This window comes from Mercenaria mercenaria, chromosome 4, assembly GCF_021730395.1.
Source record: "Mercenaria mercenaria strain notata chromosome 4, MADL_Memer_1, whole genome shotgun sequence".
Taxonomy (NCBI): Eukaryota; Metazoa; Mollusca; class Bivalvia; order Venerida; family Veneridae; genus Mercenaria; species Mercenaria mercenaria.
Window position 1 is genome coordinate 87709855 of NC_069364.1, and position 72089 is coordinate 87781943.

The 72089-nt window shown below is 33.8% G+C and overlaps 1 protein-coding gene across 3 annotated transcripts; it reads right to left on the minus strand.

The window, feature by feature from the left end:
* Nucleotides 1–1983: 1983 nt before the first annotated feature.
* Nucleotides 1984–58524, minus strand: LOC123552372 (adhesion G protein-coupled receptor L3-like). Of its 3 annotated transcripts, XM_045341987.2 has the most exons (27): nt 58042–58523; nt 35678–35901; nt 31953–32181; nt 30128–30224; nt 28120–28192; nt 26596–26812; nt 25428–25565; nt 22298–22396; nt 21888–21979; nt 20259–20441; nt 16859–16930; nt 16367–16469; nt 15256–15378; nt 14614–14689; nt 13771–13876; nt 13193–13239; nt 12514–12643; nt 11485–11591; nt 10714–10816; nt 9745–9910; nt 9165–9234; nt 8808–8874; nt 7810–7895; nt 6972–7098; nt 6278–6319; nt 5562–5645; nt 1984–5311 (listed from the first exon to the last, which is right to left on the minus strand). In XM_045341987.2, exons 1-27 carry the CDS (start codon nt 58187–58189, stop codon nt 5285–5287), a joined length of 3036 nt encoding a protein of 1011 aa, XP_045197922.2. In that variant the 5' UTR covers nt 58190–58523; the 3' UTR covers nt 1984–5284. The 3 variants fall into 3 exon arrangements, with proteins under 3 accessions (XP_045197922.2, XP_045197925.2, XP_053397853.1); XM_045341990.2 differs by lacking the exon at nt 20259–20441 and having other exon boundaries at nt 58042–58524; XM_053541878.1 differs by lacking the exon at nt 58042–58523 and having other exon boundaries at nt 35763–35901.
* Nucleotides 58525–72089: the final 13565 nt, after the last annotated feature.

Consider the following 72089-nt stretch of genomic DNA (forward strand, 5'->3'; position numbering starts at 1 on the left):
AAGAAACCATTGTATTGTTTGATTTTGACACGCGCAAATTGTATGGTCGTAAACATCAATCCCTATTTACTAACAACAACCGGCCATATACAATTCGTTTGAGGGAATTCAAAGATTAAATGTAATACTTTTGGTGAGACAAAAGATCCTGTCTTCTTACGTTTTCAAGAAGGCCGTTCAAAAAGAATTCTTCAAAGGACTTTTTTAACTTTAATTAAACCTACTGAAAAATCAGAATATTGATAGATATGATATAACACTAATGCAGATGATGAAGGTAATTTATTCAGGTAATGCTTTATTGATTTACATACATAAGTATAGACACTGAAAAAAATAACTTTAAAACGTGTTTGCTTTGTAGCGAAACACCATTGAAATTATTCTAAATATTATGTTTAACAAGAGGGTCATGATGACCCTTAGTCCGGCTCACCTGATGGCTGAATTAATGTGTCTACATGTATCTCGGTTCAGTAGGTCTAATATTCATGGTCATATGGGAAAAGTCATTTTATAAGATGCGTAGTGTCATAAACATAGTACATGTCATCATCCAAATTTCAAGGCTGTTATTTAAGAAATAAGAAAGTAGGTCAGTAGGTCACATTCATGGACACTGAAAGTCAGTATTAATATCGGTGTGCAAAACTGAACATGTCATCGAATTTCAAGGCTTTATCTCAAAAAACAAGAAAGTAGGTCAGTAGGTCAAATTCATGGTCCCTGAAAGTCAGTTTTAAGATCAGTGTGCAGAACTGTACATGACATCCAAATTTCAAGGCTGTATCTTAAAAATCAAAAACAAAGTAGGTCAGTAGGTCACATTCATGGTCACTGAAAGTAAGTATAAAGATCGGTGTGCAAAACTTAACGTCATCCAAATTTCAAGGCTGTATCTCAAAAAACAAGAAAGTAGGTCAGTAGGTCACATTCATGGTCACTGAAAGTCAGTTTTAAGATCAGTGTGCAAAACTGTGCATGTCATCCAAATTTCAAGGCTGTATCTTAAAACACAAGAAAGTAGGTCAATAGGAAACTGTACATGTCATCCAAATTTCAAGGCTGTATCTTAAAAAAGAAGAAAGTAGGTCAGTAGGTCATATTCATGGTCACTGAAAGTCAGTATTAAGATCAGTGTGCAAAACTTAACATGTCATCCAAATTTCAAGGCTGTATCTTAAAAACCAAAAACAAAGTAGGTCAGTAGGTCATATTCATGGTCACTGAAAATAAGTATTAAGATCGGTGTGCAAAACTTAACATGTCATCCAAATTTCAAGGCTGTATCTCAAAAAACAAAAAAGTAGGTCAGTAGGTCACATTCATGGTCACTGAAAGTCAGTTTTAAGATCAGTGTGCAAAACTGTACATGTCATCCAAATTTCAAGGCTGTATCTTAAAAAATAAGAAAGTAAGTCGGTAGGTCAAGGTCAAGTGACCCCTAATCACTTGGGATCGTCAGGTTATTATAATTAAACAGTCTAGGAAATATGATCTGATAATTTTTAAGTATGTTTTTCCAATATAACTTATGAGTTATACATATAACAAGTGACCCCCGGGGTGGGGCCTCATTTCACTCCAGGGGCATAATTCGAACAATCTTGTTAGAGATCAACTAGCAATGATACATACCAAATATGAAGGGCCTAGACCTTGAAACTTTCAGACAAGAAGATTTCTTTTTTCCTATATAAGTCTATGTAAAACTTGGGAACCCCTGGGTTGGGCCTCTTTTTAACTAAGGGGCATAATTTGAACATTCTTGGTAGAGAACCACTAGGCAATGCAGCATACCAAATATCAAAAGCCTAGGCCTTCTAGTTTCAGACAAGAAGACTTTTAAAGTTTTTCCTATACAAGTCTTTATAAACCATGTGACCCGGGCATGGGCGGGACCATATTTGACCCTAGGGGGACATTTTGAACAATATTGGTAGAGGACCACTAGATAAAGCCCTAGGCCCTGTGTTTTAAGACAAGATTTTCAAAGTTTTTCCCTATATAAGTCTATATTAACCATGTGACTCCCGGGGCGGGGCCATATTTGACCCTAGGGAGATAATTTGAACAAACTTGGTAGAGGACTATCAAATAATGCTACATACCAAATATCAAAGCACCAGGCCCTGAGGTTTTGGACAAGAAGATTTTTAAAGATTTTCCCTACATAAACCATGTCATCCCCGGGGCAGGGCCATATTTAACCCTAGGGGGGATAATTTGAATATTTATAGTAGAGAACCACTAGATGATGTTACATACAAAATATCAAAGCCCTAGCTATTATGGTTTTGTACAAGAAGATTTTCAAAGTTTTTCCCTATATAAGTCTATAAAAACCATGTGACCCCCGGAGTGGGGCCATATTTGACCTTAGGGGGTAATTTAAACAATCTTGGTAGAGAACCACTAGATGATGCTACATTACAAATATGAAAGTCCTAGGCGCTGATGTTTTGGACAAGAAGATTTTCAAAGTTTTTCCCTTTATAAGTCTATGTAAACCATGTGAACCCCAGGGCGGGGCCATATTTGACCCTAGGTAGATAATTTGAACAATCTTAGTACAGGACCACTAGATGGTGTCACATACAAAATATCAAAGCCCTAGGCCCTGTGGTTTTGGACAAGAAGATTTCAAAATTGTTCCCTATATATGTCTATAAAAACCACGTGACCCCCGGGGCGGGGCTATATTTGACCCTAGGGAAATAATTTGAACAATCTTGGTAGAGGACCACTAGATTATGCTACATACCAAATATCAAAGCCCTAGGCCTTATGGTTTTGGACAAGAAGATTATAAACGATTTTCCCTATATAAATCTATGTAAAAAAACAAAGAAAAATATCAAACAGGGAATGCCACGCACCAAAAGCGCAGCCTCCTCAAAACGAACCCCCCAGCGGGGCCATATTTGACCCTAGGGGGATAATTTGAACAAACTTGGTAGAGGACCATTAGATGATGCCACATACCAAATAGCAAAGCCCTAGATACTGTGGTTTTGGACAAGAAGCTTTTTAAATTTTCCTTTCGGTTGCCGTAGCAACCAGACTTCTGTATGAAATTCAATTCTATGAACAATTTTAATGAGAATTATGCAAGGAACATCCCTGTCAAGTTTCAATAAAATTGGACTGGTGGTTTAGGCGGGGAGTGTTGACGGACGACGACGGACGCCGGAAAATCACTGACCACAATATCTCACCCTTGAGCACTTCGTGCTCAGGTGGCTAAAAATATTTAACTTAAAGGCGTATGCTAGAATTCACTGTATAGGTGATGGGCGAAAATTTTCCCAATAATAGAATTTCTTCAAACTTTGGATATTGAAGGAAAATCATCTACGAAACAAAAATATGCAATAAAAATCATATGTCACCGGTATTGAAAAAAGTTATATGCCCTTGAAATCGGTATTTTTTGTGAAAATGACGTTTTCAAGGACAGATAACTCTTTTTCAGTACTGGTGACCAATGATTTTTATTGCATATATTTGTTTCTTAGATGATTGTCCTCCAATATCTAAAGTTTGAAGAAATTCTATTACTGGAAAAAAATTCGCCCCGAATTCTAGCGTACGCCTTTAAGTTACTATGAGTATATAACATGCAAAGAACACACTGAGGGGTCAGAGAGAAACTGTTCGAAGTACATTTTAGATATACTTTCCAGAAGGAAGAAACCTCTTATTTTGCTTAATAAAGCTTTGACCTTTTCCAAATTCCAAACACAACGGATATTGACTTATTTTATGAAAGATATTTGAAAAACCAAATTATTTAGAACAGTTTCTCTCTAACAAAGCTGGTCAAAATTACAATCTTACCAGTTTCTACCACTCTAATTTAGTTTAGATATCAAACCATTACAATATTTTACCAACAAATTGACAAACAAACTGTAGTGTCTAAAAATTGAAAAGTTTATTACACGGAAATATTTCAAACTACGAAATGACAACAAAGTTGTTTTTCAGTAAATGTAAAACTGTTATGTCATAAACCCTTTACACATGTTTCACGCGTATACCGCTAAATTAGAATGTTAAATTAAAAATCAATTTTGAATGAAGCATTTCAATAATGCATGGAAAGTTGTAGTCAAATAGACCATAATACAGATTTTTATAATATCTTCAGATGAATTTCTTTTTTGTTGTTGTTATTTTAAATCAAATAGAAAACAAAAATTTACAAACAAATGGAAATCGTTAAGACGATTCTTTGGAAGAAATGACAAAACAAACAAAGTAGACTGATAGCAGGCTGATAGCAGACTAGGTTTAAGGTGTCTCTATTCATGAGAGAAAATGCCAATGCGCAATTCCCTCAGGCTCATTCCACCTAGCTCCTCTTCAAAGTGGAACTCTATTATCATACAGAAATACTGAATACACTGCATAATTCCAACGGTTTAGAAAATAACACAAAATTGAATCAAGTACAGTTAACTTTAAAGAATGTCTAACATGGAACAAATAGAAATTTTATGATTTATCAAATTGATCTTAGATATACAGAAATTTAAAGATGAGTTCTACTTTCACCAAAACATGTATATGTTAATCTTCATCGAAAGACAGTCAATGCTTTGAAACACCTATTCTAGCCCCTAAATGCGATCAAGAGAATCTATTTGAACACATTTGAAAGAGGTCCATACAAGTATTTCAAAGACCAAATAACTACGTCAAGTGGCTCGTTTAATGGTATTTGTTTGTTTTTAGCCCTGTTGTTCCTTGTGGGCGGTTTATCAAAGATAAAAGGTAAGGGTAGATTTTCCGGAAGCACATAGCATCCCAAACACAGCCATAGAGCCATGCATCGTAAAGTAGGCCCAAACAAAAAGAAGCTGTAACGGGAAAATATTGTAGACGGGTTGCTTCAAAAGTCCAACAAGTACATTTTAGGTATATGCAAAATAGAGAAAAAAGGGGAGAGGAGGGGTAAGGGGTAGATAAAAGGGTCGGTGTTGGGGGAAATTGGGGCAAGGGTGAAAATTCAAAAAGATAGAAAAAAACAAGTGACATTTCCTATTAAACTTCCTGAGTAATACAAAATAATAATAATGCGTTTCTGAAATGTCATGTAAGTAAGATAATTCAAATGAAACTTGATTGATGTATATTAATAAATGTAGCAAGTCTTATAATAAGCATTTATATAGACAAAACATTTTTTACATTTCCAGCCATATTTCAACTTGATGTTCGTTGTCCTTAAAAGTGTACTTCATTGAGTTATTCCCCAAACTGTTCCACAGGACTGTGATCATAAGTCTGTTGTATCTTGTGTTTTCTGAAGTGAAGTAAAATTTCGTACTTTAGATACTAAATTCAAGGTATTAAAATTATTGGATGACATGCGAATACCAATCGCAAAAATTAAAGAACATGCATTTTTATCCCACCTCCTACAAGTATCCTACATTCCAGTTGGTGATGAAAAGTCATGAGCAGTCCCGATATTCCATACCAGGCTAATGAACCGTATAAGTGGCGTAGTCAGGAAAACTGATGCTGAAAACGATTCAAGATTGAAGAATTACCATTTTTTGTCTTTCAGAAGAAGAGGCGCCTGTACTGTCGGATGATAGCCATTTTGGCCTCTTTCTTCTTAATGTCTCTCTTATCTGAAAAACAAATGAATAAATTCTCAGTTCAAGGCACACCATAGAACTTTAATGGTCTGTTGACATACCTAAACGTATCATAATACAACCTAAGCACTCGGCGTTTTAATTACTACTCTGCTAATCCGTTATTATGAGGCTTCCGAATACTGACATCGGTTGCAGGGTTCTGTCCTGTACAACTTTGCTATGTTTAAAAATATGATAACTCATAAGAATATCTTGCTTTAAATAGTGTCACAATTGTACAACAAAGAATCCATTCAATAATGCCAGTAACGAGGCGTTCGCAATAACCTGTTATTTGAACGTCACGCACAGCCGATTAACCGGATGTTTAGTTTAGACACATAATTAACAAATAATTTTTAGAGCTCCTTAATCGAAGGTGTTCAGCCAGTATAGGTTTATATGTACCAATAACTATCAAAAAGACACGTTGATGGGTATATAATAACAGTAAATTTAAAACAAGATTGCTGGAAAAGTCTACAGACATAAGAATGGGAATGTTAGTGGAACATTTGAATGGGTAAAAAATAAAATGGAATTATGTTGTTCTCTTTCTATGCCTTTTATTCTGTATTATTTCAAATTGTAAAGTGTAAATACGACAAAAACAAAAATGTTACCTTTTTATTCATCAAACAGTGGAATATAAAAATAAGCAAACCCTGTAAATAAAACAAATGCATCATAAAGAATAGAACACAACAATTGTCTAAGACTGAGCCAGGCACACTAGCATTTATTCTAAAGTAGACAGAAAAAACAAGTGTTATTTTTTAATTTTACTCGAGTCTTCGATGTTAAGTAACCCTTCTTAGGTCTTTTGTAATATAGTGAGTTTTCATTTTAGTAAATAGTGGGGGAAGACCCGTGGTGGCCTTTTGGACATTATTTTACATACGGATGGCCCTTATGTAGAACCACTGACCTTCCACAAGACAGTTGGATAGTTCCCTCGCGGAGTTTCAAAGGGAAAGCATGACGCTACAGGAAAGGAACTATACTGGTGTATTTAATTACCTAACGTGTTGTCATAAATTTGACTAAAACTAAGATTAACAAAACATATAAATAACATTGAAACAAAGCCTTATATCGATAAATGAATAGTGGCTAGAACAAATGAACTATTGACACTACATGACCGGCAAAACAAATATATAAACGAAGTACATTATTTTGAACTAACATGAAGTTTTCCAGTAAAAGACTCTCGAAAGTGTCGTGATAATAAACAACTTGAAATACAATGTTTAAGTATTTGACGCATTTGTTCCGTGAATGCATATTAAGACTTTTTAGCAAAAAGGTCGTAACCTGCAGGCTATTAAAGATAGCGAAAAGGTACTGGAAAGCAATAGTGTCCTCATTGATGGAAAAGGCGCCGAACACCCATGTCAAGCCCATTATTGGCGTCAGTACCAAAATACACCGCAACGCAGTCCTGAAAATTGTGAAACACTTTCTGGATATACTTATATATTAGGTCGTAAACGCATTTTCTGTCAAAGAATTTAAACTTAAACAGCATGGCAAATGTTAACAAAAGCAAGGATAGAAATAAATTCTATATAAAATATATTTATAGTTCAAACATCCAGCTGACTCACACTAATAAGCATTCATGTAAAAAGTGGCCTTTTCACGTTTTTCTATAAGGTACAAAATGTGACATGACACAATCTTTGTAAATGATTGTACATATCTAAATTATTGTATTTAACAAAAATATCGTCATCTCAGCAAAACAAGTAGGTAAATATCTCTTTATGTCAATGCACTGATCTAACATTTTCCGTTGAGGTGACGATATAGTGAAGTATGTATGTACTAAGAAATCTGATTTTTTAAGATGAATGATGAATAGGATTTATTATTATCGCCATGTGAGCATGCTGTACCTATTTTAAACAATACTTCATTTGGATTCCATGAGCATAATTTATGAGCATATCTATTGAATAAAAATGACCGTTGTATCAGATTTTGCATTTTATTCTTGAAAATGTATTCCAAACTTGGCCCAAAAGGTAGCAATACATATTCACAAATCTACACAATACTTGAAACGCACCTGTATGTTTAGAATTTCCCCTTATGTGTCAATCATTGACGAAGAGTAAAAAACTGAATAAAAAATAAAACGATAACGTACTTCAATCGCCCCATACTTGATTTCTTTGATATTGCAGCTGTTCCACACATTATCCAAATTACTATAGCAACAGTGACGATGTTTAACTGAAAATAAATTATAAAAGATATTGCTTAACACTTACTGCAGCTTCTATTGCCAGCTTTGAAGACTCAAACTGAAGCTGAAAACCACGTGGTATTAACTGTTTAAGGCGTGCAACAGAAGTTGCGTTTTATATATTGGTCAGAACACTATGTAATGTTTAAAAATATTTGGATGAATGGTGGAGGCAACAGCATACTATAGAAGAGCGGGACTATTTGATTTCAAAATAAAATTTGGCAGAAATTTATATCCAGTTCATGAACTAGCATAAAATATTATTAACATATTTCATATTGTATAGCCATTGCTGTATGGAACAGTTTTAAATGGTGGTACATTGAAAAATAAATATTATACTCATTTGTATTGACTGTTTCATTTTGCGTCATAGAGCTTGTATAATAGCACATTTCGTACACGTGGCTATCGGGGACAGCTTTATATTGTGGTGTACATATACCTCTCATTTGTATTGTTTATTTTATTTAACGTCAAAGGGCTAGTATCATTATTAACTTTCAAAACAACCCTTGTAGATGTTGCTGTTTGGAACAGTTTTAAATTGTGGTACATTGTATAATACAAATATAAATATTCCACTCATTTTGTATTGATTGCATAGAGCTTGTATCATAGCAGATTTCGTTCATGTGGCTTTGGTGGACAATCTCATCTGTATTGTTTGTTTGATTTAACCTCAAAGGGCTAGTATAACGTTCTAAACAACGCTTGTAGTTGTTCCTGTTTGGAACAGTTTTGTATTGTAAATATACAATTCATCTTATTTATATATTGGTTTTATGTCATAGGGTGAGTTTCCACTCAATTGTAATTGCCTGTGTAGGGCGAGATCGGAGTTCATTGATTGGAATGATTGAAGGCGTTTTGGTTTATATATTTGTAAAACGTACCGCTATAACAACTAGCACGGGTACAATGAATGCCCAAATCAGTCCAGTCTCCGTAGAAAGCCAACATCTGAAATTACATCAATCTTCGGAAGATGAATCCTCAAACTAGTAAAGTTGCTTTTGTATATTTTGAAACATTTTGAATATACCTATATATTGTTCACTCAAGTCATCCTGATTAACATTGTCCACTCTGTTAGATTTAATTAAGACTGTAAGTATTACTTACATTGCACAATCACGTATAATGTGTTGTAAATTAATAAAACATAAAACGAAATCATAATTTGTTAATTAAAGAAAAACAACTATGAATACTTTAATGTGAAACACATAAAAAAGAAATTTCCGCTATACGTATTTTCAGTCCCGTATCCTTCCAACTTGGTTACTCCCATTGACACTGCTACAATAATAACTGCGAGAACTGGAATAAGAACGATACAAATTAAGGAAATTAACGGTAATGACGATCGGCAGTTTCCGCGCGATAACGAATCTTCCGAATGCGATTTCGGCATTCTTTGGCCATAACAGAAAATTATTTTTCATAACAAACGGATGTGTAAACGAATGTAAATTGCCGATAGTCATCACGGGTCCATTACCTTAATATAGATCAATTTAATTGAAATTTACACCGGGAGATGCTTATCTGATACAGACAGTTGAACTTATCTCGACAGCTCAAGAGTTCTACACGAATGATGCTTTTGACATTGATGATGTTCGATCAGTGCAGAAACCCATATATATGAAGTCAACTGGACAAAGGCTTGGAATGTTTTATATAGAAATATATTTGAAATTGCTGGGAAAAATAGTTTATAAGATTGTAATCCTTTTATTCCCCGCCTTTTTATACAATATTTGAAATATTTTTGTGAACAATTCTAATACTAATTAATTAAAAAGTAGAACCAGCTATTATACGTACCATATGATGCTATCAACAAATGTATACCAGGTTGTTGAGTGTAAGGTTTGCGAGTATTGAGTGGTTTTATAGCAATGTAAGCTAGATTGATTCCTTCAGTCAGCATGACGAAGAACACAATCAAAAACACCAAATGAAGAAGTACTGCCATTGCTGTACAAACATCCTACATTATATCAAAGATATGCTATGCTCATATTTCAATAAAATATTGTATCATCAGACATAATTTCAGAGCTAGAAGTGCATGAAACGAGCTTAATATAAAAGACACTATATGTAAAACTAAAACTGCTAGTTATTCATTTGCCAAGTTAGTTTGAACTATTTACACCAATACCGTTTACGCAAACCTAATTATTTCGTATTTACATTGATACTGTGTAGAAACTAATCTTTTTTTTTGTTTAAAATATGCAAAGTTATAGCAACGTTACTTTGACAGCTTTGTAATTATAATACAATAGCTGAAACAAAAGTCTTTTCAGTAAAGGTTTAGATACATGTGTGTCCCTTTAAAAAGACAGACATTTCCATAATAGAAATAAGCTACGAAAATTGATATTTCCAAGATAATATAATAATCACGTTGCATTTGTCTCTTCCAATACAAATTATTAGAGGTGGTGAAAGTACAGACAGCAGTCAAGCAAAATGAAAGCAGTATTTGTTCAATTGTGTCTATGAATCTCGAGTCGCTAAAAACTGTTTACTAATTCATCATTTTGTACGGGTCTCACGGAACAAATAACAGAGAATTTTCACGACCACTACACGGCACTTCAACAATTCAATCGCTTGTCCATCACTGCTTTGTGTTAGATGGGGTGCAAAATGAATATATTAGGAGGTCATCCAGCTGGCTTACAGAAAATAAAGGCCTAGGGCCTTCCTACACCGTAAATAGCCGTACAGTGTCGCCATATGGCATGTCGTTAAATCCAACACAAACATTATTGTAGTTGTTACCTTGTTTTCCGTTCTGTCAATACCAGAAAGAAACAGGATGTATGCAACGAACAAGGAGCACGACAAATTGATGTGGATTATGGACCTGACAGACTTAATGACTCTGAAAATGAAAATATATACTTAAATACAGAAGTGTAAGTAAAACAAACAAACGATTGTTGACTGACTTTATGTGATGTTCTGACAACGATATTATTTGCAATGTAAGTTTATTCGGCTTTTCTCAGAAAACAATTTGTAGGGTTGAACGCAAGAGGCCTTCCTTATTTAAACCTACAACATTTCGCAACTGTAGTACTTATAAAAATGGCGTATAGAAACTGTTCCGATATGATTTGTTTTATCTACTGGTTCATCTGCATAAAAGACATGTAATACATCTTTTCAAAAGACGTAAGTACATGTAGCAATATTAATATTTGCAGTACAACTTCTTGTTCCATTTAGTTCTTTCAAGAGCATTCTGGATTTAAGCGTTTATCATCCGAAGAATTTTAGAGACCAAATCAAAGCGTCTATCTTCAGCACCTGTTGCATTACAACGACAGACCCCATGTTTTAACATTGGCATTAACAGTTTAAAACGACCAGTCCTGTTATTTTGTCTGATCGCCGGAAAGTGTTAAAACGCTAAACAAAGCAAAATGAAATTATGTAACCGTATACGTGTGTACTGATTTGTAGAAGGTACAGTGTAATAACATCATTGTCAGCAAACTTATCCTATTTTTTAAAGATGACTGCATAGTATTCCGTATTCATACAAACCTCCAGAAGTATATATGGAGAGCTGCATTCAGGAAAAGACATATCATCGAGATTATACAGCCAGTCATCGATATTATAGACAGTGCAGTGGCATGGTCTTCAGGCACCTGCAAATGTTTGGTATTGGTCATCAACCCTACCAAGTCCTAAATTTATACAATGACCTGACTGCTTTCTGTTATGTAGTAACTATACTAATTTAGACTATGACCTATATGCTTGAGTTCTGCCATTCAGTAACTGTCCTTTATTCAGACTATAACCTAAATGCTTATGTTCTGTTATTCAGCAACTGTACAAAATTTACACTATGTCCTAAATGATAAAGTTTTTACATAATTAAATAACTGTACTTTTCAAGAAATTTTGCTTAAAACTGTTCCTCGTATAATTAAAAATTCAACAGTATATTTCACAGCCATCCAAATGTTTTAAAATATAAGAGTCTGAATAAGTGTTTGACTCTATTTTACTCCTATTAAATATTACTTATTCACCACATAAATACATTATTTTATGTTACATTGTCCTTTGAAAACGTCAACTCAGATTCTAGATAAAAGCAACACATTAAAAAGTTATGGTAACACTCTCGTATTAAATATTGTTTCTAGTAGTATCAGACCTACATGAAATACTTGTAACTATTTTAAAGGATTACTAATCATACTATGGAAACTAGAACCATTATCGAGGGTAAAAGCAAAAGTGTTCTAAGTGCACAAAGGGAAAGCAGAACTAAGAACTATTTCGCTCTTATCCCTCAGAATATGTTGTTTCTATCCGAGGTCATAAAGGTATTTCTATAATATGTATACATTATAATATTTAACCGTTCGATTAATACGTGTATTTAGTGCGACAGAAGACGTTAACATAGTATACGTAATAATGTAATCCATCTGTAGTTTTCATGTTACTCATAGTCTCCCTTCTTCACTTGGAAACCACGTATATCGGGGAAATATCCCACAAAATGCTCGGGTCCATTACTTAAATCTTTAAACACAGATAAAATTATACGCATACCTTTGACGGTGATGATGGACTCATAAGCACAGCAAAGTTTGTAAGGTGCTCACAGACACAAACCACCGTGCCTTTATTCTGATTGTCTACTTTTTGCTGACAACCTTCTTCAGACCAAAAGCCTTGCGAACTGTTCATAAAAGAGAGGAACAAATGCATTTCAGTAATATGGTTACCAAATTGTATGCTACTTTGTGTTTGTTACCAGAAATCAAAAGGTTTATAGCACAAAATAACAGCAAACTTAGCTAATTTATGGGTATCGTAATTGGTTCTTAAGCCTACTTTGCTAACATAAGATAGAAAATGAACCTTGAGTAAAGATCTGCCAGACATTTAACAGGCATCTAGCTAGTTCATGACTGTCGTCAATAGTTTTAAAGAAGTAATTCTAAACACTTTTGTAAATCTCTCTCCTTGAGTCACGTTTGCTAGCTGGAGACGAAAAAATAAAGCTAGAAAAAAGATGTCCTTAACAATTTTCGTTCAGTGGTCTATTTATAACAGTATTATGGAATTGATATTGACTACATTTAAATTTTAACACATATTTTAAAAATAATTAATTTATTCAAACTACATTATATATACTTATACCTTCAGTTCGTGGACCAACGCTTGAATTTCCTCTACATATAATATACATCTACACTTAACATTGAATAAGAGACAAAATTACCCTTTAGTTTCCGCCCAGAAGGAACATGTTGCATTTTCCCAATGATTCTTAAACAAATACATATGACATATATTACAGTATTATATCACTTTAATAAAGTATATGTACTTAACCGAAATTATTACATGATTACTTGTGTAATTTGGCCTATATTCAACACATATTTACTAGACCATTAAGTCAAACAATAACAAGATAAAGTTGTGATGTCATGTAATAAAGCACTTACTGAACGGCTTGCCGGTCAATAGTCAAATTATCGGCCCTGGTCCGTCAGACCTCGGGCAATAGTTTTGACTGTTGATCGGCAAGCTTGCTTCATGTAAAATGGCTAATTATTTATCAGTATGGTGTTTTGCATACATACATATAGAAATTTCTACTTTATACAAAGAGGAAATATATCTGATATGAAAAAGATAAACTATTGAGATAGTACGACGCTCTTTTCTAAAGAGCTTTGTATATTTTTTAAAGCAGAAGAACATAGAATACTGATTCATAGTTTTAAAACTATACGTTACTTATATTGTACAACTAAAAAGTTACCTCCACTAGACTGTCAAGCTTTTACTTACGTTATATAACTGAAATGTAATTTCCACTGGACTGTCAAGTTGTTTTTTAATACTTTGAAAGTATGTAAATGACATAACTGGTGCATTCAGTTGCACGCCTGCAGATCTGTATAACCATAAATACAAACGGAATAATCTTGGAAAATGATATCGTTTTATACTTACAAAACTGTTCCATATTCTGTAAAACACTATTTCGTTCATGAATACAATGTATATATAATCATGAAATAAATGAATTATTTACCGTTATTTTTAAAGAAGTTACTACCTCCATACTAGTGTTCCCTCGCGGTAGATACAAAATTTATTGAAGGAAAACACCGTAACGCAGTAGTTTTACTGCTGCGTAAGTTATATCCCTATATTTACGTTTAAATGTGTTTTTGACCACGAAACTTTATATACATTTATTGCATGGCAACTTTTGTGAATACTGTTGGCAACAACATAATAAAACAACAGACACTTATTAGTTTACAAATAAGATATGATCGTTATGCATGATTTCGTTCATTTCCACGGTGGTTTCCAACGGACAGCATGCGTTAAACTGACGTATGCTATTCTGATGTGACGAAACACATGAATGAATGATGCAATGCAAGGAACAGCAAAGCTTCAAACATTAGGCATGATCACAGTCTCTATCCATTTATGGATTTATTGTGGCTTGAATAATTCAAACTCGACTGAAGTGACACAACTGTTATTCGTTCTACCACAATATCAGAATACCAGACCATTTTCTGTGCATGTAATATTAAAGTTACAAACAATACTGACAATAAAATTGATATTATTTTAAGAATTTGGTTTAAGTTTATATCAACATATTCATACCTGTTGTCATTGGTTGTTGAGGGGATAATCTGTGATAAATTTCTATACATAACACCACTGTAAGATTGGACTGTCTCTATTAACAGAACAGAAACATAAAGATAACCAAACTGAACAACTAATATCCCGCGATTACGATTGATATTGTTTTCATAAAGAAAAAAAATCGAATTTGCCATTAAACTTTAATAAAACAAAATTAAATAAAATGAGTTATCACTATTTTCCAACAGCGGTTTTGGCAGGTTCGTGGTCATCGAAAATTCAAGCTCAATCAAATACACAGTCACTACTATCATTAAACTCGTAAATGCCAACGAACATTGATAAATTCATGCTAAATAAAACATACTGTCGCAACTTCACTACTGATATTACTCAGGTTTCAAGTTAAACAAAAATATAGCCGATACCTTCATAAAAGGATGTTTGGTAATTTGGACTGGTCATCAAACATCGATAAATCAAGTTAGATTATAACATACTGTCGACTTTGTCTATAAGATGGTTTTAGATAATGTAGACACACCATTGACAATTGACAAATACTAGATAAATATAAGACAGTGTCGACTGTATCCTAAAGCATGTTTTTGGATAATTGGTAGAGACCAAAATTGATACATTGTGTTTGGAACATACCATCACCACAACCAATTACTATCTGATCCTGTGTTGTGACTGCCCATTCTGAAACATTATCAGAGCCTCGGTCAGGGAATGTGATATCTTTGTCACAAGCTTTAACGGAACCAATCTTCAAATCTGCAGTATAATGGGTTACATGAACACATTACTATTTCATTCGAATGTATAATAATGCAACCAACAAGTATTACTAGAATCAGTTCTACAGATTTTCAATTCTGATCATTTCATTCCTTGAAAATAGTCTCGCGATACACAGCTGGGTCCATTGCAAAAAATAAAATGTTAAAATGTTTTAGTTGCAAAATACTTTATTTAAAACATATATTCAAATTTGACAAATGCAGCTCAAATCTTAAGATTGTCATCTTGCACTTTTACCTTTACGCTTTATGATATCTTAACTAGTCTTTTATTGTGATTTTTTCTTTTGTTGTGATTTTAACATCATTCTGATATAATTATAGATCATATGGCGACTTTTCAGCTTCTGATAGTGGAGGAAGACCTTAGAATCAAGTCGGACACGAGCGACCACCTAGGTAGAACAACCGATCCTCCCTCAGCAAGGTGAATGGCTTCCCCAGATATAAGAATTCTACACCTTACGCGAGGTATGGAACCGACAGCGGGTGGTGAGAGGTAAGTGATTCGAAGTTAGCGAAATACTTGGCCATTGAGGCTTCCTTTAAAATCGAAAATATATTTGAAGACATTTTCAATAACGTATGTCAGAACAGATATTTGTCATATAAAATACTCTTGTTTAAGTTTGGCACATAAAAATATAATCACAAATTATCTTTTTATTATTATCCGTATAATAACATGTTGATTTAATACCAAATTAAAAGTATCAAACTTGAAAATGGCAATAATTTAAAATTGTAAACCTTATTAAAGGAATGGTTTAGTATTCGAAAACCAAAGCAATAAACTTGTTTTGATATAATTATATCTGATAACCACTGTTTTATTTCTTTAGTGGTATTGTATATCATTTCATCAAATATTTAGAAAAGAAATTCATAAAACATTGATTCAGAAAAGATTAATAAAACAGTATTAAGATAATACGAAATGTAAGTAGCAGTGTTTGACGTACATAAGTTGGATTTTGGGACGGCAATAGTTGTATTCGTTGTGCTCACAATTTTCTCCACAAAACGATCAATATTATGTAGAACAGTTTCTGCTCCAGAACCTGTCTATAAGTACAAAAATAGCTTACATTTTAAACTTAAACTGTAAGAATATAAACAAATTTGAGTACATGCTATCGGTGAAATTGTAGATTTTGCTTCTTTTCTGGCTGTATTCAAATAAGCTTTCCAAATATTCTGTTGGCATTAAAACCAACATATTCACGAAAGAAAGTGGTTATTTTAAATAGTGAAGTATTTTGTATTATTTGTTATCATTATTCTATTACTATTTTCATAGGTCTGAAATCTACACAGGACTTATTTCCTGTCAATTTTTATGCTTGTAAGATGAAATTATTCAAGATCCCTACCAAAATATGTTCATGAAAAAGCTCGTTACAGGTTTGACTGACCAAACAATAATAGTGTGTTTACATGTGTATTATATGTACCTGATTTATCATTATTTTCCATGTAGGCGCTGTCTTAAGTTCAAGGATATTGCTGGCTGTTTGCATGAAGGACTGAAACATATGATGCTACGTATCTGAATATTATCTTAAATGTTTTCTATATAGTAGACAACAGAAAAGTAAATCACATAAAATGTTAAATAATTGATCTTCAATTTAACAACAGTCCATTGATTACAAACTTGAACCAGATACTTATTTCGCTACAAAATAAGTTAATGTATTTTAGATTTATACTTATTTATCTTGAATAAAATCTGGAAAGTAGATCCCTCGGAAGCACCGAGAACAAGGCAAACAGTGAAAATTGCAGACTCGGTTTGATTGAGTCTGGTAAAGTTGTTCTTTCAATCCTTTACCTTTTTCGCAAATTTTACTTGTACATCCTTAACAACTCTGTTATATTTCATTCTAAACTGGTGGACGGGTAGACAAAATCATATATATATATAAATATAAATTATACATAAATTATATATATAAATATAAATCTACATATAAATTATCTGCAAAAATAAATTCTCCGTAGGGATAAGTCATGGTATTACATCTCAGTGAGCCTCATATAGGTCTAAATTGTATACACTGATGTAACTAACCGTAATGGTGCCATTTTGCGTTGCGTCAAATATCTCAGAAAACTTACCCTGTTAATGTATTTTGCAGTCACATCGCTTTGTAATAAAAAACGAAACTGACAAACGCATAATATTATCCTGTCGGTCATTTTCTTTACCTGCGGTAAAATTGGTCGTTTCTTGACGAAGCTTTGAAAAGCCGATAAATCTATAATCATACTGTATCTATCAATGGAAATGTTATTACATTAAAAGTTTCGTTATCTTTACTTGTTATTAACCTGTGTTTTAAACAAAATGACAAAAGGGAATAAAAACAAATAGGTATTAATAGAGATGGTACCTAAAAGTTCAAATTGCATCTGATATTATTTTCTGTTGAACACTTAATACCGGAGTACCTTAATTATATAATGGTTTAACTTTCATACTTCATCTTTATCATACCCGTTTGACTCACTCTTACCTTTTGAATAAAGAAGATCAACCCGAATGTGTACCATGTCAAACACCGCTAACTATTAAACACATTTTAATCGACTGTGTGGACTTTGCTACACAACGCAGTACATATTATGACGTTCAATCTTTGAGAGAATTATTTGACAACGTTTCAGTTGGAAATATTTTATCGTTTTTAAAGCAGATAGGAATATATCAAAATATCTAACACTTCTTATTTTTATTTACATCTTGCAATATTATTATGTTTGCAGCTGATATTTTAACACACACGTACATACAGATATGCTTTACATTTTTACATGGATGCTTTTAGATATGTTTTACATTATTCATAGTGTTCTTTACATTTTTACATGGATGTTTTTGGGTATGCTTTACATTTTTACATCAATGTTTATGCTTTACAGTTGGCGTTTGCAATATGACTTCTTCTCGGCGATATATGACCATTTTGTGTCGATTCGCCGTAAAACCCAACTCACTCACTCACTCATCTTTCATGCTGAAATGCAACATTTAATCCGACAAATTTGGTCCTACTTGTAAAAGTGAAACCAGTGACAGATAACTTTTCTAGGACTATTTAGTTATGTGAACAAAGAACGCATAGATTCGGATGTGTTTCCCAAAAATATAGTTTACTTCAAGATCTATGAATAATCATTCAAATAAAAACGTTGAGCATTATCTGTCATTTTCAAACGAAATAATTCAAAGACAATTATTTTTATTCATTACTGTCGATAATTTACATGTATGGTATGATCATAGGAATGAAAACATTATTCGTGAGAAAAATATGAATAGACTATAAGAATTTTACGACATCGAATCCCTCAACATTTTACAAAATTCGTTTGCCAAGAATAATCAAGGCCTCAAAATGTATGAGTTAAAAACAGAGCGTTATAATAATATATATCCTAACTGATGGTCACACCAAAACCATACCAAAAACTGTGCCGATAGAAGTTATATCATTTTTTATGACACGCACCTTGTATTTACAAATGTACCAAATTTGCATATTGAGCGAGGCGTGCGGAATCGCATTTACCTTGCTGAATTTGCCGTTATAGAAACTTCTGTTAATATAATGTAGGCGGTCATAAGTATAATAAGTGTAAATAAAATGGACGTGTTAGTTAAAAAGAATTGACAATCACCTTTCTTTAGCTAATCCATCAAAATAACGAAGCCGGTTTCGCTGTCAAAAGTTCCCGTATTTACTGAACGGTGCTTTGTTAAAATATTGCTAGCGTGGGATAAGCGATATGCGCTTCAGTTTTGCACTTGATTTGTTGTTGTTGTCGTTGAATACGCGGCCTTAGGTACCATCTCTAGTATTAAAGAATACGCAATTTGTGTACATGCAGCTATACAATGTTTGGTATATTGTATTAACTAATAGGCCTTTTACGTAACACTAGTTAAGTGGACAATTTACTAGATATCGATAAAATAACGTTATTTACAATTATTAGCAGTATCTTTTAACTAAAAGACATTCTAAACAAGAAAGTTAAATAGTGTTTCTAAAAATCGGACATAAAAACCGACCAAAACACTTTAAAACTAGCATATTATTTTTTAAATGTATTATTCGCAAACAAATCAAAACAAATCGCCGGACACAAAAGAAGTCCATTATCCAAAACAAGCAATTTCGTATTTAGACGAACCTCACATTTAGAACTGCTTGTAGTGTTCCTTTTAAATTGTGTATTTTCTGGACACATTCCCAATTTAAGCCCTTAAATGATCCGATGTCAAAAGTCTTCATTTTAGCACCAAAAAAAACGCAACGTCGGAACATTCATCGTTTTATCAATTTTGTAAGAGATGTCTATGTTCTTCCTTTCAAAAGAAACAGAAATTTGGCTTATTTTACAGAAATACAATTTGCAATTTCTTAGCTTTAATATTCGTTTACATGTTAGCATGCGATACGATATGCTAAGTCAATTAAAGGAACCTTTCAGTAGCTATGCTACTTGAAAACATTTAAATGAGCCCCGTTTTGTTAAACTTGATTACAGTAGGGCATTATTAAATCATTGCACCTTGCAGGAACCGAACAAGTCATTTATGCGTTAACGTCGACTTCACAGTAGAGATGAAATATGGGCATTTTCTATTTCATAGTTATGAGAGATCATCTCTTGGCCAAGCAGTAAAAAACGCATGGAAACGAATTCGTTATCGGGTCATTTTCAACCCGAGCTACTATCTCATTCCCAAGAAACTGATGTCTTGTGGCTACAAAAACCATATTTGTCCTCTCCTTCCAAACGATTGCAGAGCTATAAATATTTATTAAATAACAATCAACTTACGTCTGTGACATGATCAACATTTGAAGTGTTGACTGTGATTAAATCTGTTATGATTGACAGCGTAGAATTGATTGTATTTAAGTCTCCAATCAAAAGTGTATCATTCCTACTTGATTCCGATGTAGAAATTGTCAGATTGTCCAACGCCTCAATTACATTGGCACGGTCACCCTCCCGTTTTAACTAAAAGTATGAAAATCGAATTCTAAAGTATTTTTAAAGAAAAAAAAATATGTCGTAAATAAGAATTCATTTACAGATATAAGAACCATGAAAACGGACGTCATAATATGCACTTTAAAATATAACCATCAAGATATGATAAGTCATAAATAGAAATAGTTAACAGTTTGAAAGTAAGCACCGCCTATTTTTACGTCCCACCTCAATAATGCAAATAGTCATTTCGTTTGCTATATGGTAAACAAAGTGATTCTACAAGCTAAAGCATAGCAAAAGCTCCTACTAGGGCACATCTATATAAATATATAATGATCATCTTGTAAACTTTTGGTTACAGTGTCTGCTTTAAATATTTGTCATCAGTGTGTTGAACCCCAGGAACGGACACAAGGACACATTCCGTATTCCCCCGTTTAAGCGCCCCGAGGGCGTTACATTTTGCATCAAGGGTGCGTTTATTTCTGTACCAAAATAAAAAAACTAAAATTTTCAAAAAGAACTATGTTGTTTTTTACTGTCTTGAAATGTCAAGTCCGCTATTTTCAAAGTATTTACACTAACATAATTTTTTAATCCAACAGCAAAGTAAATTCGTTACCACTTTCAGTTGTTTAGTAAAAGTGGCAATTAAGAAACACTGGATATATACATTGACCCGGTCAGTCGATATCCACATGTAGTGTAGCATTCGATGCGTGAATTTGTTGCGCACAATTAGAGGATCGCAATGGGGTTTGTTTTAACATATTGACCAGGCATTCGAAGGTAACGTCGTATGTTAATCTTTGTGACAAATAAGATGTTTGGCATGTTTCAATAAAGCAACCTTTCCATTTGGATTTAGTTATATGTAATCCGCGGAGCGCGTTCAGTCAGAGAGTCGCATCAATTAGGAACGAATAATTTTAACGTCAGAGGTTATTTCTCAGAAACATAAAAACGGCATCTGCATATAGAAAATTGTCATTATGGACACCTTCTTGCATTGCAAATTCTATTCCATCGCCCTTTTCCTTTTCTATTTTCACTGGTCTTCAAATCACCAGGCACTACAAGTTATTGCACTGCTGACATACCAAGGCGATATAATAATATCAATGTGTATGATGAAAACTGCAGAGCTATGAAAAAGTGCACAGACATCGAGTATCTATTTCTCGATCGTTTACATTTATATGTGATTTCATCACACATTAATTATGTTTTTTATGCAAGAAAGCTGATACACAATATTCGTCAATTTTAAGTGATTTTAGTTAATTCAAAAATATAATACATCTACATATAATCGCACTAAATTATCGTCAGGAATAGCAACTTCATTGGTCGATTTTTCTCTTCTGAAAATGATATATTTCGTACATATAATACATATACTAAATATGATAGAGATTATATATGAATATGATATAAATATGATAAATGCGTGGAGATAATGTACAGTACCTTCTTATAAATATCAGCTATTGCCGTGCTTGTGCAGTTATACACTGGATCCTGGTATTCTCCATTTTCATTACAGTATCTTGTTATTCTTCCTGTGAATATTATACTGTTATTGTACTAATAGTTTAAGATACTATGTCAATTGAGGAGATCAAAATATAATTTGTTTAGTTTTTGATATGGGTGAATTATTATTCTGGTAATGATCTGTCAGTGAATACTTGATTTACATGTTATTCTAACTCGGAGTTCGGTAATGCATAGTTATACAGAACCATATCGCAAAGGTACTATATTTCTCTATGAAATAAAAGGAAATGTACGTGATCGTTGTATAAAGCATTACGTTTTTTTGTCATCTAAATATTAAGCAAAATGATAAAGCAGTTACATCGGTGATCTAAAATTACCATTAAACCCCGGAGGACAGCGTTGGTCTGTGTATTTCCCTGGAATTCCGAAACCCCATTCTTTATTCCTGTAGTCGGTGTCATTTGGACAAAACCTGTCTGAAAAGAACCATTAATCACAGCTTTTCTTATCATCATCATCGAAGAAAAAGTTCGATTATATTACATATATATTATGGCTAGATTCCGAAATAATAACGCCTACAATAATTCATCCTATAATATACTATAACACCGGCCAATAACTGGAGGAAACTACAGAACGATAATTCCCCGACAACGTTACGAAAAAACAAATTGTATTTGTATATTCATTCTTTTTATACAGAATCATTAAACTGTGTATGATCTGATGCTTAAGGATTAAATGATTCTAAAATAACGAATTAATTACCGCAGAAATGTTACAAAACATTATTGCGATAAAATGATCTCATTGACGTCATGACGTTACGTGTCAGTTATCGCACAAAATCTTTTTTTTTTTACCTTGAAGGTACGTAATTCCTGGGCATTTTTTATTCAAAACAGCCATTTTTGCCGAAAGATAAGAGTCTCCCTCTTTGAATAATGATCATTATTTTGTTGCTTTTATGTACTCAGATTGAAATGTCATGCAGAATGTAAGAAAATGGATTATTGTTACTTATGTTATTTGAAATATAGCTGGATGCATTTATTTTTTTTATTTATTCCTGTCGTTTTCGGACAAAAATTAGGCAGTTTGATTTGTAATACCACTTTTTCCGTTTCTATTGATAATTTGGTTCTTAGACACTAAAACTATGCTCTACAATTGTTCATATCTCAGTAGACGATACTAATATCTTGAAGTAAATTAATGTTACCATTAAAACGAACCCTATATACATGTGCAAAAATTTACAGGCGTTGACACATGTCTATGAAAGGAGCACAGTTCAGCTTTTTTATCTGCATTTCAACACTATCAATGAGAATAATAATTGGGTATACAATGCTTTTTCCATAAAAAGGCCAGATGAGGAGTACTGCTGATAGTATTTTAAGCTTAACTGGAGACCATATTCCGCTTTTCATAAAATAACACGCAAGTGCATCATTGGAGGTGGACGGTAGCATGCATTTTCACTACTGTCCACGAACAGGTTCAATCAAACCGAGCCTGCAACATTTTCATTTTTGTCGTGTTTTTCAAATAAATGCAAATAAAACGAGCATATTACTTGCTTTAGAAATAAACCATTCAGAAGCTATATTAAACAAGAAAGATATATTTATTCAATATTTTTTCTAAACAATATAAAAAAGGCAAGATATAACATTTTTAAATATCTCTGCTGTCAGAGTGTCACTTTAAAAGTAAAGATAAATCAAATACCATGTAAAGTATTTATCAAATTATCATAATGTTCCATTCTGGTCATCAAGAGAAAGGCATTAAAGCCGTAGAAATACCCGTTATCATACAAATATGTTTAATATGAGAGAAAATGCGTTACCACCCGCGACATATACACTTTAGGCTTGTATTAGAAAGCTAACACGAATTCTAGTAAAAGATTTCAACTACACAGACTTCTACGGATAACAGTGCAAACAAAATACATTAGCAAAGAGGGTCATGAAGATCCTATATCGTACACCTGTTAAATATGGCCTTGGAATCATCAAGATAAACATTCTTACCAAGTTTCATGAAGACAGGGTTATAAATTAGGCCTCTACAGAGTTAACAAGCTTTTCCTTTGATGTACGTGGTGACCTAGTTTATGACCCCATATAACCGAACTTGGCATTGGAATCATAAGATAAACATTCTAACCAAGTTTCATGATGACAGGAACAAACATCTGGCACAAAGGTTTTCCTTTGTTTGAGCGGGTGACCTAGTTTTTGAAACGAACTGATCCAGTTTCAAACTTGGCCTAGGAATCATCAAGATAAAAAATCTTACAACTTTCCATGAAGATATGGTTAAAAAATGGTCTCAAGAGTGCCAACAAGCTTTTCCATTTATTTGACCGAGTGACCTAGTTTTTGACTCCATATAACCCAGGTCAAAGCTAGCCTAGGAATAATCAAGATAAACATTCTGACAAAGTTTCATGTATGTAGGGTCATAAATGTGGCATTTATGGTGTTAAAAAGCTTTTCCTTTAATTTGACATCCTGCCCAAGTTTCTGACACCACATAAACCAGTTTCGGACTTGGCATAGAGATCATCAGGATAAACATTTTATGTAAGTCTGTTTCAAATCAAAGCATAAATGAAACCTCTATAAAGCTGAAAGTGACAAAATGGAAAAATTTGCCCATTTCAGGGACAGTAACTCTAGAACCTATGATGGTTAAAATCGAATGTAAAATGCCACTTCTATCGTGTTCACAAGGTAAATATTAACAAATTTTGGCTCTTTTAGATTCAATCAGGGGCTTTAACTCCGGAACCTCTGATTGGATCTGACGGATTCATCATAAAATCCATGATATATTGTTGCTAAAGATATTTTGCAAGTTTGTATCAAATCAAACTATAAAAGAAGGTCCCTATATTGCTTCAAAAGCCAAATTAGCAAATTCCTGGTCATTAAAAGGGCCATAACTCTAAAACCTATGATGGGATCTGTTCAATTTACGAATGGAAGCGATATATTATGCCAATACAAGTTGTGTTAGTTTGATTAAAATCCATTACAAGCCAAAATAGCAACTTTGGTCCTTAAACGGGCCATAACTCTAGAACCCATGAAGGGATCTGGCCAGTTTTCGATAGGAGCCTAGATATAATGTCAATACAAGTTATGTGCAAGTTCGATTCAAACTGATTGCAAAATGTAGTCTCTAATGTGTACACAAGAAATTGAACGGACGGCGGACAAATTGCGATAACAAAAGCTCACCCTGTCACTACGTGACAGGTGATCTTAAAAGCGTTAAATAACCTGCTTGAAGCGCAAGAGATAAACAGACTTTAGAGATTGTAGCGGCTAAAACATTTTATTAAACGAAATACAATAACTTGCTACGATTCAATTAATTTGAATCTAAACAATTACCTATAATACTGAAACATGTACTTAAAATATCGACACAGTGTCATACATGCGCTTCTGACATAATCTGTGACATAATGTGTCCTGTACTTACAATTGAGACTGACGGCAAAGCTGGTCGTCAATGTTGGAACAACTTCGTCAGCTGCTTGCACAGTAAGCAGACATGACCGGGTATTATCAGGAATTTTGTTTCGCACTATAACATCTCCAGATGTTGCCACACTAAATGCTGGAACAATCGTACACAAAGAACATTTAATTTAAGGATTACTTATGATCTAAAACATTTGACAATAAATACTTAAAATGTAGCATGCTTCTATTCGGGATTTTACTACCAGGATATCCTCCGTGTGTCTTTCCCTGTTAGGTAGGCATAAAAAAGCAATCTTTTATTTAAGAAATAATAAATCTGTTCCTATATTTTATCAGTTAATAAAATATGGGCAGGAGTTTGGATGCGTAATAATTAAATCACGGGTGCGTAGTACGAGTGATTTAATCATTCGCATCCAAACGACTGCCCATGTTTTATTAATTGATAAAATTATTGGAACAGATTTATTATTTCGATTCTAACATCGCAAATAATTCGCATTTTACAGTACTACATTTTCAGCGTAATACGTCATTCGGGTCATATGCTGTTACAATTTACCCCCTATGGTTAGAAAGAGTTGCATAGCCAATGGAACGTATAGATATTTTTTCTTTTTATCAGAATTTTGAGAAGTATTTATAATTTAGTAATCTTACAGCTCGCAAACTAATTATGAAGAGAATCATCAAATTAGACGAGTTGACCCTGTGTTACAAGTTACGAGGTTGACTTTATATGACGTCACATCATCATGACGTCATACTTTATGTCATACATTTATGACATCACCGCTGAATCTTAATTAAGCTAATTGAATTCGCTTGTAGAGATCGAAACGTGTTTTACTGTAATTTACGGTCCTACACATAAGTCAGTCTGACTTTTTATCATATTTATGTTTTTGAAATGCTGTTTTCAACCGTTTAGCCCTGAAATAATTTGTATGTAATGGAACTGAAATAGAATCTCTTATGCCACAATCATAGGGGGTGAAATGTAACAGCCAACCATATTTTATCGTAGATTCATGTATAGGCAATTTTGCTATATGTTTATATAGCAATTGCTGCAGATCGTGTTAGAAAAATTACACAGTAAAGAAACTGAAATCAATAAATGTAACTGTCATGCATTTTGTATTAAGATCTGATATAATTACCAGTGCAGTTATCATGTAGCAAAGAAAATGAAACTGTTTTGTTGACATAATTTCCACCCACACAGTTTCCATGAAGGTTAGTAATTACATCATCTATTTTCTTTATGGTAGTATTGATCCTGATCATTTGTTCAGTGCATACTGGATTTTTGTCAGCAATATCAATGATAGTGAGGGTAACAATTGCTGCAGAGGAAAGTCCTGCCTTATCTTTAACCTGTAGGTAAAATTGCAAACATCAGAATATTTTGTTTAGAATTGAATTTCAGATTTTTAAATATTGTTATAAAAATGATTAAATCATATCAGCCTAAATTCAAATAGACCTTTGGTATTTTATTATGTTTCATGACATACATGTTTTCAGTTTTTTTTAATTAAATATATGGTATTCAACTACGAGGGTCATTTTCTAAAATTATAATGACTAATCAAATTCTAATTTACAAATTACAGGATATTTCTATGGATAGAGAGGAAATAAATAAGAAAACAATTTCAAAGATTCTGTATTTCGCTAAGAACATTCGCCTGACGCAAACCTACAATTCTCAAACTTAAAGATAAGTTAAACAAGACCAAAATTGCACTAACAGTTGCAAGTAAAATGTTGAATTCCATATTTGACTGATACAATGCGTTTACTAAAAAGATATCAGGCATTTCATTATCTGCATCTGCTAATTTATAGCAAATAAAAATTATTAAACAACAGAAATATATATAAAATATATGAAACTAAGATTATTTTCTGATTAAATTACAAGAAAAGGCAGACGTCATTTGTGTCATAAATGAGTACATTTTTTCAAGTATGACGGGATAGAAACATTCACAGCTGTTTCCCAATTGTGTTCTTTTGTCATTGACCTGATATTCACTTGTAAAAAAGTTTGCCGTTTATAGTTGGAAATAACCTATTTTTCAAAATGTTATTTAGCTCCCAGTGGCCCTTAACCTTTAGCCTGCTGGTGGCAAGTGATTCTGCCTTTGCGACCAGTGCAGACCAAGACCATCCTGCATATCCATGCGTTCTGATCATGGTCTATACTGTTCGCTATTCAGTCAGTAAATTTTAAGTGAACACCCATTCAAATAATAAATGGTACTGCCCAAATTGAATGATAGCCCATTCTATGTTAAACATTTAGCAGGGTAGGTTAACATGTGTTCTTTCGTTGCTAGGCAATATAATATCATTGACCAAATTTAAGTGGGGCCGAATCCACTGAAACAACTACAGAAAATTAAGAAATATTCATTTAGTAATAGGTTTATCTAAGAAATCGACGATTGAGTTGTACTCATGATCCTCATACACTGTTTCCAGTTATAACTGATACATATTCTCGAAAGAGGCTGTATTTTTTATGAAATATGTAATACTAAAAACATAATAGCAATACTAGTCTGTTACATATTATATAAGAACACTAATTACATTTTCGTTAATCTGTACGTTTCACTTCCAATAAAAGTCAGTTTTGGTTGTGTAAGAATAAAATGAAATAGAAAAAAACTTACCTCAATTGTAAAATATATTATTGGACCTACATCTGTTTGTTCCACAAGGAATTCGATCGTGCTGTTTGTCTGACTGTAAGTAATATAGTCTTAATAAATTCAGAACACAATTTATAATGTTTGGGTGGGGTATCTGCTAAAGTATTTGTATGTGCAATGCAGTTAAATATTTAGCACAATATTTAAATTTGTTTAACATGAGACCAGTAAATTGAAAAAAACAACTTACGCTTCATTTCGATTTTACGGAAAATAGTAACGAGTGCACGTTTGATAAACCAAAGTAATGACGTAACGCTATCTGGAAAACGTAGAACAAAGCCTACTTTAGGCGTACGGAGTGAAACTCATTTTATGAATTTATAGCAACAGGTGAGCAAATTTATTACAACGGTAACGTTACTATATTTCTAAAATTATATTTTATATTAAAACATCTGACACGTTATATCTTAAAATTGCGCTGACCCCTTTTATCGTGGGAAAATATCTCAAAAAACCATACGCGCCTGTACATATGACACCATAATATAGGCCGTAAGTTTATTTACGACTGTGAGAAATTTCATTAAAATCTGCATGTTTTTGCTGTTGCTGTTGTTGATTTGGGTTTAACGCCGTTTTTTCTCAACAGTTTTTCAGTTATTTAATGACGGGCAGTTAACCTAACTAGCGTTCCTGGATTTTGTACCAGTACAGACCTGATTTTCGCAAGAAACTGTCAACTTCACCACATGAATCAGAGGTGGAGGACGAATGGTACCAGACAATGTCATTTATCAAATTGTCACGGAGAACAAACGCCTCGCCCGAGGATGAAACTCACGGCCCCGAAATCCGTAGATCTGTGCTCTTCCTATTTAGAAAATCTACATTGAAGAAGAAATTCTATTCGCGAAAATGATATTAAAATTATGATTTTACCATTGACTCCCAGTATTAAAACTTGTGTGAGGTAATAATTGTTCAAATGGAATATTAGAAAGAGTTGATATGCAAGGATAAAGCAGCATCTTAGGAAATAAACATGCGTTCACGTGTCATCAGCATTAAACGTGTAAATCTAAATTAGATTAATATTAAAACACCCCTTGAAAACGTTGCATTTTGACGTCGACGTCATTTCCCTTTTGTACCATATGAAGACCTTTAAGTTAAATGTTATGCAGTTAAAGTAAGTAAGCAAATACCGTTAATATATTTTAAAGGTTAATTGGATTATCCTTGCATGATATACTCACGTGAGCCCTATTAACATCGTTATAGATTTATGGAATGATCCAGCGCCATACCGTATTCTACATGCCGAAAGTGAATGTAAATAGTAACTAAATACCGAATACAAAACAATAGCTTTTGATGATGATAAATGCAAAATGTTTTATATCGAATGCTTATTGTAGAATACCAAACAGTTATATTACCGGTCGTTTAACCAGTGAAGTTAAAACCTTAAATAGAATTAATCAGTATGCAAATGACATAAACATTACTGTTTTGGCATTCAGCCTTAAACACTTGGTGTAATGCAAAAAGCTTTCGGCAATTATCATTCAATTGAATATGCAAGGCCGGTGCTATGCCAAATAGTTAATGTAAAATGTTATTAGTCAAATGTTTAATGTCTAAGATTGGCTATTAAACGGTTATTGTTAATTTCAAAATATGACACACTAAATGTCAAATGCTTAATACTAAGTGCTTATTCTAATAAAATGCTGAATATATCAATGAATAATAGTAACATTTAAATATTCATTGACATTTGGTATGTGGTGTTTAGTATTAAGCACTTGTCGATAAACATTAATTAATTGACAGTTAGCATTAAATATTTTCCATTAAATATTTGCCAATAAGAATGACACACCGGCCTTCCAGGAATGAATTTGTATATTCTCTTGCAAGAAATAATTTCATTTGTATGTTATTGAAGTTCAGTTCATTTACTTAGTTGGTTCACTGAGATAATACCCTCAACTTCTGAAAGTCATGAAACAAAATGTACCTGTAAGTTCTGTATTTGGCGGTATCTAATGTTTCATTCGTCTTAAGCAGGATAGTACTGTTTGTCAGTCTGTCTATTCTTAGTTCTTCGGGTATATCTAAAGGGTATTTTTAAAACACACGTCTTCAGAAAACATAATAATGATACCTTCTACTTATCATGACGTAATTAATATGATTATGGAGACCAGTCTCAGACTGTAGACTTGTCATTGGCTTGCCATTGGCTAATTTTAAAAATGAGCTCGGAAACATGAAAGCAGACAAAAACGAATTTTGAGGTTTGTCTCCAAACTCGGTTTTCAGAATACATCTTTTTTGCTGTTGTTGTTGTTGTTTTTCCAAAGAAAAAAACCTAACATGTGACGCTGAGAGTCGATGTTATAGTAGGTGTCCTAAAATAAGATGGGTTATCCACATATTAAGGTATTAGACCCGTAATAGAGTACCTTCTTTTTAACAGTATTAAATTCCTACCATAAACCTACTTTGACCGAAATTTTCAGGTGGGGCCAGGGGCATAGGTTCACTGGGACCAACATTTTTGTCCTTATTTTCCTTTTTTCTAGTAAGTTTTTACTTCTTTCAAGACTTATTATTGATTTATTGTACAAAAGTGGAACATTTTCATTTGATGAATATTTGATTAATTTCTTTCTGTTCAAAGGGAATTTACCTCTGAAACAGAAGGGGAGAGCTAGACATCTTTAAAAGTACTGAGTTACATGCGGTAAAAGTTCTCTCTTTAGCCTTTACTCTTTAGATTTCATATTGTGGTAGAAATGTAAGTAGATTTTACTTTTGCCCAAATATACTTTTGAATGAAGTGAGCAAAATTCAAAACAGATCCGCAGTACTCGTCCTTAATTTTTCAATGTTGGAGTTAGAATTCTGTCTCATTAATCCGTTTACTTGAGGCACCTTAGTAGAAATGATATTGACAGTGTTTTTTTATGTGTTTTATAATTGCTTGCCAATAGTTTGATGTTTCTTTTATCAAAATTAATGATATAATGAATTATCTGCAAATGTTTTGGATAGTGACCAATACACTTTGAAATGTGTCTCTGCCTGAGCTTGAGGACCATAAATTATACAAAATTTATAAAAATACGGCACGGAAAGAGTTGTTTAAAAATTGCAACACAGTGCGAAACACGGTTAATTTTAAGAGATATACCAGGCAAATGTCGTTTTTTAAACATTACTATTAGGGGTCCAATACCTTAAGTAGAAGAAAACGATATTAAATACGAGTATATTAGTTTGTAGCATTAGGTTTTTCCAAACTTTTAATTCAAAAAAAGATACAACCATTATTTTTTTGATACAACTTAAAACGTAAATAATGAACTTTTGTTAAGTTAAACAAAGCAAGAGTCAGGTTTGCACTAATAGCTGATGTATTCGCTGATGTGAAATCGCCATACATGAAAGTTAAAGGCTTAATCTAGCAGCGTTTTATCTGATATATGACACGCCTCTTCCTGTATTTATGACACGCCTCTTGGTGTAATTGTGACATTTCTTTAGTGCATATAATAATTTGATGAAATAAAAATAGGTTATTAATATGTCAAATATTGTTCTGTTTTTCATGTTTACTTTGTATTACATTTGATATTGAATGTTTTGTTCAATAAACAATAATGTCTCATTGTCTTTAATTTAGACAGAATTGTACGTAGATGTGAAAAAAATGGACATTGCGCCAAACTAATTATTCAATAATAATTGCAACATATAAGGCATTTAGAATTATGTAGCCATTAAGCATAAAATACTTGACATTTACACCATTGCAAATTGAATGTTTTTTTTATTACCTTTGCTATACACCTCCAGTTCTCCCCATTCTCTCCGTTCTCCCATATCCGGATCAGCAAAATTCAAAGAACCAATGATAGAGCCTACTGGCACATCTTCATGTACCGATGTTATCAATTCCGATGGAAATATAGATGGTGGGTCATTCATTTCAATCACATTTATGTAAAATGGTATCCTGTTCAAAGTAACATTCCTAAAAGGCTCCTCCTTCACTATTAGATGTGTCTGTCATCAAGAAAAGAAACAAAAGATGATTTTAATACATTGTAAGATTCTGATAACAATAATGTCTATTTATTTATTTGCGTGCTAGTGTAAACAGATAAGTAGGACTTTTGGCTTTTCTTTTTGTTTGGTTGAAACAACCATCAACACGAGTACAGGTCGTATAGCGAATTTCCATGTTTTTTATTGTGGATGAAGACCCCAGGTGTCCGTTAGAACATTATTTTATCACGGGCGAATCACGGACTTTCCGATAGCTAGCTGCGTGGTCCCCTTATATGAAAGAATTCAACAACCAAAGCTCACAATGGCTCGTAATGAGCGACCTTAACCACGAAGTTTTCAATTGGAATTTGTAGAAAAAATTTGCGCTATCATTGACAGCTAGAAATATTACATAGATAAAAATAAGTCGCCATTTGAAAATTGTGAAAAGACTATAAAAGTAATAATCATTTACAAAAACAGAGGTGAGAGTGGTTTTTCTGTTTTAGAACTTAACGTTATTATATGTCTAAAGTGGTCTAGGTATTATGTTTAAGTCTTTTATACCGGATTTAACATTCTAGTACATGTAGATAAGATTTAATTAGAGTCCTGGCAACAAATTACAGACTACTTCCGTCTTTACATTTAATGATTTGCACGAAGTGCATGTGGGAGGAAAAAGTAGGTCACTAGGTTGTGGTAGGTCTTTAAACATTTTTGTAGTCGAAAAAATATCAGAGAGGTATTCATGTTATAACTGTATGTGAATTAATACCTTAAGTTTTTAAGCTTTGAGAGGCATGTAAGAGAATTTCGAAGATTATCAAGTAAAACTGTTTTTTTTATATACATACAGGTATGTTTAACTGATTTTGTACATATGACTTTATTACAAAGCTCTTGACCGCCCTCCTTATGTATTTAGATAAAGTACCTATTTCACGGTTGCTCCAAAATAAAATGTAATGATTGGAGACAATGTTTTGGGGTTTAAAGGACATAAAAAGTTAACAAATAAGTTATTAATCTAGTATTATAGTAAAAACTGACATTTGTTTTGAACGATTGTTTATGTCAAAATTGTATAAAATGTAAAATTTATATAATTTGTGCTCATCAGCATTTAAAATCATACTACTAAAAGTACAGATTTTATAAAGCAAAACATGTTCCCTTGTTTAATTAAATGTCATGTGATATAGGGCCTGTGGTGTAATAACTGCCACATTCTATGGTATTTTCATAACTTTTGTATATATAAGATAATCAGTAAAATAGGAAAGTAGATTGTACACGAAAATATATAGGCCAAGCATCATAGCATCATAAGCATGTGTGTTTGTCGAAACTGATTTTTAACGACAAAGAAAATTATGTGGTTAATTAAAGATCATTAAGTTGATGTGTTTTACCATTACTAGGGATGAGCGATCGATTGTTTCAAAGAATTTATTATGTAAGGATGTCTCTATCTTTTGATGACAGATGACGAAACTAGTTGTTTATTTGTTTTATCTTTATAAGTATCTAGCATATACAGTTTATTAGATAAATCCTAAATTCGGCTTTTTCCGTTATATTTCAAACCTTATCACAGAAACTGTGGGGTCTTCCTCACTTAAAACTAAATTTCATGAGTTTTGTATGATACTTTTATTGTGTATTTGTAATTTCAGGTTTAAGTTGATGTAAAGAGTGGCATAAACTCTTTTGCAATGAGTGAATACGTGCGAACTTTTGAAACTCATATGTATGTACTGTGTTTCGACAAATTATACAAAGTTGTATTCTTATTGCGACAAATTATAGAACACAGTTTGAGTGCTTTTGAAGACTAAGTATCCATATCCGAGTATGTAAAAAGTATAATAATTGTATAATAAATGAGCTCAGTATAACATTTCCTTAAACTAATTACGAAATAGTCTAAATATATTTGATAAAATTGAATTACAGTGTAGTACAAATACCTATGACGTTGATAGAATATAGGAAACCTTCCAACAACATGCTGTGACAAAATCTTCGTTTATTACGCCCATAGCTTGTATCTTCTCTAAAATTTATCTGACAGATGTCAGTTAGGGGTATCTCTGAATATTAACGTTGCACGTTGTTTAAATTTAGAAACAAAGTTATAAAGGCTTATCCGGACAACGGCAAACAAATGACGAACAAATTCATTGAGACTTTATAAAAGCGGTGTGCGCTCTGTTTTGAAACAACCCATTTCTGATAGGCCTTGTTCTACTAAGGCGGTTAAGCTTAGTTAGGCGACAATCACTGTATGAAAATGGAAATTAAGGTCGTTAAGCATGATTCTTTTGCAGCAAGATTTATTCAATAAGCTAGAGTGTCATTTTAAGACAACTAATATAAAAAAAAGGTTTAAAACACTTTTTTGGGGAAACAAATTTGCATTTGCAAGGCAATTGCATACACTGATGGGGATAGACTTCTAAAGGTTTTATCTCACCAATTATAGAACAATGGCCAATTCTAGCCATAACTACACCTGATTCAAACATCAGTCCTGTCGGATATCATTGACACGAAGACTCAGTTAAATTATTAATAATTATTACCAAGACATGGCTGTGGAAGTACTAAATGTAATTTTGAATTAACTTGGGATAATAACACTGGTCATACTAAATTTATTTGTACAATCGAAGGATAGCATTTCTGAGTAAATACAAACACAATATCCAAATGCCAAGGTAAGGCGTCGGTAAGACAGATTGACGAACGGACGTGCGAACGGACGCAAGGAACAACGCCTAGACAATATCTATCCATTTTCTGCGGAGGATAAAAAAGTAAATATGAGACTTGTTCAAAATACATTTTGTATTTTTTATTTCAATATATATTTGATCGGTCTACAAAGGCACATTAAAAATGCAATAACTTGTTTTGAAATCAATGGGTCTATTCATCAGTGCAAGTATTGTGTACCTACTTCAGGGATTCTGCAATGATTTACACTAGAGAACGAAAGAAAATACACATATTTGTAAAAATGTAAATTAGCAAAATCATTTCTCATTTAATTACACTTACGCATTGAACTGAAAGCTTCAAAACAAATGTGTACAAAATATTTAGCCAAAACTATTACCCACTTAGTCCATAACTAATTACATCATAGATGCAAAAAATATGAACAATAAAAAATAAAAAACAAAGAAGCAGTTTAATTTTTGTAATATCAATATATTAGTATATTATTGTAATTATTATATTTTCATTATAAAAAATGTCAATAACATATTACTAAACTGAACAGGTGTCAGAAAAATAACTTTGTCCTACAGTCTGTTTCCACCGGCTTACATCGCCAACATAGGACAGTATTATGTTCATTATAAAGGTATATTTGCGTACTAGGATAAAATAACTCTACTTTAACTTCAGAACTAATTCATAAAGATTCTCAATTATTAAAAGAATTAGGTAGCGAAGTGTTTTACCTGTTTTATAAAAAAAATATTAGCAATATACTTACAGGCCTGTTGTAATTATTCTTTAGTGTATTCGTAACTGTAACTTGCAAGTAATTGTAGCGCTGGAAATACTGAACCGCAAAGTACCTGTCTTCATCGAAGGTGATTTCTAAGTTGAATGACACGTTTTTGTTGACCCAATTATTACATGAAATATTGATTTTTTCTTTGTGGCCAGGCGGCTTGTCATCGCTAATGTTAAACACGACTTCACTTGGCTGACATGCTAAAACAGACATAAAATATTTTTTTTACAACAATACCATTTTCAGTGTTATACTGACATAAAATCTTAAATATCCCCTAAAAAGATAAAAATTAGCAGCCGTACAAACCTGAAAACCAAATCAAGCACTGCAACCACTTACTCTTCATGATTTTGCTCTAACATCGGCACTGAGTATAATGTGTACGATTTACAAGGTTACAATTCCATTGGATTTAACTAAACTAAAGTCGTAAAAAGGATGCAAGGGAATTAGTTTATTATGTTTATAGGGCCATCGATGTCGGTAAAATTTTGGGCCATACTCGTGTGCCCATCACTAAAATCAAATTGTTGTGTTTATTGTAAAGTGTTATTCATACCCATGAACATTATATATTTATAAAGGCAATAAATAATAAATTAATCAAATCAACAGGACTGGAAAAAATCTTAACATACAAGGAAACTCGTAATGCCTTCCAAATTTCATAAAGGTTGAAAGTACGCAGGCTACATTTGAAAACAAAAGTCACATTTATAGTGGTCTATAGTCAGAGTTCAAGCGCAGGGGCCAGACCGTTTTAAGGTATGCGTGTGGACCTTTCCATTTTTTTTTTTTTTTTTTTTTTTTTTTTGGTAATGGGGAGTCAATTTTCAGCGCTTTAATACGATTTGAAAATACTTTGATTTTAGCACGACATATCAGCTTTTCATCTACGGAAAAATATATTTATACCCGAAAAAAAACACAATCCCAAAGGGGTCCATAACGGAGCAAGTGTATATGGATATTTTTGGAACTTCGTCAAATCGTTCGAATGGTCATTTTTGATGTTGCCTAAATGTGTCAGTATATGATAAATGTATAATAAATGTTGATTTTACGGAAGCATGAAATGGCCATCAGGCTTTTAAGTTTTACTGCGTTACAGGGGCGGAAAGGATATTCAATCAACTGATAAAATCATTTGGACATTTAATTATTTCGATTCTAACCACGCAAATACTTCGTGTTTTACAGCACTATATTTGAGCTAGATACATCAATTCGCGGGCAATATCTGTTTTTAATTACCTACCCACAGTTGGAAAGCGTTACATTAAGGGATTGTCTGACACTTGGGACTTTTTGTTTGAATCATAAAGCAATGCACAACTCTGAAAATGTTGATAAATTATATCTTGGTTTGATATAAAAGAAATCAGAAGAAAATATTTTATTCAAAGCTGATAAAGTCTATGCAGTTTCTTAAAATAGTTCACGTGAATTATGAAGGCGCTCAAATACATCTATCACGGTGTCAGTCCTAAAAGGATAACTAGCGCATTTTACTGTGCCCAGTACCTCGGAGTGTAGGACACGGGAGCCTCGCAGTTCAAAATAAATTGGAATCCGGAGTCCAATAAACTTGAAACGTGATAAGTTGTAATAAAAAGATACAATTTCTACGAGACAGTTTTCAACACAGCATAAAGCATCGTTCTGAGAGACCGGATTTGTTGGTTTGAAAGATAAATAAAGCTGCCCATCGTCGGCGTAAACATGGTGATTAAGTCCATGTTTTTTGCTTATTGCACCAACTGGTTTTGTGTACATTGTGAAAAATTTTGGTCCGAGACGGACCCCTGTGGGATACTGTATGTCATTTTCACTGGTTTTGACAATTTACTTTCTATGTTCACAGTTTGGTAGCGGTCGCTTAGATATGAAGTTATCAATTCGAGTGGTTTCCCTGCGATACCAAAGTGGTCGTGAAGGCGGTGCAATAGTGTCGTCTTGTGGTCGATGGTATCGAAAGCAGCTGATAGGTCAAGCATCACTAACATTGTTACATCATTTTGGTCAAGGGAGTTGAGAATGTCATTTTGAACCTTCAGTAATGCAGTCTCAGTGGAGTGAAATTTTCTGTATGCAGACTGGTGTTCTTCGTGGAGACTGTTCAAAGACAAGTGGCTTTCCAAACGAGCATTGACTATCTTTTCAAGAATTTTAGACACGCACGGTAAATTAGAGACAGGTCTATAGTTCTTCAGAACATTTGCATGTTTTTAATGCGTCTTAAATTCAGATAAATATGTTTTAAAACCCTCTAGATTTTCAAACTCAAAATTCTTTGGTTAAGTAATATTTTTCATCTACGGCTGAAAAGTAAAATTCACGACCGAAGTATAACCATAGTGCTGTATGTATGCAAGCTAAGAAAGCAACTCGGAATTAACATGTAGTTTCAAGAGTGCGCTTACAGGACTCCGGTGCAGTATTTTTACGGGCTCCGCTCCCTTTGGTGTTTCATTTGAATTCAAAATGCGTCTTGTAGCTGTTCAAATGACAGCACGTATTACAGGTTAAGCATAAGTATGTCAGGAAGAAACCGAAGACGATGTTGCTACCAATGGCCTTGATACCGAAATAATATGGAAAAATATGTGTGCATATGGCTTTTACCTGTCAACTGTTTTAAACTAGTTATTTTATGAAATATACTGGTTTGGACATGTATTCGTAAGACAAATTCCAGAAGCAACAATTCCAAGCATTTATTATGAAATACAGTGCCTGTGTTTCTCGAGATTTCACTTTTTTAAGTTGCATTGTCCTAGTGCCTACACGCTTCGAGGTGATGGGCGCGGTAAATTGCGCCACGAGATTGACAATGTGTCCATACATACCAGGGGACATTTCGGTAGAGAAACTACGTAAACACTACAGTCCGGGCGAAAGGAACTCGGACTGTAACATATCTAGTAGTTGAAGTTGATGATACCTGCATTGCCTGCACCAGTGAAATTGTAAAGAACACGTCCAAACAGTCGACACTGATATTAAATGACAATTTTATAAGTACGATAGAGTGGCAATGCAATTCCATAGTGAAACAAATTGTTTCAAACTTGCAAATTAATATCAATTAGCAATTCTTTGTCTTAGATTATGTAATGTTTTGTGTATTACTACCATTTAACACTGTCAAAAATGAGTAAATACTGGTGTGTGTGTGTGTGTGTGTGTGCGTGCGTGCGTGCGTGCGTGCGTGCGTGTGTGTGTGTGTTCGGGTTTAACGTCATTTCCAACAATTTTTCAGTCATATAAACGACGGTGTCTACTTGTAGCAGTGAGCACAATGCCCAACTTTATAGTGCTGCCGCACTGGAATATCACGCCGTAGACACGTGACATGATACCCCACCCAGTCACATTATACTGACACCGGGCTGACCAGTCCTAGCACTACCCTCTTAATGCTGAGCGCCAAGCGAGGAAGCTGCTAGTACCATTTTTTACGTCTCTGGTATGCCGCGGCCGGGGATCGAACCCACGACCTCCCACACTCGAAGCGGACGCGATACCACTAGGCTACCGAGGCGGTTATGTACTGGTAGCAGATGTAAAATCTATCGTAGTGTGATTTATATTTGGGCGGTTTGCTATATGTTTATATAGTGTTGAATTATATAATTATACTTACGTGAGTATATTTGTGTTTTGCAATGCGTTGCCATCTGGCATTCCTGATTAAATGGAGCGAGTTAATAAGTTTAAACTACCAAATGAAAGCTTTACCACTCGCCGTTTTAATTCTGTGACATGTTATAGGCCCGTAACTACAGTGTGCCACTTGGGTTTTGGCCAAGATAAGTGAAAACAATGTAGGAAATGTGGCACTGACATTTAAAACGAGCTGAGGCACTATTGTTTCTTACTGTTATTTTCCCTCACGTATATACTGAGGCTGTATGTGCTTATTTATTTTTTTCTACAAGCTGTATACCCTCTTTTTTACCTTTCACGTTTCGAAAAAAAAGTCGATTGATTGACCATAAACTAAAATACTTTCACCTGATTTAAGCTTGACGAAGCAAATATGGAAAGTATTGATGCAAATAAAAAGTTGATCTCAATTTCAAAATAAATTAAATGATTTTACCGTCCAGGGGTGATACCATGAAAAGATATCGTAGAATGCTCAAGAAATGTAGTTTGCCCCGTACGTTCGCAATATTAAATCCTAATCAAACATAATTATGAATTTCCTTGTAATGACTTAAGGATAACATGGTATAATAGCCATATTTCATATCTTGTAAATGGATGGTAAAATTTAAATGGAATTTGATCACTTTAAAGACATTCAAAATTAAAAACTTTTCACCGAGAGATTTTTCAAATTTTATCATTTTTGGGGGAGATAATCGGTATTGAAGTTAACATTTATGCCTATGGGAAATATATAATTTCTTTGATTATGAGAATCTGAACTTGAGTTTCGAGAAAATTTTGCGGTAGAAAGCTGCATTATATGATTCTGATACAAATATAAACAAGAGGGCCAAGATGGCCCTAGCTCGCTCATCTGAGAAACACACCATAACAGTGTAAACATGTTTGACCTAGTGATTTCATGATAACAAATATTCTGGCCAATTTTCATTTAGATTGGACCAAAAATGTGGTCTCTTGAGTTTAAAAGGTATTTTCTTAGAAATGACCTAGTGACCTAGTTTTTTACCCTAGATGACCCATATTTGGACTTGACCTAGATTTTACCAAGGCAATCTTGTGAAAAATACAGTCTCTATCGCATACAAACGGTTTTTCTTTGATTTGACCTAGTGACCTAGTTTTTGACTGCAGATGACCCATATTCAAATTCCACCTAGACTTCATCAAGTTAATCATTCTGACATAATTTTATGAAGATCAATTGAAAAATACAGCCTCTATTGCATACACAATTTTTTTTCTTTGATTTGACCTAGTGACATAGATTTTAACCCCAGATGACCAATAATTAAACTTGACCTAGATTTTATCAAGGCAATCGTTCTGACATAATTTTATGAAGATTAATTGAATAAAACAGCTTCTTTCACATATACAAGGTTTTTCTTTGATTTGACCTAGTGACCTAGTTTTTAACCCCAGATGACCCATATTTAAACTCGGCCTAGATTGCAACAAGATATTCATTCTGACCAAATTTCATGAGAATCAATTGGACAATACAGCCTCTATCGCATACACAATATTTTTCTTTGATTTGATCTAGTGACCTAGTTTGATCCCAGATGACCCATTTTAAAACATGGCCGAAATTTCAACAAGGCAATCATTCTAATTTAATTCCATGAAGATCAAACGAAAAATGCAGCCTCTATCACATACACAAGGTTTCTCTTTGATTTGACCTAGTGACCTAGTTTTTGACCTCAGATGACCCATTTTTGAACCTGGCCTAGATTTCTTCAACTTAGGTAATCATTCTGACAAAATTTCATGAAAATCAGTTGAAACATACAGCCTCTATCGCATACACAAGGGTTTTCTTTGATTTGACCTAGTTATCTAGTTTTTGAACCCAGATGACCCATATTCGAATTTTTCCTAGATTTCATCAAGGTAATCATTCTGACCAAAATTTATGAAAATCAATTGAAAAATACAGCCTCTATCGCATACACAAGGTTTTTCTTTGATTTGACCTAGTGACCTAGTTTTGACTACAGATGACCCATATTTAAATTCCACCTCGACTTCATCAAGGCAATCATTCTGACATAACTTTATGAAGATCAATTGAAAAATACAGCCTCTATTGCAAACACAAGATTTCTTTCTTTGATTTGACCTAGTAACCTAGTTTTTAATTTAAGATGACCAATATTTAAACTTGATCTAGATTTTATCAAGGTAATCATTCTAACTAAATTTCATGAAAATCAATTAAAAAAACAGCTTCTATCACATACACAAGGTTTTTTTATTTAACCTAGTGACCTAGTTTTTAACCCCAGAAGACCCATATTTAAGATCGACCTAGATTTTATCAAAGGTATTCATTCTGACCAAATTTCATGAAAATCAATTGGACAATACAGCCTCTATCTCATACACATGATTTTTCTTTGATTTGATCTAGTGACCTAATTTTTGATCCCTTTTGACCCATTTTCAAACTTGGCCTAAATTTCAACAAGGTAATCATTCCAATTTAATTTCATTACGATCAATTGAAAAATACAGCCTCTATCACATACACAAGATTTTTCTTTGATTTGACCTAGTGACCTAGTGACCAAGTTTTAGACCCCAGATGACCCATTTTTGAACTTGGCCTAGATTTCGTCAACTTAGGTAATCATTCTGACAAAATTTCATGAAGATTAGTTGACAAATACAGCCTCTATCGCATACACAAGGTTTTCTCTGATTTGACCTAGTGACCTAGTTTTTGAAACCAGATGTCTCATTTTCGAACTTGGTCTAGATTCCATCAACTTAGGTTATCATTCTGACAAAATTTCATGAAGATCAGTTGAAAAATACAGCCTCTATCGCATACACAAGGCTTTTCTGACCTAGTGACCTAGTTTTTGACCCCAGATGACTAATATTCGAACTTGGCCTAGATTTCATCAAGGTTATCCTTCTGAGCAAAATTCATAAAGATCAATTGAAAAATACAGCTTCTATTGCATACACAAGGTTTTTCTTTGATTTGACCTAGTGACCTAGTGTTTGATCCCAGATGACCCATTTTTGACCTTGGACTAGATTTCATTAAGGTAATCATTCTGACCAAAATTCATGAAGATCAATTGAAAAATACAGCCTCTATCGCATACACAAGGTTTTTTTTTTATTTGACCTAGTGACCTAGTTTTTGACTGCAGATGACCCATATTCAAATTCCACCTAGACTTCATCAAGGCAATCTTTCTGACAAAATGTTATGAAGATCAATTGAAAAATACAGCTACTATTGCATACAAAAGTTTTGTTTCTTTGATTTGACCTAGTGACCTAGTTTTTAACCCCAGATGACCAATACTTAAACTTGACCTAGATTTTATCAAGGCAATCGTTCTAACCAAATTTCATGAAGATCAATTGAATAAAACAGCTTCTTTCACATACACAAGGTTTTTATTTGATTTGACCTAGTGACCTAGTTTTTAACTGCAGATGATCCATATTTAAACTCGACCTAGATTTCATCAAGATATTCATCCTGACCAAATTTCATGAAAATCAATTGAAAAATTCAGCCTCTATCACATACACAAGATTTTTCTCTGATTTGACCTAGTGACCTAGTTTTAGACCCCAGATGACCCATTTTCGAACTTGGCCTAGATTTCGTCAACTTAGGTAATCATTCTGACACAATTTCATGAAGATCAGTTGAAAAATACAGCCTCTATCGCATACACAAGGTTTTTCTTTGATTTTACCTAGTGACCTAGTTTTTGACACCAGATGACTCATTTTCGAACTTGGTCTAGATTTCATCAACTTAGGTAATAATTCTGACAAAATTTCATGAAGATCAGTTCAAAAATACAGCCTCTATCGCATACACAAGGCTTTTCTGACCTAGTGACCTAGTTTTTGACCCCAGATGACCAATATTCGAACTTGGCCTAGTATATATATTTACTTTGATTTGATCTAGTGACCTAGTTTTTGATCCCAGATGACCCATTGTCAAACTTGGCCTAAATTTCAACAAGGCAATCATTCTAATTTAATTTCATGACGAGCAATCGAAAAATACAGCCTCTATCACATACACAAGGTTTTTCTTTTATTTGACCTGGTGACCTAGTTGTTGACCCCAGATGACCCATTTTTGAATTTGGCCTAGATTTTATCAACTTAGGTAATCATTCTGACAAAATTTTATGAAGATTAGTTGAACAATACAGCCTCTATCGCATACACAAGGTTTTTCTTTGATTTGACCTAGTGACCTAGTTTTTGACCCCAGATGATCCATTTTCGAACTTGGTCTAGATTTCATCAACTTAAGTAATCATTCTGACAAAATTTCATGAAGATCAGTTGAAAAATAGAGCCTCTATCGCATACACAAGGTTTTTCTTTGATTTGACCTAGTGACCTCGTGTTTGACCCCAGATGACCAACCAATATTCGAACTTGGCCTAGATTTCATCAAGGTAATCATTCTGAGCAAAATTCATAAAGATCAATTGAAAAATACAGCTTCTATTGCATACACAAGGTTTTTCTTTGATTTGACCTAGTGACCTAGTTTTTGATCCCAGATGACCCATTTTCGATCTTGGCCTAGATTTCATCAAGGTAATCATTCTGACAAAACTTCATGAAGATCAGTTGAAAAATACAGCCTCTATCGTATACACAAGCTAAATGTTGACCGATAGACGACAGACGACAGACGCCGGACATCGAGCGATCACAAAAACTCCCTTAGCTAAAAAGAAATCTAAAATTCCCCGTAGGGAAAAGGAGAAAATCATTTTTTTTCCTAGTTTTCAGGGTAGATAACTCATGAAAAACCAAAATTATCAGGGGAGGTAATCTAAAGGACATTTTTGAGAACTTCTGTCACTATATAACTTGTCAATATGCACCTTATTTCTATCGTTTGATATTTTTAAAGCTCAAATGATCAAGTTGTATGTACGCTTTTGGTGAAATTGAGGTCTATTACACCATGTTATCCTTAAGTTTTAGCACAGATATCCTACCATCATTTTGTAAATTCTTCAATATTCATTGGTCTGCTTGGACAACATGTTTTCAGTTTAATTTCAAATAGTAGATCTTTAACGATTTACTTAAAAATAATTAAAATACAGTAGCAGGAAAAAGTCATTTTTTCAAGCAACAGATTTTTTTTTAAAAGCACTGACATTCTATCAGTATATTAAATAAACTTTGCACGTGTTTTTCTATTCATGATATTGGTTGTACGAGAAACATTAACCGATATTTGTAATTAGGGAAAGAGTTAATGGGCACCGAATTACATGACACCGTTTTAAATTTACAGTTGTAAACACTTTTTCTCTCATAATTTTTATGCTTTATCATGTTTCTGCTTTACAAATTAAACAGTAATTTGTTACATTATCCTCTATCACAAACACGAGCAGCCATTTCCTTCTTGCATGTCTGAATATATCATATTGAGGTAACCGTTTCACCGAAATTATAACAAGTCAAATAACCTCATTCCGTATCATATTTTCGTTGGGCAACATCCGGACAGTTATTGGTACAATTTAAGAAAACGTTGCAGACGAGCGGTTGCATATAACACAGTTCATTATTTGATAAGAGTGAACCACTTTGTCACCAAACAAAATAACATTTTCTTTATCACTGTCACATTATCACAATAATCTCCAAATTTATATCTTGAAAAACATGGATAAATTTCCTACCATGTTAATATATGAAATTTAAACATAGCCTAACATATGATTAATGAAAATTGTTAAATTATTATGTAGTTGACAATAATGATAGATATCCTGTAATTACGAACACTAAGGAAAATAAGAATTCTCAATTTCTTGAAGTGTTCCAGTTAATCAGAAGGTGAATGTGATTGAAATCTATGTAGTTTCAGGATACATCTATGTTGCCCTATGATAGGGTATATTTTATATTTACAGCAAAAGTTACTTCAATATTATCCCGTATTGTTCATAAATTTATTTTGGTTTAGAGATTATTTTGATCATGTGATTCCTCACAGTGTTTATTGGCAGATCATTTTAGGAAAGATAGATATGTTACCCTTCTAAATTTCTATAAATGAACTTATCAATCGTTCAGTTTGGACAGTTCCAGGCTGATTTAAGGTCTTCAGTGGTCGCAAACACAGAATGAGTCGTGCCCAGCATGATAAGGGTTATTATCATTCAACTTTACAATATTACACATTGTATAAGATCAATTGCGCACATCATATGAATCAGGTAACAGCTAATACGAGAAAAGCAGGACCAATACGAGAAAACAGGGCCAATATCGAATTCAAGTTTTTTGACTGGTTCAAAATAGAGGGTCAATATTCCGTCAATCTTTTAATGACGACATTTTGTTTTACATAAAATTTATACATTACAATAGTTTTAACATTTTTAACAAAGATATAATCTAACATGTTCATGTAATAACCATGTAACACTTTGTAGATTACAACGATATTTTCGGCTCATTCGTTATTGTGTATAAACAAGCTCTGACAATTTTCGAAAATATGAGAAACTCAGATTTATTAAAAGGATGAAACTTAACTTAAACAGATATTTAGATGGTGTGGACTATTCGTGCAATAATAATAGCGGTTCACATGCTGGGAAGTAAATGAAAACGAACGTCAGTCATAAACTGCAAGCATTTTTGAATAAGAATAAAATTAGACATGAGGGTGTATAACATGTAATTGGTCTGTTGTATTTTCTTGATCACGCATATCGGTACAAATTTGTGTCTCGTTGATAATGCTTAACACAATTTTAATTTTTTCTTCAACGTGCATAACTACAAAAAGAGTAATTATGGTGTTACTGCACATATTCGAAGGTTGAATAATAAAATGATCCATGCCATGGGAAAACCAACATAGTGGGTATGCGACCAGCATGGGTCCAGACCAGCCTGCGCATCCGCGCAGTCTGGTCAGGATCCATGCTGTTCGCTTTTAAAGCCTATTGGAATTGAAGAAACTGTTAGCGAACAGCATGGATCCTGACCAGACTGCGCGGATGCGCAGGCTGGTCTGGATCCATGCTGGTCGCACACCCACTATGTTGGTTTTCTCATGGCACGGCTCAAATCATCATTAATCAAGCGGTTTCATATTGGCCTAGTTATTTGTCCTCGGGCAGTCGTATTGGCTTTTGCCCTACTGACAAACAACTAAAGAGTGATATGTACATGGACAGTGTAATTACGGGAGTAAACTTGGTCAAGGAAGCTAAAGCGCTTTATCAGGTTTTCGAAGAAAATATTTTCAGAAGTAAAGATGAGTTTGCGTGAGTTAAGTGGGTGTCAAACAATGATCAGGTCATGGGAGCCAGGCAGATATTGCAGGTCAGCAGGGATACAAACCCAAAACGAAAAGGACCAGGTGGGGGCCCCAACCCTTTACAGGAATTTCTAAAATTATAAAGTTATTTCTTGGGGCCCTGCCCATAATTTGAAATGTAGAAAAGGACATCAATTTTCTGAAGTTAAGTGGAATATTTCCGACAACCTTTAGTTTGCCAAAAACAGCGAAGGGAAAAAGTAGAGGCTTTTTTTTAAGTAAGGAATTCAGAAGAGGCATTAACAAAATTGAAAAGAATGGGATGTCACACGGGAAGAGCAAAGACCAGAGGGCATCAAAAGAAATTGCAAGCCGAGAAGGAAAACGAGAGACAAATATTAGTGACGCAGGCTCAAATGCCAGGTCAGTATGACCTCAGGCCCAACGCTAGACGGCCTCATATGCAGTACCAGTCTTCACCTCGTCAACCATTTTCACCTCAAGTATTCCCTCTCCGATCTTCAGCCTATAGACCCACACCTTACCACATTCCAAGACCGAGAAGAATTTTTTCGGATACCTCGTTTACAGAAACTAGTCTAGGTCCCGGCTCCTATCAGCAAGGTTCAGTCTCAACACCTCAGGAAACCGTAGTAAAATGTTCCCATGAAAACTAAACCTAGTGAAGTTAATAATGGTGAAGAGAATACGAATTCATCTACCGGAACAAATGGACAATCTGAAATAAGAACTGGTCATAGGAAGAGTAATATAGACACCTTTTAATTTGGTTTCCTTTTTAATTTGTTTAGTTTCTCAGCTTGGACATTTCGGCCTGGGTGGTTCCAATACTCCCGCTTTCATAGCTTTGGGTATTGTATAATCACCCCTTGGATATGGTGCCTGCTTTTTAATTTTGTCTTTTGGCAGTTCCTGTGATATTCAGGCTCCATAACCTCAGATCCCCTTTCTAAATTCCAGTTTGTTTAGTTCTGTCCATTGTTTTCTCGTTTAGGGCAAACTCATTATTTCAACTTGGGACCATACGCCGCTTATCATGGAATTACACGCTAGTGCATCGTTGAAAACACAAGGACAAATATCATTGAAGGTTCCATGTGTACCGCCGTATGAACACATCTGCGGGTGTCTCTAAATTGTTTTTTTTACTTATAGCATTTGTAAGTGTTGAGTTCTGCTCAACCCGGGGCTAGAGGGCGTGGGCGGTAGCATACATTTCCTCTACCGTCCATGAACAGGCTCAATCAAACCGAGCCTGCAACATATTCTAGCAATCTGTGGAGTTTCCACATTTTCTATTTTACAATGGACAAATAAAATACAAAAGAAAGATTCATAGTTAATTTCCAGATATCTTTTAATCACGATGAGAGTGCACTAAATAAGTTTAGATAAGATGTTGAAAACCAATAAAGATGTCTGATGTAGTGAAAAATGTACGCTCTCCCATTACTACATTACATGGCGCCGGAACCGGGGATAAGTGGGAAAAGTTTAAATTGAATCAAAGTGGCATTGGAAAAAATCTTTCGAGGAAGGAAAGAAGTGGATGTGTATTCGATGTGCAAAAATTAAAGGAATGCCTTGTGATTTTTTTTGAAAATAATTTAGTGTATAAAGTGTGAAAAAATTGAAAAGTGAGAGTTGTATTGATATATATTATTCATCATGTCGAATCTAAAATATTTGAAAGGAGTAAGGACGCGGTATTTCAATATCCTTGAAAAGGAGGTGAGTGAAGTATATTTGTTTGTACAATCAAAAACATGAAGTGGATAAAACAGAAACTCTATCATGAAAGATTACAATTATATTGTGCAATGTGACTTTCATAAGGATTATAGTCCTTATTCGCTGGACAATCAATTTCTGACACTCCTAGTTTTGGATTTAAGCACAGAAAGCTTACATAATGAATTTTAAAGTATTCAAGAACTTTTACCTGAAAATACTATTGACCTTGATGCTTAAACATCATAACATGCTCTCTGATGATACATTAAACTATACTTGTGATATTTTTTTTTGCCCAAGAAAATATTATTAAAGACCCGACTCGTAGCGATCCCACAATCTTGGATGTTATATTAATAAACAGTTCAAGTCTTATTTCCGATACATTAATTTTGCTATTTTAAATAATAAATTATGCCAGTCAGAACTAATTTTTGAGCCAGAAATCTTCATTTGTATACAAATCAGTATGTTAAACATAAAGAAATCCACCGAGCCTGACCGTTTATCTTCAAAACTTGTAAAGCTGGCCTAACCAGCAATGTCAGGTCATCTTACCCTTCTGGTTAATAAATCTTTTTCAACTTCAGTTTTCCGCAATAGCTTGAAAATCACCCAGGTTACACCACTGCATAAAAAGAAAAGGGAACTACCGCCTTGTCAGTATCTTACCAATTTTATCCAAAAATAAATTGAGAGAGCCATTAATGTTCAAATTGTAATTTTTATAAACAACATTTTAATATGTATTTATTCGCTTTTAGGTCTGGTTACGGGGTCAAACCTCTCTTTTAAGGATAGTTGAAGATTGAAAACAAACTTGAAGTCTCAATTCAAATGGATCTTTCCAAAGCTTTTGCTTTTCTACCATATGGTTTACTCATTTTTAAACTTAGGCATATGGTGTATCTGAAAAATCCCTGAAATAAGTAAAATGTTATCTTTGCAATATAAGTCTGTGCATTAAGTTAGGTTAATTCAGAAGTGATTTTAAAGATATCTATAAAGAAGTTCCACAATGTTCAATTTTAGGGCCGATTCTTTTCAACATTTTCATAAATGATATCTTCCATTTTGTACAAGTTAGTACATTGTAAAATTATGCTGATAACAACACTATCACATGCAGACCATGAAATTAATAGTGTTATAACTACTTTGGAAATTGATAGTTTATCACTCATTAAATGGTTTTCAGACAAAAAATTCCAAGCTATTGTTATTGATAATAAAACAAAGAAATGTAATATCCCCTTCGATATAGACGACAGTATCATTTCATGTGATGAAGAAGTAAAACTGTAAGGAGTAACTATAGATCTAAAACTTAATTTTCACTCTCATGTTTCAAGTATTTGTAAAAACGCATCTCGGCAATTGAATGTACTAAACCGCATTGGACGTAATCTATGTAAATAAGGTAAACTTAACATCTACTACTCATTTATCATGTCAAATTTTTATTTTTGCCCATTGGCTGGGCACTAACACTAAAAAAAGAAAGGGTATTGTGTTTAATTTATAACGGCTACAGTTCAGATTATATAACTGTTTTAAATTAATCTCAGTTCCTGTCTCTGAAAGTTAGGCGTCTAAAGACAACTGCTCTAGAAACTTTTTAAATGGTTAATAAACAAGCTCCAGCTTACCTTCATGACCTTATAAATATTAATGATAAAACTTATCCTTTTGGGTATACAACACTGCAGAAGTGCCACGGGTAAGGACAACAAGATACGGTAGCAACTCCTTCCGTTCTTACGCAGACAAGCTCTGGAACTCCTTTCCTCAACATTTTAGAGATGAGTCGAACCTAAATTAGTTCCGGCGCTTGATTAATGCTTGGAACGGACAGAGTTGTCGCTCTTCTTGTTGTGCCAACAACGCACAGCTAGTTGTTCTATGTATTTCCTGTTCTGTATTCATGTCAATGCTTTACATGTAATGCATGTCGATTGTTGTTAAGTTTCAGTACATTAGTTTGTCAATTCATATTATAAGCATGCCAATTCATTGATTTGCTCTGCAAAAAGTTATGCTAGATATCAATTATATGTTTTTGTATTCTGCAATTAGTAACTGCTTTTGTTCTCTGCTTAGTTTACATGTTTGTGCTTATTTATCTACGTTACAAAGTTTGCATTTTATAGAAATTCTATTTAATATGCTACTTGAGAGATACGCGCTAATCAGGTTTCTTTCAATCTGATTCGAGTTGATATATGATTTTTAAGACATTTTTAGCTGGTGCACTTTTGTGTTTATATTATCTTTCAGAATTTTATTGATAAGATCTTAATTTCAAGATTGGCACCAACCTCTCAGAGGACAGAGTTTCACAGAGTAAAAGTCACCTTTCAGAAAAAAATGTCGGTACATGTAGAATCAGGAAAATATCACAGTGAGTTAAAATATACTCTGTTATACTTGTCTATGTTAAAAGAAGCAGCTGGTATACGACGATCAAACATACAACTGTGAAATTATTTAAAAGAAAGTTGTAAATAATCCAATTGATAGACGTTATCATCAGATATGATAGATATCAGAATGATAAAATGATATGTGAATAGCTTATTGAAAAGTTTTCTCACAGCAATAAATAAGCTTAAAACTAGCACATCCTTGGGGGGTCCTGATATAATGTTGACTGAATATTTTGTTGTGAATATTTTATTTTTATAATGTGATATGACTTTAAAGGTCCAATACTTAGGAAAGTGAACATTTTAATTTCTTTTAAAAAAGCAAAGAAACTATTTCATTTTATTGGAAAATGAAAGTTGGTATGTAAAAATTTGAAATAAATCGCAGTACATGTACAATTATTTTTCTATGAAGTATGAAGAAAGTTAAAAAGACCTGGGGGTCATTCTGTCGATTCATTGAAATTTCAACTTAATACACATACATTTCTTTGAGTTCCAAAGACCTTCTGTAAATTTTGACCTGCCAATCTTCATTATTTAGTGTCTTGCAGAAGTCTATGCACTGGCTATGAAAAAAATTGCCAACTCACTTTCCCTTAGTAATGGACCTTTAAAGATGCGATATTTACACGGAAAGTAAAACGTAATACATTTGCGTAGGAAGGGTTGTTTAAATAACGTCAATAATTATCGAGGTATCACTTAAAAAACTGTTTTCACGAATTTTGAATAACAAGTTTAAAGTTTGGGCAGACACGTACATTGTATGCGACACTATTAACATTTTATACATATTTCCCCACTTCCTTAACGGGAATTATTTCTATATATAGAAACTTTCTTTCTGTTCGGGAAGCAAAAACGTTTTAGTTTTCTTCAAAAGGTCCAGTGCATGAAAATATACATGGTATAATGGAATAATATACATCATTTTGAACCTGAATGATTTATCAAACCGGTCAAACAGCATGTTTAAATAAATATTTTATTCAACTTTGAAATTTGTTAATTTCAGGTCACCCCAACATTTTTAGTGAGATATATATTTACACTGAACTGAACTGCCGGTAATAATTAAGGACAGAAGTATCCTTATATTAATTATACGAAACACAACTAACAAAACTGAACAAAATCCTGGTATGATTTTAAAGAAAACGGATTTAACTGAACTCACTAAAGTCGTAAGAAGGATGTAAGGGAGCTATCTGGAAGAGAAAGTGCAGTATGTTTATAGGGCCATCATTGATGTTGGTAAATTTTTGGGCTCTACCCATGTGCTTATCACTAAAATCAATTGTAGGGTATTATTCACATCCATGTATCGTACATTTCTATAAGCAAAATAATTCTAAAAAATTAATATGAATCAATACGACTGGAGAAATTTTAATATACACTGAATTTGACCTGAAACTTATAATGCCTTTGAAATTTCATACAAAATGGCTAAGACTTCTGCTTGAAATCTTAACACACTTTTGTAATCACGATATATATTTCGAAAGAATTCAGAAATTTAACACAAACGATTCGAAAGCGGAAAATCAAGTGTACGAATTCTATAAAATTTGATAATTTCATTTAAGCAGTTAATACTTTTTGCGAAAACATGCACTGCTTTTTAAGTTATTTGAAACAGCAAATTGTCGAAATGCAACAAAAACGATTTCAAATTTGTGCAAAAATCCTATGAAAATGATTCATTGATAGAATGTTATAAAGTTAAAAAGGGTATAACAAAAAATTCATCAGGCCAGAATTTCCAGACAAGATGCGTATGTCCGCTTGATATCGATGAGGTAAACCACAATTCATTTGAAATGGATGAAAAAGGCGGTCAGAGCATGAGGAAAGGGCTTGTTACTCGCAATATGTGAATGTCTTCTTTATGCTAACCAAGTTTAATTTGATTTGAATTAAAATTACAAGATTTGCGCATACAAGTGTTTTCGGTGCTTCCGAGGGATCTACTTTTCAGATTTTTTTTACTTCACAACAGCGGGTGTTAAGTGCTGTGTGGCAGCCGTAAAAAGTCGCCCCGACTTCATCGCAGTGTTGTTATATTTTCTGACCCTTCGGGATCATTGATTTCAACTCTTTAAGATTTGAAGATTGAATACTGCTTAAGCCGGTGCTAGGGGGCGTGGGCAGTGTTGCATTTTCCATTACTGCTCATGAACAGACGCAATCAAACCGAGTCTGCAATTTTCACTGTTTGCCTTGTTTTCGGTGTTTCCGAGGGATCTACTTTTCAGATTTTATTTACAGTGGGACGGACTGAGAGACGGACTTTTTTTATTTGTTTCTTTGTTCGTTTTTATTAATCTGTTGGATGGATGTTAGAATCACATCGACACAATTTCTGATATATACCCCGAGCTGTCCCTATAGAGAGTTTTTCGGGCTAAGATGGACTTTTGGTCGAACGGAAGATTCATACACTGTACACACACAGGTTATTCTTCCAGGCCTAAAAAATAGCTTCCAGTCCGCACATCGAAATATACAGAGACTGAAAGAGAATATCTCAGTTAAAGTGTCCGGCCTGATACGTAGGTTTATTGGAACCAGTGTACTTAAGTTATTGTAATTTTCCATATTCGAACATGCTACATGTTCACTTTTCGTAATTTATTTTTGATGAACAAAATGTTCCATTCTATCACGAAAATTCCTTGGACTGACATGAGCAACACTGTCTAGTAAAATGAAGTGAATAACTAAATTTTTTCGCAAATGACATGGTAGTTGTGAATTGTATGAAATATCTGAGAAGCGAACGGCTAATGTAAGTTATCAATTTTCCTTTGTGTTGGCACTCTTGATATCCTATACAACGATATGATTAATGGAATATTAGAGACAACAGTTACTTATTACATTTTAATTAAGATACACGTTCTCATTTATCTTCAAAAATGCCAAGATCCGTTCAATAAAGTAAGATAAAGGTATGTTCAAGCTTCCCGAATGAGAATTGGGACTTTTTTTAAATAAGTATTTTCAACGATAAATAAAAATTGTATTCTGACTGAATTGAAGATATTTAGATGCATCTTTCAATTTCACAAAGTCTAGAACACGATGGTATAATTAACAACAACTTTACCGTTCCGGAATTGGTAAACCATATAGATTGTTTCACGGACGGAAAGTTCCTCTTTTTGTATGTTGAAGCTCAAGCTGATTTTCGGTCAGTTATGAGCACATGTGACAATGTGTTTGTATCAAATGGTTAAATAAATAAGGTTCGAAATAAAGGGAAGCAAGTCTATACTTTAATGTAGATAATAATAAGACGTTTTATTATACTGTAAGAGATAATCGGTGTTATTAAATGATAAATTAGGTATACGACATTATCATATCTATGTGCGAATCGGTTAAACTACTTGAAAGTACTTAGCGAAAAATACACAAGTGTACGATACACATAAGTGACTTGATTAGATTTATTCATTTAGGATGTCGCTTACAGTAAGGCATGATTTCTGACGAGCCTCAGTAACGGATTTCTGAGCAAAATGTCTCGGATTTCAGAACGAATTCTGTGTTAGTTGCCGTCTTTGAAAACGAAAATGGATTTCACTGAGTTGATATAAATCTAAATTGTTTCTTGATGATACAGTGCTAGGTTTTCTTAGGTAGGTGACTGTCATTTAACAGATTATGTTGATGATGCCATTTTGTTTTTAACATCACAGATTTCATGCGAGCTATTTTCTATATCACGGATTTCTGCCTGCATATGGTAGATTTATGACTTTGAAGTATGGGTAATTTTGACATTCCTTTCTTGAAAATTCTTCTCCCATAGACCTGTCTTAGCATAAAAGCGTGGTAAAAATCTTAAATACCTTCTAGTCACGTACAGATATTTGGCGCTGCCCCTGCCCCAGACAGCGCCCGTTCTAGCAAATGATCCTGATCTATTTGTACACATTGTACCAGGACAGTAGAAAGGATAGAAAAAAAAATTGGCAGATTTTCAATTTCTCAGATGTACAAACTTAAATTTAGTGCAGACTGTTCATCATCAAATGTTATTTATCTTACAACTTGTTAAACGCGTTACATGCAATTTGTAGGTCATACACGACAAAAGGTTTCTAAACGTATGAACAGTCATGAATTCTACATTACGATCCTGCATGGTGGTGTGGCTATACATTTCAGTAGGACTGATCACCACCTTTATGATTTCAGCTTTTTATCAATTGACATTGTTGATCATGATATGGATAGACTATTGCGTAAAACTTCCTGGTTTTACCTCTTTTTATGCACACCCACCTAGTATGAACACATCGTTTTGTTTAATGTATTATACAGATATATCCACCACTTTACCATGTTCTCATGACTTAAATGTTACAATTGTAAAGTATAATTTTTATTGATGTTCTTGGTTTTATTAATACATATTTTTAAAATTTTCACTAGTTTACCTTAACAATTTATTTCTACTTTATTATCTCCCTTTATTGCTTTTACTATGTCGCTGATTTCTTCGTCATTTTATGTATTAAAGTTAGATTTTGATGACAATCGAAACACTTTGCCCATCGAACAGTGTGATGTGCTGGATATAGGTTTATTTTATAATATGGGTCTATGAAAAAACGTACAGACTTGCCTAAAGAATGTAGTGAACTTTATTCACTTCTGAATTGATCTTGTAAGTGGACTAAGTGGACGCTTCCGTATAAACGAGACGTGTTCCTATGAAGTCATGTTTGCGACCAAAGATAGAAAAAGTTTGCTTACTTTTATAAGTAGTTAAATGTTAATAAATACACAATTGAAATCTATATATTTCCGATACACAGTAATGTTTGGGAAATAAAATCAGTTTAAATTGTCCTTGTATAATTTGCTATAATTGCATGTCTATAATTAAAATAAACAAAGGAAATAAAATGTATATTTACATCGTGTATTCTTTTATTAAATGACTTAAGTACGTGTCTTTTATTATATTAATGATATCTTTTTCTGTAACACAAAGTCAAGCGAATACATCAACAGTTTGGAGTGACTACCACAACGTAGTCAGTTTAGAACATGGAAATGTATGGAGTTTTTACATAATGTATTCTTGTATAAAATGTCATAATAATCCTAGATCTATTAGGAATACAACTGTATGTTAATACGTGGTAACTAATGTAATTTGTACATACCAATTTAGATCTGTATGAGTTAATGAAAATTGAAATATTTTGTATTGTATACTTGATCTTATACGATATATAGTTTAGAAGTCTAACTATTGCCCGACGTGTGAAGGTCAAGGGATAATTGTTTTGACTATTGACTGGCAAGCATTGCCAAAAAGTGTTTTAACATGGCATCAGAAATTAATTTTTACAGTTTTATTTTTTAATTTTTGACTTACTTACACGGTAAAAATGTGTTTCATATAGAACGTGTATATAGCACATACTATGGACCGGCGATTTACATTAGAAGTCCTGTAATAATGTGTGCTATTAACCGATCTGTAGTTCAATAAAGGGTTGCCGGGCAAAACTGTAACTTAAAAAGAAAAGGACATGTTTGAAATTCATTTCTGATGTCATGTAAGAAAACGCATATTTCAAAGCTCACCATTGCACAGTGTCCTAGTGTTCTGTGGAGGCGGCGATATCGCTAGAATCTCGCGTAAAAATTACGGAAGTCGCACTGAAATTGATCTAGAAGCGTCAACTGTCGCCTTAAGAAAACGCGTGGGACGAACTACCGTGTGAAATGACCGGACCTGAGTACGAATCATCCACTCCTTTGCCTACGTTTCCCCGAAAAGGAAAACAACGTTCAAACTGATGGTGTTTTGTCTAATACTAATGTGGTTCCCCCAGGAAGTCCATAGACAGTTTAAAATCCGATGTTGTTGACCGTCCCACCTACTGCCTCCACATGTCAATTAAAAGTAACTTAATTAAGTCCCGCGACAGCTCAAAATCCATCTACTGTTTAAAACCCATTGTCTCAAAAACTGAAAATGTGCCCCGAAATCAAACTATAGAGGGTTTAATAGAAAACTATGGTTAAACCAAAATGAAAAAAATGATGGCAAGTTATATGACGGTTGAAGGCAATGACAATTATAATAAAAACTTCAATTGTAGTAATACTAGTGATTTATGTCAATTATATCTTGTTGTTGTCTCCAAGATTATTAAAATGTCCCCTATTGTTTCTTACCAAGGGGACATGTGTCCTCACCATTTTTGATTCTCGGCAGAACACTGCCATTACAATGCATATACCTAATGCCAAAAGTGTGCATTAAGAGGCATGGTTTACATCAGAAAAAATAATACTTATTTCTAGTAAACATATGTCCGCACCGAATTTTTCATTTTTTTCAGTTCCGAAAAGAACATTTTGTCAAATTTCAAGTCAAAACCACATTCGAATATGCAATGGTTTAACAAAGAAAATAAGCGTTATCACGGCTATTATTTCTTTAAAAATTAAATTTATCGCTGCCATCTGATACGGCATTGCTTAAATATGCGTACGAATACCAAAATGATGATAAACAAAGGTTTATCAATGTGTGATCGTCTTGGATAAACAAATCAAACTCTTGGATTAATAGACATTGGAATAATTGAGATATATCAACAATCATTCATTTTTTGTAAAACTATCTTTATAATTCAAAGTTTTTGGTATTACGTTTTACTATGAAAATATTAAAAGAGTATTAAATGGTTATTGGTAGAATCCAGTTCCTTCATTTGTTGTCGCGAGCGAAATAAGAGCACAATATCAAACTTGTCCAATACTAATGCGTTTCTGATAATGGCAAGCCTGAAATGTGATGCCTTATATGTGATGCCAGTGAAATAACAATTAAACCCTTAATTAAAATTACGTGTTTATCAATTCAAAGAGATAACTCTCAGACTTGGAAGAAATATTTACAACTCTGTCTACACCAAATCAAACTTTTGTAATATTTATAAAGAGGGGCTACATTGATTAAACAGTATCAACAATATAAAAGATACTAAAACATGATAGATCTCTAAATATTATTCTACAAATAGAACAATTTAATCCGTCAAGGTCGTCAAAGTGTATCAATACGTTAAGCGGTACGAAAGTGCGCATACTTTTATGAACTATCATAAGTCATCAAAAAATCTTACTGATTTTAGGTGTTGTTGTAATCCGCCTTGTTGTCGGTGTTGTTGGCGGTAATGTCGGCGCTGTCTGTGGTGTACCGTTCACAAAGTTAAATAAAAAAGAATATAAAAACAAAAATCCTACAAAAGACAGACAGGTAAGTGTACACATCTTTAAGCAGTAGTATCCTGTAATGTGAATTAAGTGTTCACGATTTCGTTATTTAAAGCATATTGTACAAAGTACACACTGCAAAATGGAGAACACATCAGTTTTAAACACACTTGTTTTATCTAACTCTTATCTAAATTGTACAGTGTAAGACCAAATTTTAAATAATTCGTTTCATCGGAAATGGTAAATTACTCTATTGTTTCCAGAAACAGTTTGTAATTGTATATTAGTTTTACATTCCTGCCATTTTTTTATTTCGGTTATTGTTATAATTACATGTAATACACATTTAGATTTGATAAGAGTGTAATTCTGCATAAGCACTGTTTACAAGCAGAATGTGTCTCTGAGTAATCAACATTTCCTGTTATTTTGAAATAAGGGAGGGAGTGATTTCACCGAAAGACGGCTTAAGTCAACTTTGTGATACCAAGATAAGATATCAACGGGAAAACGGAACCAGTAAATTAAATGTTATCAATTTGATATCAACGAATAACGGGATGAGTCATCTCTGTGGTAGAATGATGTGATATCAAAAATGAAAAGATTGAATTCTATGGTAGAAAGATCTGATAACAACAGGAACGTGACACTAGTCAACTCTGTAGAAATAAAAAATGCAGGTCAGCTATATGGTAATAAGGCATGATATCTACGTAAAATGGCATTAGTAAGATCTGCTAAATCTAATAATGATGTCAGCCAAATGTGAAACGAGTTTATTCTGGGATCTAAGCAAGATAAATATATGAACTCTTTGATATGTAGGTAGGTAGGTAGGTAGGTAGGTAGAGGACGTTTCAATTTTAAAGCAAAAGTTTGAATAACTAAACAGACAAGAAACATTTCAGTTCAACATCAATGCCTAATTATTAATTTCCTGTTTCAATTAAGGAATAGTCAAACTGTAAAGACAGTAATTAGAGATTGGTTAGATAAACCGCTAATCAAAGTTCAGTATGGCCATATTTTGTCAAGATCACATTTCCCACTTTTGTGAAGAGTAGGATCTTATGTGAAGAATGGGATCGTATTTGTCACACAGCACAGTCATGTATTTTACTTTATATTTTAAATTTGTGATCGATGCAGGGTTTTGACGTGATATTAAATAACATTCTTCATATTTCAATATTTGTACGTGCAACTTTAATAAAATGTGCAATTTTACATCGGAACCACATTTTTCACAACTTGTTGGGTATGAACTCTGCAATGTATTTATCGTACGTTGTTTGCTATATGGTTGTTTTACAGTATGTAACTGATCCATCAAAACCCTTTTTGGGAAATGTTGCGTAGAATAGTTGGTATCGTGGTCGAAATAAGGCGCTGTCGCAGTAGAGGCACGGGTTCGATCCCGACTGGAGTCAGAGCTATTTTTATTTTATATTCACTATGAAATGGCACATGCCGCTAGGTTAGGATTTCGGGCTTGGAATGTAATTTGTTATTGAAAAAATTGAACTTGGTGCAGATTGTAAAACAAATGAAGGCAATGTGCTTTGCTCGCGTTTGGACTATGTCAGGGTAACACAATAATGTTAAATGACATTTGATTGAATTAATGCCTTGTCTGTTCCATATTTCCCTAATCAGTGAAAAGATTTTTATGAAATACGGGTGTGTATGTCTATTATCAACGCGGCTTGGCTGAGTGGTTACAGCGTCGAGCATGCAGTCAAAGGGTTGTACGTTTGAACCCCATTCGAAATACGCCCGTGTTAAAACAGAACATAAAAAGATAATCATTCAACACATATATATCAAACATTTATCACTATAATAGGGACCAAAATTCCTGTTGTATCACTAAAACAAGGACCCAAATCCCTGCTGTCGGTGCAAAAAAAAATCCATTATCAATGAATGCGAGTCTCTTTGGTCAAGAATGGCCATTGGTAAAATCTGTAATTTTCGATTCAAATGGGCCTTTCATCACTGTTGAGAAAACGTGCAGAACTGTTCAATCAGAATTTCATAAAAAACTTGTTTCAAATTTAATCTTATGGAATGACGTGCATGTGACCAGGATGGACGTACCGGCGACAATAACTATCAGAACAAATCAACACCCTTTACAATATTTACAAATTTATTTACATAAAATGATTATCAACAATGAATAGATGATTAATAGAAAAAAAGAACTGATTATAAGAAAGAAAAAAAATCAGAGTTAAGTATCTCTAGATACAAAGTTCTATCACTGACAGTTTCTTTGTAACGTGACGTGGCACAGGTGTTTCAGTTTATTTCGAACTTTAAGTAACACAAAAAAATATAACATATCTTCCAATAAAGTCCCTTTAAACCGTGAATACGTTGACTCCGTTTTGGCTCCCTATGATGGTAGGTGATTGCATCCCTGAGCTGACTTCAGAGGAAAACAAAAATCAGCGTCTTTGCGGTTTATGGCACAACCATGGGACGAAAGCTCTGCGCTGGGAAAATCACATCCAGGCGAGTGAAGACAAGTGAACTTCGGGCATTGTACTTCCGGGTTATGACATCACCAGGTAAAATCGTCTGGCGGAAGAAGCTAAAATATATAACATATGGTAAGCACCATAGTAAAACAAATAAGTCAGAGCATAAAACTGCTCCTTTGCGTACACCAAACCTCCGTAGGCTCCCATAAATAATATGTGCTATTTATACAAAATATATGTCCTACTAAGTTCAGACGTCACGTGATTAAAATACCTCACTAATTACTTCCATTATTACAAAACTTACTTACTTAAAAGACTAAAGTTAAAAGTATGGAAAAGATATGAAAAGTTTATGATGAAACATTATAGATACGGAAATGATAAACTGCAGCTATTATTTACAACTACAAATTAACAAAATTCAATGCAAATCAAACGTTATACAATAGTTGGTATCAATATGATGTCTAATGCCATACAACAAAACGGACATTATATATATATGCTATAGACTGGCACACAATTTCAAATTACAATAATATATTACATACATGGTACTAGACTTGTCACATAGATTTAACACTACAATGCAATAATGGCGTTCCATAATTAACAAAATGTTTGACATATGTTTTTGAAACAGTACTTTACAATTATCATGTTACACAAATTTCAGTACAAATCTTACAGCTTATAAAAACGAAACATTTTAGACTGCTCTTCAAAATAATTTACAAAAGTCTGAAAAATTTAATAAATAGTCCTGACATACCGAAACTAGCCAAAATCACATGCCAAAAAGTAAACGTTACAGAATTCTGTAGAATGAACAAAAAAAATTACCAAATAAAAATCGTAATGCAAAAATCATACAAAAATCTAACAAATAAATTTCTTACCTCGATCGAGCATAAATTTCTAGCAAGAAAAATTAGACCACGATAATCCGTAAATAGCCAATCGCAAAGCAGACTTGTACCCGTCTATATTTCATATACAACAGTAGCGTTGTATATATATCGGGGGAAACTTGGGCAAAAAAACGCGTGAATTTCGTGTCAGTTTACCATCTAACAATACAGGCTAACTCCGGAGTTAAATGACCTTGCAATATTCTCACCAGTTATCACTGGGATAAAAAATAAGAATGACTTTGAGATAAATTCAGTTGACAACGTCTAAATATCGTAAAAATGACCCCATCTTATTAGATATCAATAAAATTGAATTACAATAAACTACATATTTGTAGTGTAAAACCAACTGGGTAAAAACGTAATTTACACATTCACTGAAACATTTCCAACAGTTGTAACTTTTTATGTTCACTTTTTATAAAAAAAAAAGACATGTCAGCACGATCCTTACATTTGCAAACAACTGGATCCAGTTGTTCGAAGCTTTAACAGGCGATTGAGTTAACGGTCGATTAACTTTATCAGTAGATTTCGACAGTTTAGAAAACTTAGAAAATCAAATGTACTTGTTAAGGATTTTAAACACTAAATCATCTTTACAGTAAAATTAAAACATCATACTAGTATTTCCCACCCACCAAGACTAGTATCTTGAATAGAAATTTAACAGGCGGTTAGTTTATCAGCTTAATGCAGTAGTCGTGGGTTCGAGCATCATTGGGGTCACGACCATGACTTCTCATATAACCCCAGTACTAGTTTTCATAGGAAACGGACTCGAGAGTGGTTACAATAAGCTTAAACAGTTAAAGCTTTCATCACAATCGAGCTAAAACAAATTAGTATAAACTAAACTAACCTAAACTAAATTACAACCCGTTAAAGTTTCGAACAACTTGGCCCAGTTAGAAAGTAAAACAACTACAGGAAGGGTACGATATAGTAAAAGGTATTCGTAGTCCTACGAGCATCTACGCTCTAACTATATCCTGATAGACAAAGTAAACAAATAAAAACAATAACTAACTAATTAACTAACTAACTAACTAGCTAACTAAATAAATAAATAAATAACCTGGCTATCTTCTTGAATCAACGAATCAACGTATCTGTCATCGTGTTTCGCCAACATGCAAACTTCTCACAAAAACTATCTAATGATATCAGTATTGATAATTGATATCACAGTATGGATTGAAGATATCATTAAAATATTTCGAAAATCACAACATTCATGTGACGGTATCATTAAATTAGTGTTATATACCTTAAATTTGGTTTGATGAAATGTTATCTACTGTATTTGAGCTTAGATAGATAGATTTATTTCCGCAAAGAATAACATTTACATGATTAAAAACACAGTATAGAATAAAACAATAAGCATCACTAAATACTATATTATGCAAACGAAAACCATGACACGCCCCCAATACCAAGGATGAAACAATAAAGAGCAAGCTCTTATTTCCATTGTGGTCCTTAGCATTTGTGGCATAACATAGAGGGGCAATTGTTAAAACATATTATGTAAATGAATAATTACATCTTTATCACAAAATGAAATTATCAAATTGAAATTTTCACAATCAAACTATCACACATTTTATCACATTGTTACTAATAGTATAAAAATACCCGATCATATATCTTTGGTAATCCATCAAACGAAACGAAACTGTTAAAACGGTGCTGGAAAAATGTGTAAAAGAAAGAGTGTCATGACAAAATAAGAGACTTTAAAAGATGACAAAGAAGACGAAACTTAACGATAAAACTGCATAAAAACACGTTAAAAAGAAAAAATCGACAATCAGTGAAATTATGCAGAAACTGTGATACTTGACGGCTTTCTCACATTTATGAGAAAACAGTTGCATGTAAATAGAACAGCGTAGGAGCAGTAGTTGAAGTTGCAGAAGCAGCAGAGTAGTAGCAGTAATAACAGAAGCATAAGAAGCAGTGGTGGTAATATCAGTGGTAGTAGTAGTTGTAGTAGTAGTTGCATCAGTAGCAACATTCGCAGTAGTAGAAGCAATAGCAGTAGTAATAGTTGTTGTTGTTGTAGATGTAGTAGTATTAATAGTGGTAGAAGCAGAAGCAGCTGTAGCGGTAGTTGCAAAAGTGCTAGTAGCAGCAGCGATTGTAGTAGAAGCCCCTCGGAAGCATTATTAGAGGCGAATTTATGCGGTATACCTATGCATCACTAGGTTTCATAATAGTTAATCTTTATCAACTCATGGTAAGGATTATGAAGTCAGAGAAATTGACGGACAAGCGTGGAGTTTAAAACAATAAATATATAATATATCTGCCCGACGAGATGATGATGTTGATGATAATGATGTAACTTGGTGCAATAAATACGTTGTAACACTAGAAGACATGGTCAGAATCTGTGAAGATGTGATTTTCTTGTTAACTCCTTTTTTTAGGAAACACATTTTAAAATATGATAGTATTCTCAACACGAGGGAAAAATGTGATCTGGAAAATATGGTCCTACAGAGCAGCCCAATATAGTGCAACATATCTAGCCTAGTTCCATGGCTGCATGGTTATTTTCTGTAAATACTGAACATATTTTATAAGTAAATTTTAAGCCTCTAAATCTGATGGCTAAACCATACCTATGTTCGGAGGCAGGGGCAATAAACTGTCAATATAGAAACAACCTGCTGGGGTTACTTCAACTGATAATGGACAAAACTTATATATGAGAAATATGTCAGAATAAACATAGGGACTGGAGCTAGTCTACAACGCGTCTTGAAATACAACATTTGAACTGTACAATGTTCATGTATAGGTAATGATTCAAAACATTACTACACATTTCCTTGCGGATATCATCACGATTTAATCGAGGAAGATAACGTTATCATTAAATTGTGTCTGCTTTCCGCTGGTAACAGGAGTGCCAGGTTTAATTGGGAAGGCCATGATAATACCACAATCAAGTGGTAAAGGCAATTTATTTATCAGACTTATTTATTGTGGTGTACTTTACAGAAAGGTAGTGACACACTGATATCATGAAGTATGAAAATATTTAATTAATCATTTAAAATATTTAATCAAACATTTAATTCTTTTCTCAACATAATCCTTTGAAACAAACTGAAAAACGGTCCGCCATTTTGCTAGACATTCATATCTGCTTTGGCTCCAAATTTCCGTCAAAATAAATGATATAATTCACACTCAGCTTACCTCTGAAGAAACAAATTTGTTTGACAACAGCAATTTCATGGTTAATTAGGAAGGTCAGATTCCTTTGCCAGTAAGTAGGTAAGACGTTATCAAAACCTTTTACCTATACAGACATACTTGGGTCAAATAATGAATGTTCAGTCAGCTAGACTTAATATTTGGAAAGAAACATATGTAAATTACTGGTATATGTTAAAAACCCGATGAAAATAAAAAATAGAGTATTCCAAACTAAATATGCGAATTTCAGCTACCTGATACCTTAGATAGATTCTTAGGTTTTTAAACTTCTACTTTCACAAGGCTCTGATTGGCTAGCGGAAGGGTAATCAGAACGAGGCTATCAATAGCACGCCTTCAGAGTGTTAATTGGAGATGAACTTTAGTAAGATTGTCCGATATGTATAAGAGTACATGACACTGAGCCTTCTGTAAAGGGACATTACTCAAAAGACCGTTGCACTTTGATTTGAAACGACCGAAAATAAAACCGCACCAATGCGTTAATTTGAGATGAACTTTAGTAAGATTGTCCGATATGTATAAAATTACATGATATTTGGCCTTCCGTAAAGAGAAATTACTCAAAAGACCGTTGCACTTTGATTTGAAACGCAGAAAATAAAACCGCACCAATGTTGTAAGGATCTTTATGTAACGAAATGGTTGTAAAGCATTTTCAGAGAAACATATCACGATGCCTAACTTAATCTGACATATTGTGACTTCCGATGATTAAAACGTAACAATGAAAACATGCGTTTATATCTCAACTTCCAAAGCTGTGATTAACATGTGTTTTAACCAATAATGGAAGAATAGTCATTAAAGCATACCTTTAAAGCATGACATGCCGATTTGGAATTTGCCTTGAACTTGCTACATTTTTTCAATTATTGATATGTCTTTATTCGTTAAAAGATTCAAGATCGTGCATAAACAATTCGAACACATTTTCACACGGCCTCTAAACACTGGTGCCACCTGTTGTTGGAGATGAGTTGAAAAAGTGGAAAAGGTACTAGTGTATCAAAAACGAGGAAATTGTTAAACAAGGAAGTATGAGTGATTATGGAGGTGCAACGTCAAACCTAACAAAAAGAAAAACAAAGCAAAAGATTAAAAGGGCTTTTACCCAAAATTTTCTTGTTTTATTAAAGCACCGCCAAAAGTAATGCATAAGATCATATCACTTATACCTACTCAGTTGTGAGCTGTGCATATTCCTGAACTGACCTATATGTTGGCATCAATTTTAGATAAAATATAAAACGCTTTATCTGTTTTTGCAAAGAAAATAATTGTACAACACATTAATATTTGCATGCGTATGAGAGTTATTATAAATTGTCCATGCAACGTAGTGTATTAATACATTGCTCGTATACTATAATCCAATGCGATGCCGGAAGTTTGGATAGCCGATCCCCGCCATTTCTGAACATGACGCATAGCACAAAAAGATATTTAGATTGAAGACTTTACCATAGATGTATTAAAAGCCTTACTACTTAATAAAAAAAATGGAAAGTTGTTTTTGTTGGGTTTAACGTCGCACCTCCACAATTATAGGTCATATGTTGACTTATTTTACAAATTACCCGAAAAGACTTACTGTACTAAAAGTTCGCGAAGTTTGTGCCAATGATGGGGTTTTCTTGTTTCGTTCTGTAATTAGAGTCTCCTGCAGTGTCAGTGCTTTCCGAGACAATGCAGGTACTTTTGGCGAAATTGATGGTGTTTTAGTCGACAATGACGGTGTAGTTTGCGACAATGCCAGTGTTAATTGCGACTATATCGAAGCGGTCTTCCTGGTAGCGTTCCCAAATTAAAATGACAAATTATTTAAACACGAACATCCTAGAAAATATATATAACGTTAACGTTAAAAGTATTATCGCGTTTTACTAATAGCATACCTCAATAGCAATCAGGAGTAAATGACCTAGTGTCAGACTAAAGCGACATGTGTGATTTTAGCCAAAATCAGCCCCTAATAGCAAAAGTCAGTAAATAGTTGAATAAGGCGACATTATGTACCAAAACGTAGTGTTCGGCACCTCCGGCCAAATGTTTCTCTTTTTTTTCACTCTTGGAGGCTACATAAAATATTTATTGACACTAAATCTTAGGAGAGGTCAAAATAGTTCAATTGTAGAACTATTTTAGCTTTTACGACACTTATTAGCAAAGTTTGGCCTACTTAGCCCTGCTAAGGGTGACTAAGGGATACTTTGTTAACAGATAGAGGTTTTCCGAGGTTCAAGGTTATCAGTTCCGAAAATTATAGCAGGTAAAATAATATTTTGTAGACTTGTTTTGTCCTTTCAAAATTGTTTGATATTCATTTTTGCTGGAACTAATTGGTGCAGTTTTCACCCAAAGTATATGGTACTTAAATGATATGTTTAATAGGAAGTGCCAAAATACGAATAGATCTTACTAGGTCCCATAGTTCTTACTCTAATTTTGACAAGATTGCTACCATTTTTTGAACTATGTTAATGTCCTTTAAGAGCTGCTACCTTTAATAAAACAACTTCACACAATATGAAATTATAATGCAATAATACACGCTTAAAATCAAGTTCAAAATGGATTGTCTGTTTAATTTTTACTTGACAAAATTATTCCCGCTTTCGGGCTTTCAAGGTGAATATTGGAAAAATTGTCATTTTCTTAAAATAGCTCTTAAACTAAAATTGTCCTGAAATGTTATTTGCTTTGGTAGAACCTGTACTTCTTCTCACAGTGCGGGATCATAATGCAATAATACATTCGCGAGGCAAGTCGTGCTTTATGAAGCCTTTTGAACTTTCAAGGTGATCTTTGGCCGAATTATTGTTTTTCTAAAATACTTCTGGATGTATTCTATTGGCATGTTATATAAACCTGTTAACTTCTTTGTAATTGTATAATCTTTTTCACATTTCTGGTATTCAGGAGAAAATCTACTGAAGAGAGTTTCATGTACATGGTGAACAGAAACTGAAAGACACAATATCCGTATCTCTGCCTTGAATATTTCCTTTTTTTACACCTTTTCTAAAATTTGAATTACCTTTGACTTTACTGGAGAGAATTTTATGACTTAAAACATATTGAAAAATAAGTGATGATAAAAGCTTTCTGCTTGAAGCACAGAAAGCAACGAAGCAGGTTCGGTTTGACTGAGTCTATTCCATGGGGTTAATAAGAAAAGCAACATCCCTCATAATCCCTAGCACCGGCATAAGCGGAATTCTATTATAATATCAAAATTTTATTTCTCCATATGAAGCCAAAGGATCAGAAAATATAACAACACTGACTCCGAGTAACGCGATTTTTTTACAGTTGCCACATGGCACTTATAAACTGCTGATAGTTAAAAAAGTTGGAAGGATAGAAAGCAAACACACAATATAATGGAATACTCGGTTTAACTGAGCAAGTACACGGTAAAATAAAAAATCCTGAAAATACTTTCGGACCATATCCATGTTTGTTCAGTTTTACAATTTTATATTGGCAGCAGAGTATATTGGTATTTGTATAAGTGACAGGTTTAATTTAAAGTTCTTTTTGATAAAAACAAACGCCCTACGGTGTTTATCATATTTTTGAGGTACACTGCGTTCATTAGATAAAATAACAATACAAAATAAAATAATTATATTCCTTAAATTAATTTTAAAGAATGTAAATTAGTTCTGTTTAAACGGCCGTTTTCGCTTTTGTCTGAAAAATTTCATCTCTTGGTTCATTTTGTCATATTTCATCAGTACTAATTAATGCCCGCCTGTTATCACTTCGTCTAGCATTCTGAAGTGAAGGCTGCATTCAATTTCATATGTATTTACTTACTTATTGTCATCACATTTGTTTAGTTCTAAATGTATTCCGGTTATTTTGATGACAATGTACACATTGATTTTAAACACTGACAATAAAACCATTAAAGATACAACTGACCCTAAATGTACTAGAAGAAATGTTTGAGTTCATATTTTAACCTTTTGTATCAACATCAGTGTCATTTTCGTAATTAGGTTGCGTGTGTGTGTGTGTGTGTGTTTGTGTGTGTTCGGGTTTAACGTCTTTTTCAACAATTTTTTAGTCATATAAACGACGGTGTCTACTTGTAGCAGTGAGCACAATGCCCAACTATGTAGTGCTGCCTCACTGGAATATCACGCCGTAGACACGTGGCAGGATACCCCACCTAGTCACATTGTACTGACACCGGGCTGACCAGTCCTAGTACTATCCTCTTAATGCTGAGCGCCAAGCGAGGAAGCTACTAGTACCATTTTTTACGTCTTTGGTATGACGCGGTCGGGGATTTAGTTTAATCATATTTTATTGTATATATATACATATTTAATACACACACATACAACAAGCATACATAAATACATCAATGTAAATATACAAAAGGGTTTGGCCAGAAGTTATAACAACTTTATCGGGGGATCGAACCCACGACCTCCCGCACTCGAAGCGGACGCTCTACCACTAGGTTACCGGGGCTGTTCGTAATTAGGTTGCATCGGACCGTGTTGTCACATAGGGTTATATATGAATGTCTTGGAGGGACATTTGACTTCCGTACTTCCTACTTTTCAGTTCTGACTTCTGCACTTCTCACTTGCAAGTTCTCGACTTTTTACTTCCAAATTCAAACTTTCACACTTCCGTTGCTTGCAGATAATATAACGAAGCATTTTGCTACTTGCAGATGACCTAACACAGCATTCCACTACAAGAAGAGCACATAAGGAAGCATTCCGTTGCTTGGAGATAACATAACATAGCATGCTTGCTGATAACATAACGCAGCATTCCGCTGCTTGCAGATAACATAACGAAGCATTCCGTTGCTTGCAGATAACTTAACTCAGCATTCCGCTGCTTGCAGATAACATAACGCAGCATTTTGCTACTTGCAGACAACCTAACACAGCATTTCAATGCAAGAAGAGCATATGACGCAGCATGCAGCTGCTTACAGATAACATAACACAGTATTCAACTGCAAAAAGAGCACATAACGCAGCATTCCGTTGCATACAGATAACATAACGCAGCATTCCGCTGGTTGCATTCCATTGCTTGCAGATAACCTAACGCAGCATTCCGTTGCTTGCAGATAACATAACGCAGCATTCCACTGCAAGACCAGCACATAACGCAGCATTCCGTTGCTTGGGGATACCATAACGAAGCATTTTGCTACTTGCAGATAACCTAACACAGCATTCCACTTCAAGTAGAGCACATAATGAAGCATTCCGTTGCTTGCAGATAACCTAACATAGCATTCTGCTGCTTGCAAATAACATAACGCAGCATTTCGCTGCTTGCAGATAACATAACACAGCTTTCCGTTGCTTGCAGATAACCTAACTCAGAATTCCGCTGCTTGCATGTAACATAACGCAGTATTTTGATACTTTAAGATAACCTAACACAGCATTTCGATGCAAGAAGAGCACATAACGCAGCATTCCGTTGCTTGCAGATAACATAACGCAGCATTCCGCTGCTTTCATATAACGTAACGCAGCATTCCGTTGCTTGCAGATAACCTAACACAGCATTCCGCTGCTTGCAGATAACATAACGCAGCATTCCGCTGCTTCCAGAAAGCGTAACGTAGCATTCCGCTGCTTGCAGGTAACGTAACGTAGCATTCCGCTGCTTGCATGTAACGTAATACAGCATTCCACTGCAAGAGGGGCATATACCGCAGCATTCCGCTACTTACAGATAACCTAACGCAGCATTCCACTGCAAAAAGAGCACACAACGCAGCATTCCGCTGCTTGCAGATAACGTAACGTAGCATTCCGCTGCTTGCATGTAACGCAACACAGCATTCCACTGCAAGAAGGGCATATAAAGCAGCATGCCGCTGCGTACAGATAACGTAACACAGCATTCAGCTGCAAGAAGAGCATATACCGCAGCATTCCGCTACTTACAGATAACCTAACGCAGCATTCCACTGCAAAAAGAGCACATAACGCAGCATTCCTCTGCTTGCAGATAACATAACGCAGCATTCCGCTGCATGCAGATAACGTAACGCAGCATTCCGTTGTTTGCAGATAACATAACACAGCATACCGCTGCTTGCAGATAACATAACGCAGCATTCCGCTGCTTGCAGATAACGTAACGTAGCATTCCGCTGCTTGCATGTAACGCAACACAGCATTCCACCGCAAGAGGGGCATATAACGCAGCATGCCGCTGCGTACAGATAACGTAACACAGCATTCAGCTGCAAGAAGAGCATATAACGCAGCATTCCGCTACTTACAGATAACCTAATGCAGCATTCCACTGCAAAAAGAGCGTCTAACGCAGCATTTCTCTGCTTGCAGATTATATAACGCAGCATTCAATTGGGTCTTTCAATTGGTTGAAAAAAATGTAGGGAAACCCGTAAGAGTCATGAGACGTAAGCTGATTGGATAAAAAGGTTATGTTTATAGTCATAAAATTTGTGTCAAGCAATACAAAGTTTTCTGTGAATTTTGGAATATTTTGCAAGTGTCTGGCTGAATGCTTGACTTTTCAATTCTCTCTTTAGAATAGTAGGTGTCAGTGGTCATTTTGCCTCTAAATGCCAGTCAACGAATGGGGTATGTTTGAAGAAAAAATATAAGAAAAAGGATCGGATAAGCTTATATAAAATTGCTATTTTTATGTGTCTGAAATGCTGTCTTACTGAAGGAATCACATTTGAATGGTAATTTCTAGTTTCTGGGACTTGTGTCAGGGTCATTTCTTAAAATGGAAGAAGCAAAAAGTCTATGGAAAAACTAATAGCAGTGCCTGACCTAATGCAGCAGCTATCAGTTACAGACACCAAGCACAATGTGAATGGCGAAGCAGGTAACGAAATAAAATGCACTTTCTCAAACCAGTCACGAGTCTGCAATTTTCACTGTTTGCATTGTTCTCGGTGCTTCCGAGGGACCTACTTTCCGTATTATATTCTTAAATCCAAGAGATGTAGACGGTTCTTTGCTTCTAACACAAGTGTCCTTAACTCATGAGAACCCTTCCGGTGAAATCATATCTGCTTGTCTTTTAACAGTTTCCCATCTGTGTGTATTAAACAAACTTGCAAACGCGTGTCAGTATTTCAATTACTGACAAATGAAACTTAATTGTCACTCTTTATAACGATGTTTATATAATAACTGTACAAGTGGATTAATCTATTATCTACACAGCGGGTAAATATTGCGTGTAATATAAAAATCACACATACGGTCTCTAAATCAAAATTATAATTTGTAACAGACCTTTCATAACTCATAACATATAAATGTT

Coding starts and splice junctions, on each gene's coding strand:
- LOC123552372 (XM_045341987.2), bottom strand. CDS start 58,189: ATGTGTACACTTACCTGTCTGTCTTTTGTAGGATTTTTGTTTTTATAT. Junction 8,875..9,164: donor GGATACGGGACTGAAAATAC/GTATAGCGGAAA, acceptor ATGTAATTTCAG/ATGTTGGCTTTCTACGGAGA. Junction 6,320..6,971: donor CTATCTTTAATAGCCTGCAG/GTTACGACCTTT, acceptor TTTTATTTACAG/GGTTTGCTTATTTTTATATT.